Here is a 72,089-nt window from a genome sequence, read left to right as displayed (position 1 = left end):
TTCTTTAATCAGAAATCGCTGACTACCCATACAAGCTTAACCACTTCTGGACCGGGAGGATTTGCCCCCTTAATGACCAGGCCATATTTTATGATTCGGCACTGCGTCACTTTAACGGACAGTTGCACAGTCATGCAACGCTGTACCTAAATAAAATCAATGTCCTTTTTTTCCCACAAATAGAGCTTTCTTTTGGCGGTATTTGGTAGATTGTGCAATTTTTTTTTTTTTGCGCTATAAGCAAAAAAAGAGCGACAATTCTGTATAAAAAAACAAACAATATTTTTCACAATATTTTTCCCATTCTGCTATATAATGTTCCCCCAAAAAAAAAAAAAAGTAAAAATCAAAATGTTTTAACATTTTAGACCAATTTGTTTTCTGCTACATATTTTTATGTATATTAAAAAATTGTAATAAGCCTATTTTGATAGGTTTTCGCAAAAGTTACTGTGTCTACTAACTACGGGAAAGATTTATGACAGTTTTATAGTTTTTTCTTTTTTACTAGTAATGGCGGCGATCTGCGATTTTTCGCGGGACTGCAACATTTTTCCTACAAATAGAGCTTTCTTTTGGTTGTATTTGATCACCTCTGCAGTTTTAATTTTTGGGCTATAAACAAAAACAATTCTGAAAAAAAACATGTATTTTTTTTATTTTCTGCTATAAAACTTTCCCAATAAAAAAAGTTAAAAAATATTTTTTTTTATCAATTTAGTCCAATATGTATTCTGCAACATATTTTTGGTAAAAAAAATCCCAGTAAGTGTATATTGATTGGTTTTCGCAAAAGTTATCGCGTCTAAAAACTAGGGGATAGATTTATGTCATTTTTATTTATTTTTACTAGCAATGGCAGCGATCTGCGATTTTCTGCAGGACTGCGACATTGCGACGGACAGATCGGACCCCTGACTGACATTTTTGAAACTTTTGGGGGGACCAGTGACATTGCTACAGTAATCAGTGCTAAAAATATGCACTGTTACTGTACTAATGACACTGGCAGGGAAGGGGCTAACACCAGGGGTGATCAAAGGGTTAAGTGTGTCCCTAGGGAGTGCTTTCTAACTGTGTGGGGGATGGACTCCATAGATAAACACAGAAACCTGTGTTCCTAAATAGGAGGAACACAGAATCCTTGTGTTCATCTGTGATACAATGGCAGTCTGCCTTGTTTACATAGGCAGCCAACCGTTCTGTCTCCATGGCGAGCGATTGTGGGTGGCCGACTGACATCGTGTCTCCCCCTCTGGCCAATCGGTGCGTATGCGTGCCTTACGGCAAGTGGTTAAAGTGCCTTGTGCCCCCACTGATGAGGACCTTTTCCCCACATTCCTTGCCTGGTGTTTGTGAGGGTCTGATTGGCTCCCTCTCTGGCCAATCGGTGCGTGTGCGTGCCTTCCGGTGGTGCGCGCGTCAAGTACGTTGTTTCGCGTAATCGAGGCCGACCTGCCACAGTAAAACTACAGCGGCTGGTTGTCAAGTGGTTAAAGTGCCTTGTCCCCCTACTGATGAGGACCTTTTCCCCACATTCCTTGCCTGGTGTTTGTGAGGGTCTGCAGGCCGAAGGGTTATTGGAATCTGGAAGCATTTTTTAACAATGAAAGGGCACTCAGATACTGGTCCCACCAGGGGAATAACTATTACCCCTAATAGTAAGTTTTGTCTTATTGTTTGCATTGGTTTCCCCTCTAAATCCATACCAGACCTGAATGGTTTAAGGTTTAGGAGGACCACATGACGATTTTTTTGTGTATGTGTTTTTACTTTTTGCATGGGTCCCCCTTACAATTTGTATCAGACCTAAAGGGCCTAATATGCAATAGGGGGAACCCCATGCCATTGAATATTTGTGAGGGGTCCCCCATTAACATCTATATTATATGGAATCTATGGTCACTTTGTTTACAAACCAGCTGGGAGCTGTCATTTTTTCTGGCACATTTGTTTTTCCTTGTAAATGTCAGTTTTGCTGTTCTAGGTTGTATACATTGCACAGATGCACCACTTCACAGGCAGTGTCAGTGTATCCCCTATGTATATTATTTTAACAAAAATGAATTTTTAGATTTTTCACTTTAAGCACCACTAAAATTGCTGCTCCCCACCAAAAATATATACAAACCCGATTCCAAAAAAGTTGGGACACTGTACAAATTGTGAATTAAAACAGAATGCAATGATGTGGATGTTTCAAATTTCAATATTTTATTCAGAATACAACATAGATGACATATCAAATGTTTAAACTGAGAAAATGTATCATTTTAAGGGAAAAATAAGTTGATTTAAAATTTCATGGCATCATCACATCTCTAAAAAGTTGGGACAAGGCCATGTTTACCGCTATGTGGCACCGCCTCTTCTTTTTATAACAGTCTGCAAACTTCTAGGGACTGAGGAGACAAGTTGCCCAAGTTTAGGAATAGGAATGTTGTCCCATTCTTGTCTAATACAGGCTTCTAGTTGCTCAACTGTCTTAGGTCTTCTTTGTCCAATCTTCCTCTTTATGATGCGGCAAATGGTTTCTATGGGTGAAAGATCTGGACTGCAGGCTGGCCATTTCAGTAACCAGATCCTTCTTCTACGCAGCCATGATGTTGTAATTGATGCAATATGTGATCTGGCATTGTCATGTTGGAAAATGCAAAGTCTTCCCTGAAAGAGTTGACATCTGGATGGGAGAATATGTTGTTCTAGAACTTGGTTATACCTTTCAGCATTGATGGTGCCTTTCCAGATGTGTAAGCTGCCCATGCCACACGCACTCATGCAACCCCATACCATCAGAAATGCAGGCTTCTGAACGGAGCGCTGATAACAACTTGGGTTGTCCTTGTCCTCTTTTTTCCGGATGACATGGTGTCCCAGTTTTCCGAAAAGAACTTTAAATTTTGATTAGTCTGACCACAGAACAGTTTTCCACTTTGCCACAGTCCATTTTAAATGAGCCTTAGCCCAGAGAAAACGCCTGCGCTTCTGGATCATGTTTAGATATAGCTTCTTTTTTGGCCTATAGAGTTTTAGCCGGCAACGGCGAATGGCACTGTGGATTGTGTTCACCGAGAATGTTTTCTGGAAGTATTCCTGAGCCCATGTTGTGATTTCCATTACAGTAGCATTCCTGTATGTGATGCAGTGCCGTCCAAGGGCCAGAAGATCACGGGCATCCAGTATGGTTTTCCGGCCTTGACCCTTACGCACAGAGATTGTTCCATATTCCCTGAATCTTTGGATGATATTATGTACTGTAGATGATGATAACTTCAAACTCTTAACAATTTTTCTCTGGGAAACTCCTTTCTGATATTGCTCCACTATTTTTCACCACAGCATTGGGGGAATCGGTGATCCTCTGCCCATCTTGACTTCTGAGAGACACTGCCACTCTGGGAAGCTCTTTTTATACCCAATCATGTTGCCAGTTGACCTAATAAGTTGTAAATTGGTCCTCCAGCTGTTCCTTATATGTACATTTAACTTTTCTGGCCTCTTATTGCTACCTGTCCCAACTTTTTTGGAATGTGTAGCTCTCATGAAAACCAAAATGAGCCAATATTTGGCATGCCATTTCAAAATGTCTCACTTTCAACATTTGATATGTTATATATATACTAGACATTAAGCCCGTTAAATTAATGGGCGCTAGAACATATGGCTGACTGAGCGGCTCTCGCTTATCTCTTTTTTTTCTTAACAACGCGAGAGCCGCATGACATAGCCAGCTCTGCACATAGCGTCCCTGTTGCCCTAGCAACAGAGACACACGCAGAGCTGACCGAGCGGCTCTTGCGTGCGAGCGTGTACCCGCCGCGTGCCCGCGCATACCCGCCGCTTCAAGAGTTTTGGCCGGCCGCCCGACTGGGGTGTACGTAGGATATCTATTCTATATTAATAATATGCAAGTGTCTCTGCGTCCGTCCCTGTGTCTGTTGGATTGTGCTACTGCGCATGTTGACAGCCGTTGGGACTGGGGGCGGGCACCATGTTAGGGGCCCCAGAAGTAAGTCACACTGATCTGTGTAGGATGGGGAGCTCCTCGGTGTCGGAGGCGGGGCCCCGGGTGTTGGGGGTTACCCCGATAATGGTGCTCTTCAGGGAAGTTCCTCTAGCAGCTCTATCCAGATCCCCCCGCGCCTGCCTCTTCTCCTGACCCATGACGGAGTGCTCCTGCCCGGCTCCAGCATGCGGGTGAGTGTAGACTCTCTGGCAGGGCCGGAGTGCGACTCATTTAAGCCCTGGAGTTTCATGCCTTAGACCAGCCCACTTTAGTTCACGACTGACTATATTAAAATAATGTAATTAAAACCTCAGAATATAAGTTTGCAATGGCTGCGGGCATGGTACAGGAGAATGCGGCGCTGCGCGCATGGTGCAGAAGAATGCGGGGCTGCGCGCATGGTGCACAGGAATGCCGGGCTGCGCGCATGGCGCACGGGAATGCGGGGCTGCGCGCATGGCGCACGGGAATGCGGGGCTGCGCGCATGGTGCACGGAAATGTGGGGCTGCGGGCATGGTGCAGGGGAATGCGGGGCTGCAGGCATGGTGCACGGGAATGCGGGGCTGCGGGCATGGTGCAGGGGAATGCGGGGCTGCGGGCATGGTGCAGGGGAATGCGGGGTTGCGGGCATGGTGCAGGGGAATGCTGGGCTGCGGGCATGGTGCAGGGGAATGCAGAGCTGCGGGCATTGTGCAGGGTAATGCGGGGCTGCGGGCATACTGCAGGGGAATGCGGGGCTGCGGGCATGGTACAGGAGTACCATGCCTGCATCGCTGCATCTCTTGTAGTATGCCTGCAGCCCTGCATAATGGCAGGCAGTGCGGCAGTGGAGGAGTCTCACTTACCTGTTCCTGACATGTGTTGGGGAGGATGGGGCAGCTCCTCGGTGTCAGAGGCCGGGTGTTGGGGGTCACCCCCGATAATGGTGCGGTGTGAGGGCCGTTGTACTGCCGATAGTTTCAGTAGCCACCATGCGGAATTAGTATGTGCTGGGGAGGCGGAGTTCCGATCAGTGGCTTAGATTTTAAAAATGGCGCCACCCGGCGCCAACACGTCATTGCGTATGCGTCGCCGCTCGGGTAAGCTCGAAAACGTTCGGCTGTTCCCGGAAATGTGTACGGCTTTTACCGAGCAGCGGCACATGCGACAGTGACATGTTGGCGCCGGGTGGCGCCATTTTTAAAAATCTAAGGCCACTGATCGGAACTCCGCCTCCCGCCTCCCCAGCACATACTAATTCCGAACGGTGGCTACTGAAACTATCGGCAGTACAACGGCCCTTACACCGCACCATTATCGGGGGTAACCCCCAACACCCGGCCTCTGACACTGAGGAGCTCCCCCTAGCCTACACAGGTCGGTGCCCGCCCCCAGTCCCAACGGCTGTCCTGTGGCACATGCGCAGTAGCGCATTTCCACGGACACAGGGAATCTGGAATCTGTGGGCGCAGGGACACTTGCCTTTTATTAATATATATATATATATATATATATATATATATACATTGTGATATTTTGTTATATTATAGTATATTGTGAATAAATTATACGTTTATGAGATTTGTAAATTAGTCCATTCCTTTTTTACTCACAATTTGTACAGTGTCCAACTTTTTTGGAATTGGATTTGTATATATTTTTGGCATTGGTTCATGTTTCCCAGGGCAGTGCCAAACCCCTCATGTCATTTGGTTGATGATCCCCTGCCTAGTAGAGTAGAAAAGGGCCATTACTGTCTTTTAACATTCTGCTCCTATTGACATCCATGGGGGTGGGATTTGGCACCTGAACTCTAGTAATGTCTAAAGCCGCCTCAAGCTGTATCCAGGTACATTCATCTCAATGTTAATCAGGGATACATATCCTGATTCCTGATAGATAAGCCTAAATTTGGGTCCTCAGGATATTAATTGTGTATTAGGCCCCATGCACACAGGGCATTTTTGCAGCTGCTGATAGGAGTGTCAGACGTTTTTTTTGCAGCTTAAAAACGCCCCTCCATGTTATTCTATGGCCTCATGCACACACAGGCTGTTAGGAGCTCCAAGTGACATAGGCATTTTTAAACTGCAAAAAAAACCCAGGGCCAGTACGTTCTGGAGCAGCAGCTTCAAGCTGTAAAAACGTCTGATGCTGCTAAAGGCTGATTAACATTTCTTAACGTTGCTTATACAGCGTTAAGCCATGTTATACGTTTAATTTGAAAACCACTGGTTCCCTATGGGAGCCTATTGATTTGAATGGAAGTCGCATCACAAGTCGGATCAGGATGATCCAACTTGTGGTGCGACTTGCGCTCTGAGGATCTTGAGGGGGAACTCCATGCCAAAATGGGAAAAAAATGCCGTGGGGGTCCCCCCCCCCCCAGGTTCCAAACCGGGCCTTTTGGGTCTGGTATGGATTTTGAGGGGAGTCCCCCCAAAATCCATACCAGACCCTTATCTGAGCATGCAGCCTGGCAGGCCAGGAAAGGGGAGGGGACAAGTGAGCGGCCCCACCCCCCTGAACCATACCAGGCCACACGCCCTCAACACCACCCCAAAGCACCTTGCCCCCATGTTGATGAGGATAAGGGCCTCTTCCCAACAACCCTGGTCGGTGGTTGTGGGGGTTTGCGGGCAGGGGGCTTATCAGAATCTGGAAGCCCCCTTTAACAAGGGTGCCCCCCAGATCCTGGACCCCCTCCCTATGTGAATGGGTATGGGGTACATTGTAGTGATCGGCCAAAATTTTGGTTTTTCGGTATTGTTTTTTCGGTATCGGTATCGGCCGATATTGGCTGATATTTTCACACATGTAAAATTTTCCCAAAAAAACACAAATTTCGACACAAATCTCTTAACAAACATGTTAATCTTTATTTATTATGATTTTTAACATTAAGTGCTCGTTCTTCACACCTTAAAGCAGAGTTCCGGGCACAAAATCGGTATTTTTTTTTTGTGCCCCTCCGCTAGCTACACATAACCTGAAAAGGAATTGGATAGTTATTTTTTTTTTTTTTGTACACTCACCTTGTAATCGAAGATCGTAAATACTCACCTCAGGGTACTTCCTCCTCCAGCGCCGCGGCTCACCCCGTCACTTCCTGCCTCGCGATGATTCCTGGGAGCTGAACGTCATCGCTCCCAGGAATCAATGCGACGGCACCGGCCCCGCACGTCACTTCCGGGCGACGCCGCATTCCCCTGCTAAACAGCTTCTGGGCATGCCCAGAAGCTGTTTAGGAATGCGGCGCCGCACCGGAAGTGACGAGAGGGGCCGGTGCGGCGCATTCTGGGAGAAGAAGATGCGGAAGAAGACACCGAAGAGGACCGCGCGGGCTTCAGCTGCCCACAAGAGAGATGGAAACGCTGTGGAAGAAATTTTCAAAGTAAGTATTTCTTCTTGCAGGTAAGTGCGAACCGGGACAGATCAGAGGCTAGCCATTGTGGAATGTGCTAGCCCTGACTGTCCCGGGGGTATGTTCAGCAAAAAATTAGATCTGTGCCCGGAACTCCGCTTTAACTGCATAAAAACTGATAGGAAAAGTTCAATTGCAAGGAGTTGGACATTAGCATTTCACATCATCTGTGCATTAATGTATAATAAAGTGCTGCAGTAGTGGACTCACTCACTGCAATATAAAAATGTTAATTCACCACTGCAGTGCAGTCAGCGCAAAACTGCTAGCAAACAAACTAGGCAACAACAACAACAGCTACACAATAAAATACACATACAAACTGCACAGCTGCTATAAAACGAGCAAGGCAACAGCTACACATGTCACAGTGGATTGGACTGGATTGGACTCTGAGTCAGTGGAGGACTACCTCTGTGTGCAGTATGGCCCTCACTGCAACTACTGCAGTGCAGTCAGTGCAATACTGCTAGAAGAAACGTAAGGCAAGTAGGCAACAGCTACACATGTCACAGTGGATTGGACTGGAGTCAATGGAGGACTATCTGCATTGCAGTATGGCACTCACTGCAACTACTGAAGTCAGTGCAATACTGCTAGAAGAAAAGCAAGGCAACAGCTACACAGTGGATTGGACTGTGTACTACCACTGCAGTAGGGCACTCACTCACTCACTGGAATCATTTTAAATCACTACTGCACTACTGCAGTAGTGATTTAAAATTATTGCAGCAGTGAGTGGCGTTCTACTGCAGCACTAGTCCACTGGCACTGACTCCAATCCACTGTCTATGTCAGTGTTTCTAAACCTTTTTTCAGCCAGGGCACCCTTTAAAATTATGGACAATCGCAAGGCACCCTCTAAAATTATGGAAAGACTTGAGGCACCCCATTCTAAAATGTAAAAAAAAACTATTGTAATAGTTTTACATAATACATCAACATCCACAAAGATAGAGGTGATTAATTCTTCCAAATCCAATACACTTTTGCAGACTGGTACTAACTAGTATTCCAAAGTTTCTCTTCTCTGACAGTTTATCTCCATCACTCAGTGAATGAGATCCCAGCGCCGACAGAGAAGGGATGGGGAGGGTCATTGGATGTTAGGATGCCAGCAGCTAGAAGATCGTAATGGTGCATTATCAAAACCTGTGGCTTTGTGTAACTAAAATGTAGGCTTCATCCATCTTCTGGCTTGTATACAATTTTTGGGGCAATGTTTAGGCATTTTGTCAAGGCACCCCTGAAAAAACCACAAGGCACCACCAGGTGCCTGGGCGCCCTGGTTGAAAAAGGCTGATCTATGTCTATTTTTTTTTTTCTATCACTTTTGCACTGACTGCAGCACAGTCAATGCAAAACTGTTAGAAAAAAATAGATAGACACAAGCTAGACAGTGGATTGGACAGACTCGGTGGACTGGTGGACAGACACTACTATAGACTAGCTACACTTTCAAATCAATACTCCCATTTAAGTAGAACAATATTATAGTGCAGAAAGCATATCATTTCAGCATGTTCACCAGTTAAACGGCTTCTTTTCTTTTCATAAATTGCTGCCACTTCACAAAAAACACGCTCACTTGGTACTGAGGAAGGAGGAGCAGTTTTTCCACCACTGAAGAGGATCACTTCTTCTGTCAACTACTGGTTACTTCAAATAGAGATGAATTTCATCATCCAGGCTCATTATTGCAGATTCTGATGAATCCTCTGCATGAGGCCCCCTGAGCATTGCATCTCCCCCACACCTGGAGTCTCCCCCACACCTGTGTCCCCATTAGAGTCTCCCCCACATCTGTGTCCCCATCAGAGTCTCCCCCACATCTGTGTCCCCATCAGAGTCTCCCCCACATCTGTGTCCAAATTCGATTCCCCTGGATATCTGTGTCCTCAGTGTTATAAACATTCAAGTCCAGTACAATGCCATTTATATTTGCCTGCATCTTCCTCTTAGATTGCCATCACTGGCTCAATATAGCTCTCCTGCACCTTTTGGCCCCCGCCCATTGCTATAAATGAAGGCTGTGTGCAGAAGGATCACTAATTTAAACAGCGGACAGGAGCCGGAAGGTGCTACACTGATGATGTTACTGGTTGCTAGGATTCAGGTGTCATGGAGATATATGAAGAAATGGAATAGCACAAAAGGCAGTCTGCTTTGTGGAGAACCAAAAGCATGGTTCCTATCAAGGGGTGTGTCTTTATCAAGTCTAAGACTTTAAATATAGTGTGAAGAATGTTCCCCATCCTTTCAATCCCATTTAGTTAGCCCTACCTAGATTATAAATCCTTCAGCCCAATCACAGGCTTTTGGACACTATTCAATTGTCCAAATCACGCAGGTGGTCCCATAGAATCCAGTGCAAATATAAGACTTATTCTTGCTCCAGCTGAAACCAGTGATATGTTTGTTTAGCTTCCACTGGCACCAATAATAGGGGTGTTAATTTATCCCACTGATACTGATGCTATGTAGTTTATTTTATCTCACGAAAAACCAATCATATTTGGGTTCATATTATCCCAGTGCCACCAATGATAGGACTTGTCAGCCCACTGACAGCAATGATATAGGTTATGTTTATCCCATTGACACCCACGTTGGAACTTATTTTATCCCACCGACACCAATTATAAAACTTTTTCATTCCACTAATACCAACAATATGAGGTTTAATTTATGCTACTAATACCAGTAATGGGCATACTTTAAGTAAATGATCCCAACAATTAGGGTCATTTATACCACTGACACCACCAATGGGTTTTATATTTACTCCTTCTGACATCAATTAAGTGGTCTATTGTTACTTCCATTGACAAAACTAATGTGACTTATTTTAGCTTTCACTGGCAACACTGATGGGTTTTTTTTTACACCAATAATTGGTCTGAATTTACTCCTACTTTCTCTTAAGTGTACCCCCTGACCTTATTTTGTCTAAAACATAGCAAAGCATATGGGTAAAGGTCCAACACTACAAGCCATAAAGTTAAGAAAACACACCCATTTTATTGGCAAATACACTTTTTGTCCATGTCCCTTCTAATTATTTTCAAATGCTGGGAATTTTGCCTTTGGTCACACTAGAAAATGCAAGAGTTGTGCAAGCTTAATGAAATAAAACATATCTTCCCCTTTTTTCCTTCCTTCCTTCCTTCCTTCCTTCCTTCCTTCCTTCCTTCCTTCCTTCCTTCCTTCCTTCCTTCCTTCCTTCCTTCCTTCCTTCCTTCCTTCCTTCCTTCCTTCCTTCCTTCCTTCCTTCCTTCCTTCCTTCCTCTCTTTCTTTCTCTCTCTCACCCTTCTTCCCACTCTCTTTCAACTCCCTTCTCTCCCTTTCAATCTTCTTTGGTTCCTTTTATCTCCCCCTTCCTCTCTCTCTCTCTCTCTCTCTTTCCCTCTCTTTCGTCATTCCATTACTCATTTCCTCTCTGTCCTGTACTTTACATCACCTCTTACAGCCCTTATTTAAAAACATCTTATATCTCAAGTTTAATTATTGTATATCATGTAAACTTAACTACTATGTCTAACTAGCATATAATCAAAGCATGCATCAGCCAGTTTTACAGACAATAAACTATTTACCTTGCAAGGGTTTGATTTCACATTTTTTTCCAACAAGCAGAATTAGATGGAAAAATACCATAAACAATGGCATGTATTTGTCACCATAAAGAATGATATAGGAGTAAGCGAAAGGACAAAAGAATGCAGCGGCGCCCACCATATTCAATAGTTTTGCGAAGACAGTGGAGAGGGGAGAGGTAAGTATTAACATTTTCATAGAAGGGATTTCTTTGATTTAAAGAACCACGTTAGATGAAAGCCACATGATCACAATCACGTGGCTTTTGTTTGTCAAAATAAAATAGTCATAATCATCAGGTCAAAGGAGGTAAAAATGATCACACGGCTTATGCTAATATAAACCATTTGTTTGTCCCTTTACCATTTTAATTTAACTCCCCCATCTCTTCTCTCGAAACCCTAAACCTTCACCCCGTAAAATATATAATTATCTGACAAACATGCACAGGTCATCATGTAATGGCAGCCATGCACTGACTTAGGCTAAGTTTACACTTGCATTAACCACTTCTGGACCGGAAGATTTCCCCCCTTAATGACCAGGCCTTTTTTGTCATTCGGCACTGCATTAATTTAACGGACAATTGCGCGGTCTTGCGACGCTGTACCCAAATAAAATTGATGTCCTTTTTTCCCACATTTAGAGCTTTCTTTTTGGTGGTATGATCACTAGTGTTGAGCGAACACGGACTGTATTATTCGTGTTCGTACCGAATAATTGGATTTTTGTTACCTGAACACGGACCCGAAAACTTTACTGTATGTTTGGGTAAAAATCCGTGTTCGGTCATTTTATTTCCGGGTTTGTATGTATTGGCGCGCTTTTAATGGCGGGCTTTCAACAGCCAATCAACAAGCGTTTAACTGGTGTGCCTTAAGCCATCCCAGCCATGCCTACAAATGTATTAGTAGCTGTGATTGGCCATCTGAAGCATGTGACCAAGTCTTTATAAGTTCGAGACGGAGCACCACTGCGTCATTCTGCTGTAGATTAGGGAGAGAGCACACATCATACGTGCTGGCTGCTGATTAGGGACAGACAGGCAAAAATCATATTGTGTCCGAAAAGAATTGAGGGACAGGTCGGAGTGCTGCAGGCAGGGCGAGATATTAGGGCATTTTAGGGAGAGGCTGGAGATATTTAGGGTCAGTGTTCTACAATCGATTTTTCTGTGTGGGGGGGGGGGTTTGCAGTGCCGGCAGTGACCGATCTTATCGATCCTTTTAGGGAGAGGCTGGAGATAGGCAGGGTCAGTGTTCTACAATTGATTTTGCTGTGTGGGGGGGGTTTGCAGTGCCGGCAGTGACCGATCTTATCGATCCTTTTAGGGAGAGTCTGGAGATAGGCAGGTGTCAGTGGTCCACATCGATTTTGCTGTGTGTGGGGTGGTGTGAACACAATCTTTTTGCTCGCTGAGGAGGAGGGAGAAAAAAGTATTTTTTATCAGTCAGTTGTGTGCAGCGTTTTTCCTTCAGTGCTGCTGTGCTGACTGTGATAATACACTGCTGTGTTCACATGTGCTATTATTGAGTGATTTCAAAAGTTATACACTTTTTTCTATTCCACTATTCAATATACACCCTTGGGTTAAAAAAATTAAATTGTGGCATAGTCTGTACTAATCTAGTTAAAAATTACAAACTTAAAAGGGGAATTTTCTTTTTTTTTTCCCTCCATAGCCTGCAGCAGAGCTGACTGATATAAGACACTGCTGTTCACATGTGCTATTGATAAATCACCAATTTTATATCATATTTTCTATTCCGCTATTCAATCTACACCTTTGGGTAAAAACAATTAAATTGCGGGATAGTCTGTATCGGTACGTGTGAGATACACCTTTCCAATTTTTGGGGCACATCTCATACTGCCGAGGATTTGAGGGTGCTTCAGTGTGCCTCCTGCCTGTTCCGAACTCCTCCTACTCCTCATCCTGCCTTTGGGGGTACAAAAAATAGTAATGTGGGTCTAGTCTGAGTCTCTACGTGTGAGATACATACACCTTTTGATATCATATTTTCTATTTCGCTATTCAATCTACACCTTTGGGTAAAAACAATTAAATTGCGGGATAGTCTGTATCGGTACGTGTGAGATACATACACCTTTTGATATCATATTTTCTATTCCGCTATTCAATCTACACCTTTGGAGTAAAAACAATTAAATTGCGGGATAGTCTGTGTCGGTACGTGTGGGATACACCTTTCCAATTTTTGGGGCGCATCTCATACCGCCGAGGATTGCAGGATGCTTCAGTCTGCCTCCTGCCTGTTCCCAACTCCTCCTACTCCTCATCCTGCCTTTGGAGGTACAAAAAATAGTAATCGGGGCCTAGTCTGGTTCTGTACGTGTGAGATACATACACCTTTTGATATCATATTTTCTATTCCGTTATTTAATCTACACCTTTGGGGTAAAAACAATTAAATTGCGGGATAGTCTGTGTCGGTATGTGTGAGATACATACACCTTTTGATATCATATTTTCTATTCCGCTATTCAATCTACACCTTTGGAGTAAAAACAATTATTGCGGGATAGTCTGTGTCGGTACGTGTGAGATACATACACCTTTATATATCATATTTTCTATTCCGCTATTCAATCTATACCTTTGGAGTAAAAACAATTAATTTGCGGGATAGTCTGTGTCGGTACGTGTGAGATACACCTTTCCAATTTTTGGGGCGCATCTCATACCGCCGAGGATTGCAGGGTGCTTCAGTCTGCCTCCTGCCTGTTCCCAACTCCTCCTGCTCCTCATCCTGCCTTTGGGGGTACAAAAAATAGTAATCGGGGCCTAGTCTGGTTCTGTACGTGTGAGATACATACACCTTTTGATAATATTTTCTATTCCGCTATTTAACCTACACCTTAGGGGTAAAAACAATTAAATTGCTGGATAGTCTGTGTCGGTACGTGTGAGATACATACACCTTTTGATATCATTTTTTCTATTCCGCTATTCAATCTACACCTTTGGAGTAAAAACAATTAAATTGCGGGATAGTCTGTGTCGGTACGTGTGAGATACACCTTTCCAATTTTTGGGGCGCATCTCATACCGCCGAGGATTGCAGGGTGCTTCAGTCTGCCTCCTGCCTGTTCCGAACTCCTCCTACTCCTCATCCTGCCTTTGGGGCTACAAAAAATAGTAATCGGGGCCTAGTCTGGTTCTGTCCGTGTGAGATACATACACCTTTTGATATCATATTTTCTATTCCGCTATTCAATCTACACCTTTGGAGTAAAAACAATTAAATTGCGGGATAGTCTGTGTCGGTACGTGTGAGATACACCTTTCCAATTTTTGGGGCGCTTCTCATACCGCCGAGGATTGCAGGGTGCTTCAGTCTGCCTCCTGCCTGTTCCGAACTCCTCCTACTCCTCATCCTGCCTTTGGGGGTACAAAAAATAGTAATCGGGGCCTAGTCTGGTTCTGTACGTGTGAGATACCTACACCTTTTGATAATATTTTCTATTCCGCTATTTAATCTACACCTTTGGGGTAAAAACAATTAAATTGCGGGATAGTCTGTATCGGTACGTGTGAGATACATACACCTTTTGATATCATATTTTCTATTCCGCTATTCAATCTACACCTTTGGAGTAAAAACAATTAAATTGCGGGATAGTCTGTGTCGGTACGTGTGAGATACACCTTTCCAATTTTTGGGGCGCATCTCATACCGCCGAGGATTTCAGGGTGCTTCAGTCTGCCTCCTGCCTGTTCCGAACTCCTCCTACTCCTCCTCCACCGCCGCTTCCACCTACACCGCCCATAGGTGTGCGCAGCCTATTGCATTAGGGTGTGCACCCCAAAGTTTAAATACACATGCATGTGTTTGCCTACATGTATATGGCCCGGGTACATTACTCTCCCTGCTGGCAAAGTGAAATAGAAGTGTGTGGCACTTCTCTTATGGCAGAGCAGGTCCGAGGGAGATCTTTCCCATCTCCTCACTGGCAAACAGAGTGATAATGCTAATGTGCCCTAGGTGATTAGGGTGTGCCCAACCACACCCGGCACACCCTGTGCGCACGCCTATGACACCGCCACATCCACCATCACCTCAACCTCCCTCCTACTCCATATGGGCCTCGTCCTTCACAGATGAAGAACATTGTTTTATTTTTCTGTTTTTATTTTTGTTGTTTTAAGTTATTTCCCTATCCACATTTGTTTGCAGAGCACTCGCCATGCTCTTAACTACGTTTTGCTGCCATTTGCAGCACTCTAGCCCTCCATTAACTCCATTGGTGTTTTAGAGCCATTTTAGTGCCTGAAAGTTCGGGTCCCCATTGACTTCAATGGGGTTCGGTGTCCGGGTAAAGTTCTGAAAAAGTCCGGGACACGGACCCGGACTTTTTTTTCAAGTTCGGCCGAACCCGCCGAACACGGACATCCAGGTGTCCGCTCAACTCTAATGATCACCTGTACGATTTTTATTTTTTGTGCTATAACCAGAAAGTTGTGACAGAGTGACAATTCTGAAAAAAAACAATATTTTTCACTTTCTGCTATATATTTTAAATATCTAATTTTTTCATCATTTTAGGTCAATTTTTATTCTGCTACATATTTTTGGTTAAAAAAAATCCCAATAAGCGTATTTTGATTGGTTTGCGCAAATTGTTTTGCATCTACAAACTAGGGAACAGATTTATGTCATTTTTATTTTATTTTTTTTACTAGAAATGGCAGCATTCAGCGATTTTTAGTGGGACTGCGACATTGTGGCAGACAGATTGGACCCCTAACTGACATTTTTTACACTTTTGGGGGGACCAGTGACATTACTACAGTAATCAGTGCTAAAAATATGCACTGTTACTGTAATAATGACACTGGCAGGGAAGGGGATAACCCAGGGGCAATCAAAGGGTTAAATGTGAAAATAGTGGGTGTTTTCTAACTGTGTGGGGGATGGGCTTGTGAAATCAATACTGAGACCTGTGTTCCTAAATGGGAGGAACACAGGAGCTCTGTATTGATTCCTGAGAGAACAACGTTCTGCTGTGTTTACAACAGCAGGCCGCTGTTCTCTCTTCACAGGGAGCGATCGTGGGTGCCTGGCAGCAATCGATGCCGCCGGCCCCGTGGATTGGCTTCCCCACTGGTGAGTGGGCGCGCTTGCCCCCAGGATCGCTCCCGCTACCTGCTGTACAGGTACGGCGATTTGTGGGAACCTGCTGGCCTGCTGCCATATATAGGCGGTGGCTGGTCAGCAAGTGGTTAACTGCCCTAAAAACGCCCCTCAAATGCCTATGCACAAGATACAATAGACAGCACATAGTGCTGTTCACACTATCAAAACATGAAGCATTAGCATTGCTTCAAAACTGAAGCCTCTTGCCAAGTCAGGAGGCGTTTAAAGCATTTCAATGCTTCCATTCAAGTCTATGATAATGGCTCGCAAATGCTCTGGTAGGCAGTTGCCGAGCAAATCAGAGGTGTTAAGATTAGTTTATTTCTTGTAATGGAATAGGCATTTGTGGAGCACTTTTAACGCGCCATTAGTGCTCATCAAACACTTCAAAACTGCCCATAGGGCGCTTGAGGAGCATTTTTGACTCGTCATTAACACTTGCAAAATGCCAGTCTAATGCTCATACTAAAGCTCATTAATGCGAGTCTATAGCCTATACTAATGCTATAGGAGCGTTTGTTAAGTGGTAGAAATTTAGTCAAGTGTAAACAAGGCCTTACATTAACACAGAACAATGTCCAAACATACAATAACTGAAAGACAATACGCTAGTGAGATGCATACAGATGGACATTGAAATATGCAGAGTACAGAGATTAAAGAGGTTGTAAACTCACCTTAAAGTCTTTAACCTATAGGTAAGCCTATATTAGGGCTTACCTATAGGTGCTATAAATATCTCCTAAACGTGCACCGTTTAGGAGATATTTACATTGCATGCAGCCGATGACATCATCGGCGCATGCGCTCTGAAGGAACGGCCACCTGTGCCGTTCCTTCAGAGCCCTATGCCATGAACGGCGGCTCCCGCGTGCATGCGCGGAAGTGATATAATCGCGCCCCCGGCCAATCAGATGGCCTGGAGGACACGAACGAGAAGGCAGGACGGCCGGACATGTCGGCCGCCCTGTCGCTGAGTGGGTGGCACTACGGGGGCTTCGTTTTAAGGTAAGTATTTCATAATGAGCTAGTATGTGATGCATACTAGCTCATTATGCCTTTGTCTTTACAGGTTTTTTTTTCTCATTTTTTTTATGAGGGTTTACTTCCTCTTTAAGGTCTAACACAAACACACATCCAATACTAGAAATAGCGGCAAGCATTGAGTGCATTAGCTTAGTGTGGGTCCAGTCTTGCAGTGGAACTTTAGTCAAGAATCTAAGTCCTGCTAGATCACTTCCGGTCGGCCCCTTTTGCAGGTATAGCTATGTAAAACATTAAAAATAAGTGAATATATATATATATATATATATATATATATATATATATTCACAATGGGTAGACAAAGAAGGTTATTAAAAATCATGAAAATCATGAATTTATGAATGACCTAATGTATGGTGCCATAGGCAGAACATTATAACCAATTTAAATAATTGTATTCAAAAGGTATTAAATAAAATAAAGAGACAATGAAACCTGCATTGAATATAATTGGCAACGGCCATTTATTTTTAAAGTAATTAAAAACAACTTTACATTACACGTGGGATACAACCAAATTTATATATGGTTTAGCCCAAACCATCCCATTACCACAAACTTTTATGTAGTCCAGCCAAGAAGCTCAAATTACCCAACATACTTAAAAACACATCCCACACCGCCATGCACAGAACAGAGCATGGCACCATCCATTAGCCTAAGGCCAACTCAATGCAGGTTTGAATATGCAAGTTCAAAATATCATTAGCAATATCTGAAAGGTGTATGGAATCATTCCTATAAAAACTAGTGATGTCGCGAACATAAAATTTAATGTTCGCGAACGGCGAACGCGAACATCGGCAAATGTTCGCGAACCGGCGAACATTGCGAACCGCCATAGACTTCAATAGGCAGGCAAATTTTAAAACCCACAGGGACTCTTTCTGGCCACAATAGTGATGGAAAAGTTGTTTCAAGGGGACTAACACCTGGACTGTGGCATGCCGGAGGGGGATCCATGGCAAAACTCCCATGGAAAATTACGTAGTTGACGCAGAGTCGGGTTTTAATCCATAAAGGGCATAAATCACCTAACATAACTAAATTGTTTGGAATAACGTGCTTTAAAACATCCAGTGTGTGTATACTATCAGGTATGATGTTGTATCGATCAGGTAGTGTAAGGGTTACGCCCGCTTCACAGAGACAGACCAAACTCCCCGTTTAACGCACCGCAAACAACCGCAAACAGACCAGAACCGACCAAAATGGGACAGGAACTGGGCTTTAAGGGTTAGGGTTAGGTTTAGTTTTAGGGGCTAGGGTTAGGGTTACGGTGAGATACTTAGGGTTAGAGTTAGTAACCCTACCCCTACGCCTCTAACCCTAACCGTCTAACCCTAAGCACTAAAAATAACCCTAGCCCTAACCCTAACCCTAGCCCTAATTCTAATTTTTTTCTGGTTCTGGACATGCAACAGAGCTGAAACTTCACAGGTACACTTTTTAGACCCCCAGACACTGAATCACACAAAATAAAGTTCTTAAAAATTGTCCTTTTTGATAGAGAGCCAATGATTGGAAAAATTAAAACAAAAATAAAAATAAAAAAAATCTTTGGATTTAGTGTCTGGGGGAGTCTAAAAAGTGTACCTGTGAAGTTTCAGCTCTGTAGCATGTCCAGAACCAGAAAAAATTGCGAATTAGGGTTAGGGCTAGGGTTAGGCTTAGGGCTAGGGTTAGGCTTAGGGCTAGGGTTAGGGTTAGGGCTAGGGTTATTTTTATGGCTAGGCTTAGAGGGTTAGGGTTAAGGTTAGAGGGTTAGGGTTATGGTTAGAGGGTTAGGTTTAGTGTTAGGGGATAGGTTAGGGTTACGGTGAGATACTTAGGGTTAGAGTTAGTAGCCCTACCCCTACCCCTCTAACCCTAACCCTCTAACCCTAAGCACTAAAAATAACCCTAACCTTAGCCCTGACCCAAACCCTAGCCCTAACCCTAATTCTATTTTTTTCTGGTTCTGGACATGCTACAGAGCTGAAACTTCACATGTACACTTTTTAGACCCCCCCCCCCAAACAATAAATCCAAAGACATTTTTTTTTTTTTTTTTTTAAAGTTTTTTTTATTTTTTTTTTAATTTTCCAATAATTGGCTCTCTATCAAAAATGACATTTTTTAAGAACTTTTTTGTGTGATTTAGTGTCTAGGGGGTCTAAAAAGTGTACCTGTGAAGTTTCAGCTCTGTAGCATGTCCAGAACCAGAAAAAAAGATAATTTTTCAGTAGAGCAGGGATGGTGGGAACCCCTTTTACAACTATATGATCTTTCTTTTCTGGTTCTGGACATGCTACAGAGCTGAAACTTCACAGGTACACTTTTTAGACCCCCCAGACAATAAATCCAAAGAAATTTTTTTTTTACGTTTTTTTTTTTTTTAATTTTTCCAATAATTGTCTCTCTTTCAAAAGTGACAATTTTTAAGAACTTTTTTTGTGTGATTTGGTGTCTAGGGGGTCTAAAAAGTGTAACTGTGAAGTTTCAGCTCTGTAGCATGTCCAGAACCAGAAAAAAAGATAATTTTTCAGTAGAGCAAGGATGGTGGGAACCCCTTTTACACCTATATGATCTTTTTTTTCTGGTTCTGGACATTCTACAGAGCTGAAACTTCACATGTACACTTTTTAGACCCCCCAGACAATAAATCCAAAGAAATTTTTTTTTACGTTTTTTTTTTTTAATTTTTCCAATAATTGGCTCTCTATCAAAAATTACAATTTTTAAGAACTTTTTTTGTGTGATTTTGTGTCTAGGGGATCTAAAAAGTGTAATTGTGAAGTTTCAGCTCTGTAGCATGTCCAGAACCAGAAAAAAAGATAATTTTTCAGTAGAGCAGGGATGGTGGGAACCCCTTTTACACCTATATGATCTTTTTTTTCTGGTTCTGGACATGCTACAGAGCTGAAACTTCACAGGTACACCTTTTAGACCCCCCAGACACTAATCCAAAAAAAGTAATGCCTGCCACCGTATATATATCAGTGGTGGGTGGGCACGCAGTGGCACTGCAGTGGGCACAGTACACTCTGTGGACCTGACAGTCACTGGCACCCAGGCAAATGCAATTATAAAAAAAATATATATATTTTTAATTTGCAAGCTGCTGTGCCACCGTATATATCAGTGGTGGGTGGGCACGCAGTGGCACTGCAGTGGGCACAGTACACTCTGTGGACCTGACAGTCACTGGCAGCCCAGGCACAGAAGACTTAAAGGTGGGAAGACAATGTAATAGAGCAGCACGAAATGCCAGCAGAATGCTTGGATGTATAGGGAGAGGTATAAGCAGTAGAAAGAGAGAAGTGCTTATGCCGCTGTACAGAACACTGGTGAGACCTCACTTGGAGTATTGTGCGCAGTACTGGAGGCCATATCTCCAGAAGGATATAGATACTCTAGAGAGAGTTCAGAGAAGAGCTACTAAACTAGTACATGGATTGCAGGAAAAAACTTACCAGGAAAGGTTAAAGGACCTTAACATGTATAGCTTGGAAGAAAGAAGAGACAGAGGGGATATGATAGAAACTTTTAAATACATAAAGGGAATCAACTCGGTAAAGGAGGAGAGCATATTTAAAAGAAGAAAAACTACCACAAGAGGACACAGTTTTAAATTAGAGGGGCAAAGGTTTAAAAGTAATATGAGGAAGTATTACTTTACTCAGAGAGTAGTGGATGCATGGAATAACCTTCCTGCAGAAGTGGTAGCTGCAAATACAGTGAAGGAGTTTAAGCATGCATGGGATAGGCATAAGGCTATCCTTCATATAAGATAGGGCCAGGGATTATTCAGAGGATTCAGATATATTGGGCAGACTAGATGGGCCAAATGGTTCTTATCTGCCGACACATTCTATGTTTCTATGTTTCTATGTTTCTATAATAAAAAATATTTTTTTTTTCAATTTGCAACAAGATGCTGTGCCACCGTATATATATCAGTGGTGGGCAGTGCACTGCAGTGGGTACAGTACACTCTGTGGACCTGACACAGCACTCACTGCAATTATGACAGAGGAAAAGAAAAAATATTTTTTAAAATGCAAGGTACTGTGCCTGTGCCACCCGAAATGAGTGTGACAGTACAGTCTGTGGTGGGTCTGTGGCCTCTCACACACAGCGGGCAGGTAACTGCAGTGCACAATAGATATATATATATATATAAAATACTCAAATACCAGCCCTCAAAAGGGCTTTTGGGGACAATAGATATATATATATATATATATATATATATATATATATATATCACAGACCAAAAAAAATTACACAAATACCAGCCCTCAAAAGGGCTTTTGGGGACAATAGATATATATATATATATATATATCCAAAAAAAAAAAACTCAAATACCAGCCCTAGGAAGGGCTTTTTGGGGTGCTGTCATTACAGCAGGAGTGTACCAAGAACACTGGTTAACAAGACCGGGAACACTGACTAACTGTCCCTAGCTATAACAGCAGCAGCAGCAGCACTTTCCCTGCTCTCAGTAACACAGAAATGATCTAAGATGGATGCTGCCCTTGCTTATTTATAGGAGGTGGGAGGGCGTGGGAGGGAGGTATGCTGATTGGCCTGGAATGCCAACTGTGAGTTTCAGGGTCAAAGTTTGCCTCAATGATGATGTATAGGAGGCGGACCGAACATCGCATATGTTCGCCCGCAGCGGCGAACGCGAACATGCGAAGTTTGCCGGGAACTGTTCGCCGGCGAACCGTTCGGTACATCACTTATAAAAAACAGGAAGACCCCCCTCCAAGTCAGTGTGCCTAAAAGACAAACTATCAATAGACACCATGAACTTGGCAATAGATCTATTCACACATTTTCGATTTTTCTCAAAAACAAGTTCTGGACTAGAAAACCATTGCAAACGTGGAATAATTTCGGAATAAACAAACTTACAGTTCGGAAATATGGACTTAAAATAAACAAAATCATCCTTTATATTTAAAATGAGATCAATATTCTTTCTCACACCTACGTCGTTGCCACCTAGATGAATGACAACAACATCGGGTACAGGCCATTCAATACAAAGGGAACAAAAAAGGGGTTTAAGATCACTCCATAACATACCCCGATAACCCAACCAAAAAATAGTGACAAAAGAGCTGGAGAATCCTAAGTTCACTCCGTACGTCCGCCTTGAAGCCCTGACGTGTGCCCAATAAATATAGGAGTGTCCAAGTATCCAAATAATTTTCTTATGACCTGAAATTAAAGGAAACTATTAGGCCTGACATAACATTTAAAAGCAGCAGATTTCCATCTACCAATAGCCTTAATGGATTCTTCCGAAAAACCCATAGCAGCAGCCGAAGTAGCTGCCCCAATCCTAAAGGAGTGGGAAGTTATTGGTAAATGATCCAATTTTAAAAACTGCAAACCTTTTTTTAAAATTGCGCCAAACTGAAAACAAGTTAGTGGAGAACCTGATAAATGAACAAAAAACTGGTTATGCTGTATCACCCGAAGACTTAAATATCTCTCGGTAATGGAAACCACACACAGCTTACCCATTGGATCACGTTTTAGTGAAACCAAAGAACCACGACCTAACTGGTCAGTTTTGCTACGCCGTAAATAAATATGCAAAAATTCTGCAGTAACGGAAACGTAACATCAGAAAACTGCAAACCAGAAAAAGTGAAGGAATTTCTGGATAACAACTCAGATACGCGAAACGCGCCAAAATAACAAATCAAAAAAGCAGTTTGCAACAAAACAGATTCATAACTGGAATAACAAATAGATCCAGTGGCTTCACACAACCTATGTAAGAGAGAAATAGTGACAGCCAATCTCCTATCAGGACAAATGTAAGCCCTCCGGTACCCTTTCAATGCTGTTTTCACAGTGTAAAAACTCAAACAAGATGGATGGCCTTTCAGCTGAGCAAAAAATGTTACCCCAGCCAAGGTCAGAACAATATATGAATAGGACCTCTTTTGATCCATTAACATATTAAGGAACCGTAAAACAGTACACTCATTAAAAGAGGATTCAGATAATCCAATCTCAACCAAAAAGGATGACCAATGGGCCCAAGCCGAAATATAACATTTCCAAGTGGATGGAGCCAGAGAACGCCTAATAGCACTGTCAACTGAAGTTAAACCAAGTTCCAGAGATGTTATGCGCAGGCCAGGTCCAAAGGATCCGCCCAAGGAACCAAGGTTCTGAATTTGTCGATCTGCAGGCAAAATAATGAATCAGCTATTTCATTGTAAAAACCTGGAATGAATTTGGCTTTAAGCCATATATTCAAACGCAGACACTGAAAAACCAAATAACGCAGCAATGAAATGACAGGCATTGATTTAGCAGATAAACAGTTTACTACAAAGACTACACCCTTATTATCGGTGTGTAATAAAATCCTTTTATCCTTAAAGTGATCTCCCCATAATTCTAGGGCCACCACAACTGGAAATAACTCCAATAAAACAATGTTACCAGTGAGACCCCTGTCAGACCAAGAATCTGGCCAAGGAGAAGTAGACCAATGGCCTTCCCAGAATGCACCATAGCCATAAGCCCCTGATGCATCCGTAAATAGTTGCAAAGCTGTAGAGGAACAAAAACATTCCTGCCAGACTGATGAACCATTAAAAGAAAACAAAAAATGCAACCAAACAGATAAATCATCTTTAATAGCCGAAGAAACTCTGATGAAATGATAGGGTGAAGAAGCCCCAGAAATTGCTCTATAAAGACGTTTACAGAAGACCCTGCCCATGGGCATGACTCTTGATGCAAAATTTAAAAGGCCCAGTAATGATTGAATAGTCCTCAATTGGACCTTCTTTCTACTAAGAACAAATTGCAGCAAAAATTTCATTTTTGAAATTTTAGCAGGCGGCAACCTAAATTCAATTTTTTTAGTGTCAATCAAGATACCTAAAAACTCAAGAGAAGTAGTTGGCAACACTGTCTTCTCTTTGGCTAAGGGAACACCGAAATCCCTACAAACAATACGAAATTCAGTAAAAATCTTCAAACACTCAAGTGAGTCTGCCTTACCAACAAACAAAAAGTCGTCCAGATAATGGAGAACATTATCTGACTTAGCCTTAACACAAACAACCCATTCTAGAAAAGTAGAAAAAAGTTCAAAATAGCTACAGTAAAGAGTAGGGTTGAGCGGACACCTAGATGTCCGTGTTCGACGGGTTCGGCCGAACTTTAAAAAAAAGTCCGGGTCCGTGTCCCGGACTTTTACCGAACTTTTCCCGGACACCGAACCCCATTGAAGTCAATGGGGACCCGAACTTTAAGGCACTAAAATGGCTCTAAAACACCAAAGGAAAGGGCTAGAGTGCTGCAAATGGCAGCAAAACGTAATTAAGAGCATGGCAAGTGCTCTGCAAACAAATGTGGATAGGGAAATAACTTAAAACAACAAAAAAAAACAGAAAAATAAAACAATGTTCTTCTTCATCTCTGAAGGACGAGGCCCATATGGAGTAGGAGGGAGGTTGAGGTGGTGGTGGATGTGGCGGTGACATAGGCGTGCGCACAGGGTGTGCTGGGTGTGCCTGGGCACACCCTAATCACCTAGGGCACATAGCATTGCCAGTGAGGAGATGGGAAAGATCTCCCTGGGACCTGCTCTGCTCTATTTCTCCTTGCCTACAGGTACATGGCCCCGATACATTACTCTCCCTGCTGGCAAACACATGCATGTGTATTTCAACTTTGGGGTGCACACCTTAATGCAATAGGCTGCGCACACCTATGGGCGGTGTAGGTGGAAGCGGCGGTGGAGGAGGACCAGGGCCGGATTAACAGCATCATGGGCTTGGTGCTGAGGATTTTGAAGGGCCTTAAGGGCCGTGCCTTGCCATGCACCCAGAGGAGGAAGGGTGCAGCCATGCATGCCTAATTCAACATGGGATGCTGTCTCTGAAGCCCATAAACACATCCATGCATCGCCAACTGTCCCTCCTTGTCCGGCCTTCACGCTGTGTGGGGAGGTTCTGAGGGTGCTGCCTGGGGAAGCGAGCATAGAAGCCAGACTTCTGTGTTTACAAGTGACAGAAGAGCGGTAACAGTGAATATGGCCAACCCGGGGCCTATATAAAAGGTAGGGGCCTGGAGCTGCAGCTCCAATAGCCCCTACATTAATCTGGCCCTGAGGAGGAGGACGAGGTAGCCAACACTGCTTCTTTTCAAAAATTTTAAATGAGGGTACACCCCAAAAGAGTGAGAAAGAGCAAAAATGGAACAATGGGTGGGTAAGGTCGGTATCCATTGCTATTCTGCATAAGGTACGGAAAAGTCCCGTGGGATCCATGCCTGGTTCATTTTAATGAACGTGAGCTTGTCCACATTGTCTCTGGACAGGCGGCTGCGCTTGTCTGTTATAACGCCCCCAGCCGTGCTAAATACCCGTTCAGATAATACACTGGCTGCAGGGCACGCCAGCACCTCCAAGGCGTAAAGGGCAAGCTCAGGCCATGTGCCCAATTTGGAGACCCAGAAGTTGAAGGGGGCAGACCCGTCATTCACTACATGTAGGCGTGTGCACACATACTGCTCCACCATGTTGGTAAAATGCTGCCTCCTGCTAAGACGTTCCATCTGAGCTGCTGGTGCTGCTGTTTGTTGTGGCGTGCTGACAAAGCTTTTCCACATTTCGGCCATGCTAACCCTGCCTTCTGAGGTGCTGGCGGTGCCCTGGTTGCGTTGGCGACCTCCTCCTCCTCCTCCTCTGCCTTGTGCTTCCACTGTGGCCCCGCTGTCAGATGGGAATGCCAGCAGCATGGCGTCTACCAGCGTGCGCTTGTACTCGCGCATCTTGCGATCGCGCTCCAGTGAGTGAATTAAGGACGGTACGTTGTCCTTGTAACGGGGATCCAGCAGCGTGGCCACCCAGTAATCAGCACAAGTTAGAATGTGGGCAACTCGGCGGTCGTTGTGGAGACACTGCAGCATGTAATCGCTCATGTGTGCCAGGCTGCCCAGAGGCAACGAAAGGCTGTCCTCTGTGGGAGGTGTATCGTCCGTGTCCTCTGTATCCCCCCAGCCACGCACCAGTGATGGCCATGAGCTGGCCTGGGTGCCACCCTGCTGTGAACATGGTTCCATCTCCTCCTCCAGCTCCTCCTCCTCCTCATCCTCCAGAACTGTGCCCCTGCTGGACAATTGCGTCCCTGGCGTTTGCGTGTGCAGGAACCCACCCTCGGAGCCCCTTGCGAATGACTGCCCTGAAAGCCTTGGAAATGTTACCTCTTCATCCTCCTCCTCCTCCTCATCCTGTGCCACATCCTCTTCCATCATCGCCCGAATTGTTTTTTCAAGGAGGCATAGAAGTGGGATAGTTAAGCTGAGAACGGCGTCATTGCCACTGGCCATGTTGGTGGAGTACTCAAAACAGCGCAACAAGGCACACAGGTCTCGCATGGAGGCCCAGTTAAATTAAATAGCGGAATAGAAAATATGATCCAAAAAAAGTGTATGTATATCACACGTACACAACCACACTGGGCCCCAATTACTATTGTTTGTACCCCTAAAAGGCTAGATGAGGAGTAGGGGGAGTATGGAACAGGCAGCACCCTCAAACCTTCAGAAGTATGAGATGAACCCCAACAACTTGGAAAGGTGGATCTCTCTCACACGTACCAACACAGACTATCCCCCAATTTAACTGATCCCCAAAGGTTTTTGATTAAATAGCGGAATAGAAAATATGATCCAAAAAAAGTGTATGTATATCACACGTACACAACCACACTGGGCCCCAATTACTATTGTTTGTACCCCTAAAAGGCTAGATGAGGAGTAGGGGGAGTATGGAACAGGCAGCACCCTCAAACCTTCAGAAGTATGAGATGAACCCCAACAACTTGGAAAGGTGGATCTCTCTCACACGTACCAACACAGACTATCCCCCAATTTAACTGATCCCCAAAGGTTTTTGATTAAATAGCGGAATAGAAAATATGATCCAAAAAAAGTGTATGTATATCACACGTACACAACCACACTAGGCCCCAATTACTATTGTTTGTACCCCTAAAAGGCTAGATGAGGAGTAGGGGGAGTATGGAACAGGCAGCACCCTCAAACCTTCAGAAGTATGAGATGAACCCCAACAACTTGGAAAGGTGGATCTCTCTCACACGTACCAACACAGACTATCCCCCAATTTAACTGATCCCCAAAGGTTTTTGATTAAATAGCGGAATAGAAAATATGATCCAAAAAAAGTGTATGTATATCACACGTACACAACCACACTAGGCCCCAATTACTATTGTTTGTACCCCTAAAAGGCTAGATGAGGAGTAGGGGGGGTATGGAACAGGCAGCACCCTCAAACCTTCAGAAGTATGAGATGAACCCCAACAACTTGGAAAGGTGGATCTCTCTCACACGTACCAACACAGACTATCCCCCAATTTAACTGATCCCCAAAGGTTTTTGATTAAATAGCGGAATAGAAAATATGATCCAAAAAAAGTGTATGTATATCACACGTACACAACCACACTAGGCCCCAATTACTATTGTTTGTACCCCTAAAAGGCTAGATGAGGAGTAGGGGGGGTATGGAACAGGCAGCACCCTCAAATCTTCAGAAGTATGAGATGAACCCCAAAAACTTGGAAAGGTGGATCTCTCTCACACGTACCAACACAGACTATCCCCCAATTTAACTGATCCCCAAAGGTTTTTGATTAAATAGCGGAATAGAAAATATGATCCAAAAAAAGTGTATGTATATCACACGTACACAACCACACTAGGCCCCAATTACTATTGTTTGTACCCCTAAAAGGCTAGATGAGGAGTAGGGGGGGTATGGAACAGGCAGCACCCTCAAACCTTCAGAAGTATGAGATGAACCCCAACAACTTGGAAAGGTGGATCTCTCTCACACGTACCAACACAGACTATCCCCCAATTTAACTGATCCCCAAAGTTTTTTGATTAAATAGCGGAATAGAAAATATGATCCAAAAAAAGTGTATGTATATCACACGTACACAACCACACTAGGCCCCAATTACTATTGTTTGTACCCCTAAAAGGCTAGATGAGGAGTAGGGGGGGTATGGAACAGGCAGCACCCTCAAACCTTCAGAAGTATGAGATGAACCCCAACAACTTGGAAAGGTGGATCTCTCTCACACGTACCAACACAGACTATCCCCCAATTTAACTGATCCCCAAAGGTTTTTGATTAAATAGCGGAATAGAAAATATGATCCAAAAAAAGTGTATGTATATCACACGTACACAACCACACTGGGCCCCAATTACTATTGTTTGTACCCCTAAAAGGCTAGATGAGGAGTAGGGGGAGTATGGAACAGGCAGCACCCTCAAACCTTCAGAAGTATGAGATGAACCCCAACAACTTGGAAAGGTGGATCTCTCTCACACGTACCAACACAGACTATCCCCCAATTTAACTGATCCCCAAAGGTTTTTGATTAAATAGCGGAATAGAAAATATGATCCAAAAAAAGTGTATGTATATCACACGTACACAACCACACTGGGCCCCAATTACTATTGTTTGTACCCCTAAAAGGCTAGATGAGGAGTAGGGGGAGTATGGAACAGGCAGCACCCTCAAACCTTCAGAAGTATGAGATGAACCCCAACAACTTGGAAAGGTGGATCTCTCTCACACGTACCAACACAGACTATCCCCCAATTTAACTGATCCCCAAAGGTTTTTGATTAAATAGCGGAATAGAAAATATGATCCAAAAAAAGTGTATGTATATCACACGTACACAACCACACTAGGCCCCAATTACTATTGTTTGTACCCCTAAAAGGCTAGATGAGGAGTAGGGGGGGTATGGAACAGGCAGCACCCTCAAACCTTCAGAAGTATGAGATGAACCCCAACAACTTGGAAAGGTGGATCTCTCTCACACGTACCAACACAGACTATCCCCCAATTTAACTGATCCCCAAAGGTTTTTGATTAAATAGCGGAATAGAAAATATGATCCAAAAAAAGTGTATGTATATCACACGTACACAACCACACTAGGCCCCAATTACTATTGTTTGTACCCCTAAAAGGCTAGGAGTAGGGGGAGTATGGAACAGGCAGCACCCTCAAACCTTCAGAAGTATGAGATGAACCCCAACAACTTGGAAAGGTGGATCTCTCTCACACGTACCAACACAGACTATCCCCCAATTTAACTGATCCCCAAAGGTTTTTGATTAAATAGCGGAATAGAAAATATGATCCAAAAAAAGTGTATGTATATCACACGTACACAACCACACTAGGCCCCAATTACTATTGTTTGTACCCCTAAAAGGCTAGATGAGGAGTAGGGGGAGTATGGAACAGGCAGCACCCTCAAATCTTCAGAAGTATGAGATTGTGTTCACTGTACCCCACAAAGATTGAGTTCACTGCACCCCACAATGATTGTGTTCACTGCACCCCACAAAGATTGTGTTCACTGCACCTCACAAAGATTGTGTTCACTGTACCCCCCAAAGATTGTGTTCACTGCACCCCACAAAGATTCTGTTCACTGTACCCCACAAAGATTGTGTTCACTGCACCCTAAAAGGATGTTGTTCACTGCACCCCACAAAGATTGTGTTCACTGCACCCTAAAAGGATGTTGTTCACTGCACCCCAAAAAGATTGTGTTCACTGTACCCCCCCAAAGATTGTGTTCACTGCACCCCACAAAGATTGTGTTCACTGCACCCCAAAAAGATTGTGTTCACTGTACCCCCCAAAGATTGTGTTCACTGCACCCCAAAAAGATTGTGTTCACTGTACCCCCCAAAGATTGTGTTCACTGCACCCCACAAAGATTCTGTTCACTGTACCCCACAAAGATTGTGTTCACTGCACCCCAAAAAGATTGTGTTCACTGTACCCCCCCAAAGATTGTGTTCACTGCACCCCACAAAGATTCTGTTCACTGCACCCCACAAAGGATTTTGTTCACTGCACCCCAAAAAGATTGTGTTCACTGCACCCCAAAAAGGATTTTGATCACTGCACCCCAAAAAGGATGTTGTTCACTGCACCCCAAAAATGATTTTGTTCACTCCACCCCAAAAAGATTGTGTTCACTGCACCCCACAAAGATTGTGTTCACTGCACCCCAAAAAGATTGTGTTCACTGTACCCCCCAAAGATTGTGTTCACTGCACCCCACAAAGATTCTGTTCACTGTACCCCACAAAGATTGTGTTCACTGCACCCCAAAAAGATTGTGTTCACTGCACCCCAAAAAGGATGTTGTTCACTGCACCCCAAAAAGGATGTTGTTCACTCCACCCCAAAAAGATTGTGTTCACTGCACCCCACAAAGATTGTGTTCACTGCACCCCAAAAAGATTGTGTTCACTGCACCCCAAAAATGATTTTGTTCACTGCACCCCAAAAAGGATTTTGTTCACTGCACCCCAAAAAGGATGTTGTTCACTCCACCCCAAAAAGATTGTGTTCACTGCACCCCAAAAAGATTGTGTTCACTGCACCCCACAAAGATTCTGTTCAGTGTACCCCCCAAAGATTGTGTTCACTGCACCCCACAAAGATTCTGTTCACTGTACCCCACAAAGATTGTGTTCACTGCACCCCAAAAAGATTGTGTTCACTGCACCCCAAAAAGGATGTTGTTCACTGCACCCCAAAAAGGATGTTGTTCACTCCACCCCAAAAAGATTGTGTTCACTGCACCCCACAAAGATTGTGTTCACTGCACCCCAAAAAGATTGTGTTCACTGCACCCCAAAAATGATTTTGTTCACTGCACCCCAAAAAGGATTTTGTTCACTGCACCCCAAAAAGGATGTTGTTCACTCCACCCCAAAAATATTGTGTTCACTGCACCCCAAAAAGATTGTGTTCACTGCACCCCACAAAGGATTTTGTTCACTGCACCCCAAAAAGATTGTGTTCACTGCACCCCAAAAAGGATGTTGTTCACTGCACCCCAAAAAGGATTTTGTTCACTGCACCCCAAAAAGATTGTGTTCACTGCACCCCACAAAGGATTTTGTTCACTGCACCCCACAAAGATTGTGTTCACTGCACACCAAAAAGGATTGTGTTCACTGCACCCCAAAAAGATTTTGTTCACTGCACCCCAAAAAGATTGTGTTCACTGCAGCCCAAAAAGATTGTGTTCACTGCAGCCCAAAAAGATTGTGTTCACTGCAGCCCAAAAAGATTGTGTTCACTGCAGCCCAAAAAGATTGTGTTCACTGCAGCTCACACACAGAAAAATGGATGTGGATCACTGACACCTGCCTATCTCCAATCCCACACCACACAGCAATATCGATTGTAGTTTGTAGAACACAGTTTCCCTAAAATTCAGCAGACTCTGTCCCTAACAGGATTGAGAAGAGATCGTAGATCAGGATTGAGTGCAGATTCACCCCACCCCCCACACAGCAATATCGATTGTAGTTTGTAGAAGACACTGACCCTATAATTCAGCAGACTCTATCCCTAAAATGCCTACAACTCGCCCTGCCTAAACACTCCGACCTGTCCCTCAATTCTATCCGGACACAAATGGTTTTTTCCTGCCTATCTTTCCCTAATCAGCAGCCAGCACATTGATGTGTGCTCTGTCCCTTAGCTAAGCAGCAGAATGACGCTGCTGCGGCGGCTGCCTCGAACTTATAAAGACTTGGTCACATGCTTCAGACGGCCAATCACAGCTACTAAGACATTTGCAGGCATGGCTGGGATGGCTTAAGGCACACCAGTTAAACGATTGTTGATTGGCTGTTGAAAGCCCGCCATGAAAAGAGCGCCAAAGCATGCAAAACCCGGAAATAAAACGACCGAACACGGATTTTTACCCGAACATACAGTAAAGTGTCCGTGTCCGTGTTCGGGTAAAAAAAATCCAATTATTCGGTACGAACACGAATAATACAGTCCGTGTTCGCTCAACACTAGTAAAGAGAGCACCCCATAGGTAAACACATATCATAAAAATATTCCCGATTGAAGAAAAAACCCAACGAGTTAAAATCAGATGGATGGATTGGCAGCAGGCGAAAAGCGGATTTGACATCTGCTTTAGCAAGTAATGCTGCCCTGCCAACATTCCTAATTTTAGACAAGGCATGTTCGAATGTCGAATAAGACACAGAACAAGTAGCCGGATCTATCTCATCATTTAAGGACAACCCGTCCGGGAATGATAGATGATGAATAAGTCTAAATTGTCCCATCTCTTTTTTAGGAACAATACCCAGTGGGGAAATTAAAAAAATTTAAAACGGAGGAGATAAAAAGGGGCCAGCTACCCTACCATTAACCACTTCCTTAAAAATCTTCAAATGGACAATATGAGGGAGAGAACGAACAGAAGGTAGGTTGTCAACAAGATAACAACCAGGACCAGAATAAGAAAGCAAGATAAATCCATATTTAAAACCATTAAGCAGTATCTTAGCAGCATTAAGGTCTGGGTACTCCAGAAGCTAGGGGTACAGTCTTTCCCATTTCACTGGAGTTATCGCTCTTCCGAAAAAGCTGGTCTCTATGTTGGGGAGCATTAACAGGATTCAGTTTTTTAAAACATTTCGATATTGGGTGAGTGCCACCGCAATGTGAGCACTCATGCCTAAATCTACAATTAAGAGGTCTGATACATTGTCCTTTATTGAAGGAAAAACAAACCCCTTTCCTAAGTTGGCCAAAGGAACCAACTTTAGAAGAAGGTGCAGGTCTCTGTGGGATAAGAAGATTAAGCCAAAGCCCTACATCTTTTACACCCCATTTAAAATTCTTATGGACTGACAGCTTCTGACGAAATGCTTCGTTATACGCAAACCAACCTAAATTAGGGAAATTTTTATACGCCTCAAGAATAACATCAACATGTGGAAATAAACCAGAACACAACTGAGGCTGCTTTTCCCCCAAAACACTAGCAAAAATGCAAAAGCCTTGCAACCAATTATTAAAATTGCGTGGCAGAGGCTTAACCTTTTCTTTAGAAGCATCATCACTATCAGGACGAAATTGCCTACTGTTAGGTAACAAAGACAAAACGTTTATATATTCACCTTTCCAGATTTTAACCTTAATAGCATTACTCAGATGAAATCCTAGTGGGGAAAGTTCACAAGGCATCGATTCTTTTACATATGCCTCAGGAATTAAATTATTAGACAATAAAGTATGATCAGAAGTAGGGACAATAGGCATGGTAGGTAAGGAATCAGACCAGACAGTATGTAAATCACTACTGACATCAGGATTACTATTTACATCAGGAATAGACTGCCTAGCATTAGATGTACCAGGTACAGCAATAATAGCAGACTGCATAACATTAGATACATTAGGCACAGCAACAACAGTAGACTGCCCAACATTAGATGTGCTAGGTAAATTAGCAATAGGCCTATCGGTATCCATAGGCAACAACCTAGAACAAAAAACAGACAATACAGATAACATGTCACGAATGACAGTTGGAGACAGTTGCTCACCTCCAGAAACTGCGTCAGTACCGACCGCAGGAGCACTGTCACGAGCAGGTTGGACCGTAGAAACCGTTGAAGGCCGAACCTCTTCAGCGACCACCAGAGCCTGAGGGGAAGCCAACGATCGTTCACCCTGAAGGAAGGAAAAAGCGTTACCGGGAACAGCAACAGAAGATCGGGCACCTAAAGCACCTTTAATATGCTTTCCCTTCTTCGCTGCTTCACTTGATCCCGCCGTCTGTACCGGACCGAAACGACTGGGACGCTTCATCATCCTCCGCGGTCTTCCAACTTCTGCACCGGATACAGCCGTCGTCCGGAAATGACGAACACCGGCAACGTCACCGGGGTCAAGTGAAGCGGGCGATTCCATTCGTTGACCGCGGCGATCAGAAATAACGTCAGCGGAAGGTTCAACCGGAAGCGGAACAGGGTCATCAACAGCAGACGAAGATGGAGGTTGGGGACGATTCAGAAACGCAGGCAAAGACAAACATTGTAACATCCAGGCTTTGCCGCCGACACCACCGGCCCGCTCCATCAACTTCTGAAGAAGCGACTCCATAACAGGTACGATAGTGTAGCGATAATACAGCGACAGACGGCACAAGAAAGACCCAGACAGCTCCAAAACCAGACAGCTCTCAAAAGGGACAGCTCAACAGCTCTTCTTCCTCTGCTCCCGCTGACTGTTTTAATAACGGTTATTTACCTCCTTTTATAGGCAATGTCCATACTCCAAGGTTGATATTTTCTTTTTTTTGACCAATCATATGAAGTAACCAACTGACCAATAGCTATTAGCAGTTAAATGACCAATCGCATTAGATATCATATCTATAATGTCATGCCATGGCCCCATACATGTTAGACAGGTACATTCTGACCCGTCTCCCATTTTCAATAATTTACTGTTTTTAAAGCAATTGGCAATCTCCTAGTTTTTTTTTTTTATCCAGAAAAGCTGTAAATCCATAGTCTTACCCTAAAATGAATATCATCAAATAATCATGAAAGTGTGTGATGTCATGCTTACAAGTTCACACAAAGCTTCCCTGTATAAGAAGTAGAACAGTATCATCTAGTAAAGCAAGTATATTTCATGCAATGTCCATATCAACTTTATTCAAGAGGAATAAACATGTTAGATTCAGTCCACATTTCTTGTTCATACGAAATAGATATCATGGAATCTAAAAGAATAATTCTCCCCCTGCCCCATCCTCTAACAGGTTGTTTTTTTTTTTTTTTTTTGTGGATACAAAATGAATACCTTTTTTTGAGGATCCTTATTCCTTCTTTGTGGCCTAGGCCAAAAAATGCTTGCTGTGCCCACAGCTTCCTCAAATACCCATGTCACAGGGTCCCAGGAGGCCTCTGAGTATTCTATGATACATTCACCACCCCCCTGGTGACATCCTAAGATGATGGCAGTGTGGGACGGGTGTACTGCAATGAAGAAGCAGGTCCCTCAAGAACACAATTGGATCACCCAGCTTTTGGGGAACATCCACGCTATACTACAGGTAAGAGGGGAAGTGGAAAAAAAACGGAAAAGGGTTAAGCTCCTCTTTAAAATCTCAAGCAATAAAATCTCATAAAAGTTTAATTTGCTATTATAATCTCAGTTTTATTTTTTTGAAAACCCTTTTTTATCTGTAGCTTTAATGAATAGAATACTGCCATGAATATTCTTCTTTAGACTCTTCATGTTTTGCAATGACAACTTTCTCACAAGTGTGTCCCTGCCTTGTCTACCTGCCACATGCTTCCCTAATGGAAGCTACAAGTGACCATGGTCCTCTGTTGTCACCATCAGGAAGCCAATCCTTAAAAATGATGTACAGCCAACATTAATGGAGCGCATGTTCACAGAAATTGGAGGCGATCAAAATCACTACTATGCAAAGAAGGATGAAATGAGTGCAAATGAGTGCAAAACTACTATTGAAAAAAAAAAGATACTTGTGATCAAGCCATATGTTGGGGAAACATGTTAAGGAAGTGGTGGTTCTGCGATGGAGACATTATGGAGTTGATTAATTAAAGTCAAATAGACTGTGCACTTTGCAAAGTGCAGTTGCTCCAGAGTTTAGTAAATGAGCAGAAGCTCCGCTGACTTCCATCAACCAATCATATGCAAGCAAAAATGCTGTTTTTTTACATTTCCTGCACACGATTGGGTATTATTTGCAAAGTAAAGCTTTCCTTTCTTCAGTTATTAAGCTTTGGAGAAACTGCACTTTTCAAAGTGCACAGTCTATTTGCCTTCAGTAAATCAACCCCTATGTTTGCAGCTATACTGTGGTAGTTCAAATAAATTACTTGGAAGAATAGAGATCTGAGTGCGGTTCTTATTCATCCACTCTTTACAACGATGGACAAAGATGGGCTTCTTTGAGCGGGCACCTTCTTGGTCCATAGACAAGTGGGAAGAACAGGTTGGGAGCTGTGCTGTGGACCTAGGATGTCTTAAGACTAGAGGTATAACTACATATTACAGTGACTCCATAGCTAAATTGTGATAGGGCCCCTTTTTCCACAGTACTACAAACCCACCCTGAAATAAACCTAAAGTGGGGTACACACTAGTAGAAAATCTGCTTGAAAATTCCCGTCCGAGGTAAAATCGTATGATTTTTGGCTAGTGTGTACACAACTTTCAGCAGCCGATGCCGACATTTTCAAGGAAAAAAACCGGAGGGACAAACACCAAAATTTTTATCGTCTGTCCCCAGCACGGCCAATTTTCATTTAATGTGTATGCAGTACGTCTGCGAAAAATCGGATACGAAAGACCGCGCATGATCTGAAGTTGCTGACGACCCAGAAGTCTAGGTACAAACGTCCCCAAAAAAAAAAAAAATCGGACGACAAATTTCGTGAACATTATGCACTGTCAACTAAAAACGGTTATGACCGCTGAGCATGAGAGAGAAAAATCGGAGGATATTTCGCCTGATTTTCGTCAAGTGTGTACGAGCCTTAACACTCACCAATGCACCAGTAACACAAAAGGGTTTTATTAGGGTCAGGACAAGCCCTGCAAAAAGAACAATGATAACATAGATCTTATCACAGTATTAACTACACCTTTTAAAGTACCAAGGTAAAAACAGCATAGCAACACAAAAAAAACTTCCTTCCATCAAATAGCCTGTTCAGGTTCCGGTCAGAACAGACTAGTTTAATAAAAGTTTAATAGCAGTAATGAAAATCCCCTCATTAAATAAAGAACACCAAATGCAAAGTGACTTATCCTATAATGCTTAGTCCCCCTTTATCTATACTAATGGCCAGTAAGAGAACAGATATAAAGTCTGCCGGTGGTGCGCATTTAAACTCTTGTCAGGGCCCTCACTCTGAAAGTGAGAGTATTTGTAATCCACAAATCACCAAATTTAGCCAATCAATGTCCACCTCACCTCTTGCTCTCTCCCACAGGCCTGTTAACCACGTGTGGGATGAGAATGACCTCTGGACATGCTACTGTAATGCCTGGGCTGTGTGGCTCTGTACACCCATATGAGCCTGTTCCCGCAGCCAAAATCACCCATACAGAAAAATGTGCTGCCACTCAGGAGATGTGTGAGGGTACCATTAATCCAAATGGCATCCCCAAGCACCAGAAATGCAGCACGGTTTCCCAGCACTGGGAACCGCACTGCACTTGCAGTTTCCATGTGGGACGAGTTTTAAGAAAAAGTGCAGGGACCTTTTCTGCATTTCCTGAGGGCGCAGCGGCCCATTAAAATAAACTCACAGAGCCACACAAGTGAGAACCTAGCCTTAGATAAAAAATACAATCTTAACTGCCTAGATAAGCAAAGAGGATGTGTGACTAGCAATTATTCTTAAGGGCCTATTCACACAAATATATGCATTAACTACTTTCCGCCCACGCTATAGCTGAAAGACAGCTACAGCGCAAGCTTACTTTGCTGGGAGGCCATACATGGACGCCCTCCCATGATCACGCTGCCTGTGTGCCTCCTGCAGTGTGCGGGCGGCGCACTCTGTAAAAGTTGATCACAGATCGGGGTAAAGGGCCAAGCACAGAGGCCCTTTACCACGTAATCAGCTGTATCTAATGACAGCTAAAGAGGATGTTCTACACTGACAATCAGGGCACTGATTATCAGTGTCCTCAATACCAGTGCAGTCCCAACAGTTCCCACCAATGCTGCCTATCAATGCCGACCAGTGCTGCCAATCAGTGCCCACCAGTGCTGCCAATCAGTGCCTCTTCATCAGTGTCACCTATTAGTGCTGCCTATCATTGCTCATCAGTGACCCATATCAGTGCCTATCTGTGTCACCTATCAGTGCTCATCAGTGCCACTAATCAGTGCCACCTATTAGTGCCCTTCAGTGTCACCTAGCAGAGCCCATCAGTACCACCTATCAGTGCCCATCTGTGCCCCTATCATTGCCCATCTGTGCCACCTACCAGTGCCCATCTGTGATGCCTATCAGTGCAGCCTTATCAGTGCCTCCTCATCAGTGCCCACCAGTGCCGCCTCATCAGTGCCACCTATCAGTGCCCAGCAGTGGCACCTATCAGTTCCGCCTCATCAGTGCCACCTCATCAGTACCCATCAGTGCAGCCTATCAGTGCAGCCTCATCAGTGCCTGTTAGAGAAGGAGAAAAATGAGCTGTTTGCAAAATTTTATAACAAACTATAAAAAATGTTTGTTTTTTCAAAATGTTCGGTATTTTATCGCTAGTTTAGAAAAAATAAATAAAAAAACCCAGTGGTGATTAAATATCACCATAAGAAAGCAGCTCTATTTGTGTTAAAAAAAAATGATGAAAATTTTGTATGGGTAACATGCCCACGCAATTGTCATTCAAAGTGCGACAGTACTGAAGGCTTGAAAACCTCTAAAGAAGAAAACCTGGTGCTGCTGTCTTGGCTGGAGGACTATGAAAATCAAGCGAGACGCTCTAATTGACGTATAAGAGGCACCCCCTAATCTGTGATTGACTTACAAGTTACAATGATGGCCCTGTTCCATGAACTAAGACCGGCTGTCCCAGTGGAACGCCTGGAAATGGACAGAGTCTATAGAGCCTTGGCACCTAAAAAGGGGCCCACCCTATGATGTCAAATTTCATTACTACCAGGCGAAGGAGCAGCTTCTGGCCGCTGCTATAGGGAAAGAATTTCTGACCTTCCAAAGTCACAACTATCAAATCTTTGCTGATCTGTTTCAACTAACAATCACCAAACGATGGGCATTGAAGCCCCTGCTTCAAATACTGCAGCGTCATCAAATCTCCTACCAGCAAGGCTTCCCCTTTTCAGTGTGTTTCACCTATTAAGGGTCCAAACATGTCTGTGGCCCTGCTAAAGACCTTCAGAACACCCCTCAAGACCTACACTTGGCAGAACCCCCTCATGGAATAATGGTCACTGAAGCTCATACTAGCAAGGACGCTTCATCTTTCCAGCTCCAGAACCTGAAGACTCAATGGACTGGCAGTTTTGGTAACACATGGTTCACACCTTAAGAACCTGGTAATTGCCACCAACCCTTACCAGTCGCTCATCCCTTATCTTGGGTCGCCCTATGGATTCCACCCTACCAGCAAGTATTATACTCCTTTTATGTTTGCGGGTTCTATGTCCTGTCCCAAGGTAATGTGAAACTCTGAACAGTGCCCTTCTTCCAGTTTCGACTGCACATCAACGTGGTGAGCCCTTATCCCTGCACCAAGTTTGGAGTAGGCAGGCATCTGGACCCACAGATCTTTCCTGCCTTACTTTCTCTCCTGGTAAGACTCAGGTTTTCTTTCACATCTTTGCAAATGTTATTGCGTCACATACACTAATGCATGCTCTCTATTGGTGTCAGTTAGTTATTTACACTTACCCTACCACTTTCATACACTCTAGTTCATATGACTCCAATTGGGTTCCTTTGCGAGGTCCCCCCTCAGAGTATTCGGAACCAAGGGTCTCACTCGAGCAATAATGCTTATTAACATGTGGTTTTCTGGACCCTCCAGGAATGTTCCCTGCGCTCCCAACTCGCTACCCTGTACATGTCTTACATCTCTTGATTGCTTTCATGATGTCCTCCCTGATCTTTCCCCTTCTTTTTCTCCTCCCTTTCGGTCATCTTTCCTTAAAATCCCCCCCCCCCCGAAAGTAGGTGCCCCCAGTACCACTGTAGGCGGTCAGAGGCCCTATTTTGCAAACCAACAGTGCCATGGCCCCCTTAAATATACTATCCCTAAATGTTCAGGGATTCAATATACCACACAAGCGCACCATGGCCTTCCATTTCTTCGCCTCTATGAAAGCACACATATTGTGCTTTCAAGAGACCCACTTCACGACGCAATCCACTCCCAACTTCTTCAGCTCACTGTACCCCCAAGTATACACAGTCTCTGCCTCAACTAAGCAACACCGTATCCTTATAGCCTTTCCTCGCACATCCCCATTTATACTCTCAAACCAGATCAAGGACCCAGAGGGTCGATACTTGATACTAGATACTGTACTAGATTCTGCTGCTACAATAGTGTCATATTAGGCCCTGAACAAATGACCTACACCCTTTCTTTCACATCTTCTACAGTCAAATTATGTAGAGATTCATTCCACGTCCTTTTTCCCTTTCTTGAAAAATCCCCAGTTTCCCATTCTGTCAGCCCCACTAAACTGTCTTTCTCACAACTCCTCGCAAAACATAACCTTGTAGACTCATAGCGGGAGATAACCCCAAACAAACAATGTTACACATACTACTCGCACCCCCACAAGTCGTTCTCATGTATTGACAACGTGTTTTTAACTATTAGTATGGTGACTGAAATGTTGGCATTTACAATCACACCCATCACCTGGTCTCACCATAATGCAGTATGCACTGTCATAGCATCCCCTATCCCTAAAGCCGTGACCCTTCCTGGTGTCTTAAAGGAGTAGTAAAGTCAGAAAATGTTTTATCGTAATGCATTCTTTGCAATAAGATAAAAAACCTTCTGGGTGTAGCAGCCTCCCCAGAACCCCTTAATACTTACCTGAGGTCCATCTCTGTCCAGCGATGTCCACAAGTGCCTCAGCCGTCTGGGACTCTCCCTCCAAATTGGCTGGGACCATTGGCTCCCATGGCTGTCAATTAAAGTCCGTTAGCCAATCAGGAGAGAGAGGGGCCAAACATCAGCTCTGTGTCTGAGTGGACACATGAAGCTGCAGCTTGGCTTGGGTGCCCCCATAGCAAGCTGCTTGCTGTGGGGGCATTCAACAAGAGGGAGGGGCCTGGTTCAGCAACGAGGCACCCGAGAAGAGGAGGATCCGAGCTGCTCTGTGTAAAACCAACTGCACAGAGTAGGTAAGTATACCATGTTTGTTATTAAAAAAAACAAGACTTTACATCACTTTAACGACTCTTTATTAAAGAATCTATCCCATTGGCTAGATATCGAACTTGCCCTTAAAAAGTACCTAACACATAATACCACCCCAGATGTGTCTCCGCTTACTCTGTGGGAAGCACACAAACTAGTACTCCGTGGTGCTTGCTTATGACAAGTAGCACTCTTTAATCGTGAAAGCAAAGCCCTTTGCCACAAGCTAGAGTTGGACTTTAACGCCTGCTATGCGGCGTTTCAAAATAATCCTACCCCGACATCAAAACTCAAACTAGACAAAGCTAGGCTGAATTTGACCTGTTCCTCACAGAATCAGACGACAAAACCCTGAGGCGATCTCGTTACAATGACTATATTAAATTTAACAAACCAGACACTCTACTGGAACGTACACTTAAGTCACTTCACAAACCCTCTAAACCCATTCGCCTCAAGGTGTCCAGAGACACCTATTCCAGCAACCCAGTTAAAAAATTTTGTGAGTTTAGGTCACATCTTGCTACCTTATACTCACTGGGGAGCAAATTAAATCTCTCTATGGCCAAAGACTTCTCTCGCATATCTCTCCCGATGCTATCTCAATCACAGCAAGAAAAGCAAGAGGGTCTTATCTCAGCCAACAAAGTGTCCAGCGCCATTAAAGAGTTGAAATTGAATAATATATCAGGACCTCACAGTAGGGTTGGCCTTTGGGATGTGCAAGCTGTGCGACCGCACAGGGCGCCATGGGCAACAGGGGCGCCGTGCAGCCATCACAGCTCGCAGCAGTCAGTTACTCACAGCCAGGATGAGTCACAGCAGGACTGTCTGAAGATGGGGCTGGCTGAAGACAACGCACCGGGAAAAAAATGGCCATGGCTGGCCCGAAAGGTACACTGAGCATGCGCTGCCACCGCTCAGGGAAGCCCGTACATGCTTGGCTTTTCTCAGGCAGACGCGGCTTGCACGGTGACGTGTTGGCACCGGGCGGCGCCATTTTTAAATGTAAGGCATCTCCTACACCATGCCTGCAGTCCTTGCATCAACTACACATTCCCGTGGCCCCTACATCTCCTGCACCATGCCCGCAGCCCCTGCATCTCCTGCACCATGCCCACAGCCCCTGCATCATGCCCACAGCCCCTGCATCTCCTGCACCATGCCTGCAGCCCCTGCATCATGCCCACAGCCTCTGCATCTCCTGCACCATGCCTGCAGCCCCTGCATCTCCTGTACCATGCCCCCAGCCCCTGCATCTCCTGCACCATGCCCGCAGCCTCTGAATCTTCTATACTATGCCTGCAGCACTGCCTCTCCTGTACCATGCCCACAGCCCTGCATGTACCATGCCCACAGCCCTGCATCATGCCCACAGCCCTGCATCTCCTACTCCATGTCTGCAGCCCCTGCATTTTCTGCACCCTGCCCGTGGCCCCTGCATCTCCTGTACCATGCCTGCAGCCCTTAAATCTTCTACATTATGCCCGCAGCCTCTGCATCTCCTGCACCATGCCCGCAGCCCCTGCATCTCCTGTACCATGTCCGCAGCCCCTGCATCTCCTGCACCATGCCCACAGCCCCTGAAACCCTTCACCATGCCCGCAGCTCCTGCATCATGACCACAGCCTCTGCATCTCCTGCACCATGCCCGCAGCCCCTGCATCTCCTGTACCATGCCTGCAGCCCCTGCATCTCTCTCTTATTTGTTACAAATATTATTTTCCTCTTTGTGTATGTTTAGGTTACCAGGGGGCGAGGGGTGAGGATGGGGGGGGGGCACCACAAGATTAGCTCGCACAGGGCACCTGAACACCTAAGGCCGGCCCTGCCTGACAGGTTCTCTACCCTATACTTTTTTAACATTCTCTGAGCCCCTGTCCCCTGTTTTGGCCAATGCCTTTCACTCTCTTTTTAAAGGAAAATACTGTATGCAGGAAACCCTGACCGCGATCATTTTCATGCTCCCCAAACCCCATGCCGATGACACTACTTGGACGAACTATCACCCTATCTCACTCTTGAACTTAGACATTAGGCTTCTGGCTAAGTTTCTTGTTTCCCGGTTAAACAAATTTAATGGAAACCTTATCCACCACGTGCAAGTAGGGTTTATCCCTGTCCATCAACCTGACAACATTCACCGAAGAGTTCCTCTAGCATCCCCTCCCGCTTTCTTTTATTGGACATTAAAAAAGCATTTGACACTGTGTCATGGTCCTATTTGCACTTTATCCCTCCCCCCCCTCCCCATCACAGGGGTCTTCCTTTGTACAATGTCTGTTAGGCTATTTGTTGATTTTGATTTTGAAGAATGGATGCCCATTGCCTTCCATTTAAATATGCATTTTAATATGCATTGCCGCATATTGTAATGTATGTTAACATGCATTTTTATGCATGGTAATTTGCTGTTGGTCCTTGTAGAAGTCAAAATAATAAAAAGTTTTTTTTTTCTCAATAGATTTGCAGTGCGTTGATGTGCATTTACATGTATTTATGTGCATTGAATTGGATTAAAATGCATACATGTAGCATTTTAACACAACGCAACGCACTGCACATGACACCAGTGTTGTGGTGTGAACAAGACACATAGAAACACATTGCGGTGACCAGCGTTCTTCTAGTGCAGTAAAAGGCAGGTCACTGCAGTGTGAACAGGCCTTAAAGTGTTACTAAATCCAGAACAGTAAAATCAGTCTGTATATGCAGTAAAGCATGCCTGTTATACTCATTGTGGAACCTAAGGGGTTAATCCTGCATATTGAGTAAGAAAGTTGTTGGATCCTGTCTTTTCTGATTCCCTCCCTTCCACAGCCCCCAGTCCATCTCCTGATAGCACAGATCCCTAGTAGGCACTCTGCACATGCTCACTTTGGTGTGTATTGCTAGAGAGTTTTTTGTTTTTCTTGGAAGGGTGCATGTGATCAGCACAGGGCCAATCAGCACTGTACAGATAGAGGGTCATGGGTCATGCAGCCTCATAGGACCATCAGAGGAGAATGAAAACTCCTCCTACAAGTTTTAACCAGACACTGATAGAAGTCACAAGACTGCTATATAATGCTGATGAGAAAAGGTATTTAGCAATTCCTATTTACTAACATAATTGCATTTCCATGTTCTGTGTCCTGTGGGAGACCAGATATAGTGAATGCAGGATCCTGGTTTTAGTAACACTTTAAGACTTCTGTACTTTCGGCATCTGCTCCTCTAGATTAGAGACTTCACAGTTTATTTTGCCTCAATAGCCTTTTTAGCCAGCCACCCCCAGGCCCAATTGTAGGCACAGGGGCTGCTATGGCTATTGTTACACTCCTGGTTTTGACTCTTCTTTGAAGTGGCTGAGTTTGCCCACCACCTCCCAAATCCAATGTAAATTGTTCATTGACTCATGAAATACAGTCATAATTAGGGTTGAGCGGACACCTAGATGTCCGTGTTCGACGGGTTCGGCCGAACTTTAAAAAAAAGTCCGGGTCTGTGTCCCGGACTTTTACCGAACTTTTCCCGGACACCGAACCCCATTGAAGTCAATGGGGACCCGAACTTTAAGGCACTAAAATGGCTCTAAAACACCAAAGGAAAGGGCTAGAGTGCTGCAAATGGCAGCAAAACGTAATTAAGAGCAAGGCAAGTGCTCTGCAAACAAATGTGGATAGGGAAATAACTTAAAACAACAAAAGAAAACAGAAAAATAAAACAATGTTCTTCTTCATCTCTGAAGGACGAGGCCCATATGGAGTAGGAGGGAGGTTGAGGTGGTGGTGGATGTGGCGGTGACATAGGCATGCGCACAGGGTGTGCCGGGTGTGCCTGGGCACACCCTAATCACCTAGGGCACATAGCATTGCCAGTGAGGAGATGGGAAAGATCTCCCTCGGACCTGCTCTGCTCTATTTCTCTTTGCCTACAGGTACATGGCCCCGATGCATTACTCTCCCTGCTGGCAAACACATGCATGTGTATTTCAACTTTGGGGTGCACACCTTAATGCAATAGGCTGCGCACACCTATGGGCGGTGTAGGTGGAAGCGGCGGTGGAGGAGGACCAGGGCCGGATTAAGAGCATCATGGGCTTGGTGCTGAGGATTTTGAAGGGCCTTAAGGGCCGTGCCTTGCCATGCACCCAGAGGAGGAAGGGTGCAGCCATGCATGCCTAATTCAACATGGGATGCTGTCTCTGAAGCCCATAAACACATCCATGCATCGGCAACTGTCCCTCCTTGTCCGGCCTTCGCGCTGTGTGGGGAGGTTCTGAGGGTGCTGCCTGGGGAAGCGAGCATAGAAGCCAGACTTCTGTGTTTACAAGTGACAGAAGAGCGGTAACAGTGAATATGGCCAACCCGGGGCCTATATAAAAGGTAGGGGCCTGGAGCTGCAGCTCCAATAGCCCCTACGTTAATCTGGCCCTGAGGAGGAGGACGAGGTAGCCAACACTGCTTCTTTTCACAAATTTTAAATGAGGGTACACCCCAAAAGAGTGAGAAAGAGCAAAAATGGAACAATGGGTGGGTAAGGTCGGTATCCATTGCTATTCTGCATAAGGTACGGAAAAGTCCCGTGGGATCCATGCCTGGTTCATTTTAATGAACGTGAGCTTGTCCACATTGTCTCTGGACAGGCGGCTGCGCTTGTCTGTTATAACGCCCCCAGCCGTGCTAAATACCCGTTCAGATAATACACTGGCTGCAGGGCACGCCAGCACCTCCAAGGCGTAAAGGGAAAGCTCAGGCCATGTGCCCAATTTGGAGACCCAGAAGTTGAAGGGGGCAGACCCCTCATTCACTACATGTAGGCGTGTGCACACATACTGCTCCACCATGTTGGTAAAATGCTGCCTCCTGCTAAGACGTTCCATCTGAGCTGCTGGTGCTGCTGTTTGTTGTGGCGTGCTGACAAAGCTTTTCCACATTTCGGCCATGCTAACCCTGCCTTCTGAGGTGCTGGCGGTGCCCTGGTTGCGTTGGCGACCTCCTCCTCCTCCTCCTCCTCTGCCTTGTGCTTCCACTGCGGCCCCGCTGTCAGATGGGAATGCCAGCAGCATGGCGTCTACCAGCGTGCGCTTGTACTCGCGCATCTTGCGATCGCGCTCCAGTGAGTGAATTAAGGACGGTACGTTGTCCTTGTAACGGGGATCCAGCAGCGTGGCCACCCAGTAATCAGCACAAGTTAGAATGTGGGCAACTCGGCGGTCGTTGTGGAGACACTGCAGCATGTAATCGCTCATGTGTGCCAGGCTGCCCAGAGGCAACGAAAGGCTGTCCTCTGTGGGAGGTGTATCGTCCGTGTCCTCTGTATCCCCCCAGCCACGCACCAGTGATGGCCATGAGCTGGCCTGGGTGCCACCCTGCTGTGAACATGGTTCCATCTCCTCCTCCAGCTCCTCCTCCTCCTCATCCTCCTCATCCTCCAGAACTGTGCCCCTGCTGGACAATTGTGTCCCTGGCGTTTGTGTGTGCAGGAACCCACCCTCAGAGCCCCTTGCGAATGACTGCCCTGAAAGCCTTGGAAATGTTACCTCTTCATCCTCCTCCTCCTCCTCATCCTGTGCCACATCCTCTTCCATCATCGCCCGAATTGTTTTTTCAAGGAGGCATAGAAGTGGGATAGTTAAGCTGAGAACGGCGTCATTGCCACTGGCCATGTTGGTGGAGTACTCAAAACAGCGCAACAAGGCACACAGGTCTCGCATGGAGGCCCAGTTATTGGTGGTGAAGTGGTGCTGTTCCGCAGAGCGACTCACGCGTGCGTGCTGCAGCTGAAACTCCACTATGGCCTGCTGCTGCTTGCACAGTCTTTCCAGCATGTGCAAGGTGGAGTTCCACCTTGTGGGCACGTCACATATGAGGCGGTGAGCGGGAAGGCCGAAGTTACGCTGCAGCGCTGCCAGGCGAGCAGCAGCAGGGTGAGAACGCCGAAAGTGCGCACAAACGGCCCGCACTTTCTGCAGCAGCTCTGACATATCGGGGTAGTTTTTAAGGAACCTCTGCACCACCAAATTCAGCACATGCGCCAGGCAAGGGATGTGCGTCAAACCGGCTAGGCCCAGAGCTGCTATGAGATTTCGCCCGTTATCGCACACCACCAGGCCGGGCTTGAGGCTCGCTGGCAGCAACCACTCATTTTTCTGCTGTTCCATGCTCCTCCACAACTCCTGCGCGGTGTGTGGTTTGTCCCCCAAACAGGCAAGTTGTAAAACTGCCTGCTGTCGTTTACCCCTGGCCGTGCTGAAGTTGGTGGTGAAGGTGTTACGCTGTCCGGATGAGGAGGCGGTAGAGGATGAGGAAGCGGAGTAGGAGGAGTTAGGAACAGGAGGCAAACTGAAGCGCCCTGCAATCCTCGGTGGTGGAAGGACATGCGCCAAATTGCTATCCGCCTCAGGCCCATCCGCCACTGAATTTACCCAGTGTGCCGTTAGGGAGATATAACGCCCCTGACCGTGCTTACTGGTCCACGTATCGGTAGTTAGGTGGACCTTGGCACAGATGGCGTTGCGCAGTGCACACCTGATTTTTTCCCCCACTTGGTTGTGCAGGGAAGGGATGGCTTGCCTGGAAAAGTAGTGGCGGCTGGGCACGACGTACTGTGGGACAGCCACCGACATAAGGTTTTTAAAACTGTGCGTCTCCACCAGACGGAATGACAGCATTTCAAAGGCCAATAATTTTGAAATGCTGGCATTCAGGGCCAGGGATCGCGGGTGGGTAGGGGGGTACTTCCTCTTCCTCTCAAGTGTTTGGGAGATGGAAAGCTGAACGCTTCCACGGGACATTGTGGAGATGGTTGTTGGTGACCCAGGTGGTGGTGTTGCTGACAGATCGTCTGTTTGCGGGGTGACAGGTGCCGGTATCACTACAGATGTGGCTGGAGCGGCCGAGACTGCAGCAGAAGAGGAAGCAGGATGAGCCAGAGACGTTTCTTGGTTTTGAAGGTGTGTACTCCACTGCAGCTCGTGCTTTGCACTTAGATGCCTGATCATGCAGGTTGTGCTCAGGTTGAGAAGGTTTATGCCTCCCTTAAAGCTCTGATTGCACAGGGTGCAAACCACTCGTGTCCTGTCATCAGCACATTTTCTAAAGAACTTCCACGCTAGAGAACTCCTTTGAGCTGACTTTGGTGCGCTCGTTCCCTTGCTGCGTTGGGCAGTAGCGGGCGTAGTGTCTAGGGCACGGCCGCTCCGCTTCTGCACCCTGCTCCCTCTTCTGCTGTGCTGGTGGCTCTGTGCGACCACCGCCTCTTCCTCCAAACTATCAGGTCACCTGCATGACGTTCATTCCATGTGGGGTCGAGGACCTCATCGTCCTCCACATCATCTTCCACCCAGTCTTCACCCCTGCCCTCCTTGTCGGTCTCCACAATGCTGAACGCCGCAGCAGTTGGCACCTGCGTTTCGTCATCTTCGGAGACGTGCTGCGATGATCCTTGCATGTACTCATCTTGAGAAATAAGTGGTTGGGCATCGCTGCACTCAATCTCTTCCACTTCTGGGGCAGGGCTAGGTGGATGGCCCTGGGAAACCCTGCTGACAGAGTCATCAAAAAGAAGAAGAGACTGCTGTATGGCTTGGGGCTCAGACTGCTTGCCTGATTTGCAAGGGGGTGAGGTGAAAGACGGTTGGACATCGGCTGCAGGTGCCAACTGTGACCTTTCTGCAGTAGACTGGGTGGGAGACAATGTGAAGGAACTGGAGGCACTGTCAGCAGCAAACCAATCTACTATCGCCTCCACTTGTTCTGGCCTCATCACTTCTAGGGGCGTATGATGCCCTACCAAATACTGATGCAGGTTCTGTCGCCTACTCACACTTGAGGAAGGTGTTTCACTTGTGCGTGTAGCTGGCACAGATCGACCACGTCCTCTCCTTGCAACAGGAGCTCTACCAGCAGCACCATGACCCAGGCCACGGCCCTTATTTGACGGTCTCCTCATATTTCTGTAATTTAAGATCTTGCCCTAGAAAGGTTTTTATTGAATAGCGGAATAGGAAATATGATCCAAAAAAGTGTATGTATCTCGCACGTACAAAACCACACTAGGCCCCAATTACTATTGTTTCTACCCCTAAAAGGATGGATGAGGAGTAGGAGGAGTATGGAACAGACAGCACCCTCAAATCTTCAGAAGTATGAGATGAACCTCAAAAACTTGGAAAGGTGGATCTCACACGTACCGACACAGACTATCCCGCAATTCAATTGATCCTCAAAGGTTTTTATTGAATAGCGGAATAGGAAATATGATCAAAAAAAGTGTATGTATCTCGCACGTACACCACCACACTAGGCCCCAATTACTATTGTTTGTACCCCTAAAAGGATGGTTGAGCAGTAGGAGGAGGAGTATGGAACAGGCAGCACCCTCAAATCTTCAGAAGTATGAGATGAACCCCAAAAACTTGGAAAGGTGGATCTCACACGTACCGACACAGACTATCACGCAATTTAATTGATCCCCAAAGGTTTTAATTGAATAGCGGAATAGAAAATATGATCAAAAAGAAAGTGTATGTATCTCACACGTACACCACCACACTAGGCCCCAAATTACTATTGTTTGTACCCCTAAAAGGATGGTTGAGCAGTAGGAGGAGGAGTATGGAACAGGCAGCACCCTCAAATCTTCAGAAGTATGAGATGAACCCCAAAAACTTGGAAAGGTGGATCTCACACGTACCGACACAGACTATCACGCAATTTAATTGATCCCCAAAGGTTTTAATTGAATAGCGGAATAGAAAATATGATCAAAAAGAAAGTGTATGTATCTCACACGTACACCACCACACTAGGCCCCAATTACTATTGTTTGTACCCCTAAAAGGATGGTTGAGGAGTAGGAGGAGGAGTATGGAACAGGCAGCACCCTCAAATCTTCAGAAGTATGAGATGAACCCCAAAAACTTGGAAAGGTGGATCTCACACGTACCGACACAGACTATCACGCAATTTAATTGATCCCCAAAGGTTTTAATTGAATAGCGGAATAGAAAATATGATCAAAAAGAAAGTGTATGTATCTCACACGTACACCACCACACTAGGCCCCAATTACTATTGTTTGTACCCCTAAAAGGATGGTTGAGCAGTAGGAGGAGGAGTATGGAACAGGCAGCACCCTCAAATCTTCAGAAGTATGAGATGAACCCCAAAAACTTGGAAAGGTGGATCTCACACGTACCGACACAGACTATCACGCAATTTAATTGATCCCCAAAGGATTTAATTGAATAGCGGAATAGAAAATATGATCAAAAAGAAAGTGTATGTATCTCACACGTACACCACCACATTAGGCCCCAATTACTATTGTTTGTACCCCTAAAAGGATGGTTGAGCAGTAGGAGGAGGAGTATGGAACAGGCAGCACCCTCAAATCTTCAGAAGTATGAGATGAACCCCAAAAACTTGGAAAGGTGGATCTCACACGTACCGACACAGACTATCACGCAATTTAATTGATCCCCAAAGGATTTAATTGAATAGCGGAATAGAAAATATGATCAAAAAGAAAGTGTATGTATCTCACACGTACACCACCACACTAGGCCCCAATTACTATTGTTTGTACCCCTAAAAGGATGGTTGAGCAGTAGGAGGAGGAGTATGGAACAGGCAGCACCCTCAAATGTTCAGAAGTATGAGATTGTGTTCACTGTACCCCACAAAGGATTTTGTTCACTGCACCCCAAAAAGATTGTGTTCACTGCACCCCAAAAAGGATGTTGTTCACTGCACCCCAAAAAGGATTTTGTTCACTGCACCCCAAAAAGATTGTGTTCACTGCACCCCACAAAGATTGTGTTCACTGCACCCCACAAAGGTTTTTGTTCACTGCACCCCAAAAAGATTGTGGTCACTGTACCCCCCAAAGATTGTGTTTACTGCACCCCACAAAGGATTTTGTTCACTGCACCCCAAAAAGATTGTGTTCACTGTACCCCCCAAAGATTGTGTTCACTGCACCCCACAAAGATTCTGTTCACTGTACCCCACAAAGATTGTGTTCACTGCACCCCACAAAGGATTTTGTTCACTGCACCCCAAAAAGGATTTTTTCACTGCACCCCAAAAAGGATGTTGTTCACTGCACCCCAAAAAGGATTTTGTTCACTGCACCCCAAAAAGATTGTGTTCACTGCACCCCACAAAGATTGTGTTCACTGCACCCCACAAAGGATTTTGTTCACTGCACCCCAAAAAGATTGTGTTCACTGCACCCCAAAAAGGATTTTGTTCACTGCACCCCAAAAAGGATGTTGTTCACTGCACCCCAAAAAGGATTTTGTTCACTCCACCCCAAAAAGATTGTGTTCACTGCACCCCACAAAGATTGTGTTCACTGCACCCCAAAAAGGATTTTGTTCACTGCACCCCACAAAGATTGTGTTCACTGCACCCCACAAAGGATTTTGTTCACTGCACCCCAAAAAGATTGTGTTCACTGTACCCCCCAAAGATTGTGTTCACTGCACCCCACAAAGATTCTGTTCACTGTACCCCACAAAGATTGTGTTCACTGCACCCTAAAAGGATTTTGTTCACTGCACCCCAAAAAGGATGTTGTTCACTGCACCCCAAAAAGGATTTTGTTCACTGCACCCCAAAAAGGATGTTGTTCACTGCACCCCAAAAAGGATTTTGTTCACTGCACCCCAAAAAGATTGTGTTCACTGCACCCCACAAAGATTGTGTTCACTGCACCCCACAAAGGATTTTGTTCACTGCACCCCAAAAAGATTGTGTTCACTGCACCCCAAAAAGGATTTTGTTCACTGCACCCCAAAAAGGATGTTGTTCACTGCACCCCAAAAAGATTGTGTTCACTGCACCCCACAAAGGATGTTGTTCACTGCACCCCAAAAAGGATTTTGTTCACTGCACCCCAAAAATATTTTGTTCACTGCACCCCAAAAAGGACGTTGTTCACTGCACCCCAAAAAGATTGTGTTCACTGCAGCTCACACACAGAAAAATGGATGTGGATCACTGACACCTGCCTATCTCCTATCCCACACCACACAGCAATATCGATTGTAGTTTGTAGAACACAGTTTCCCTAAAATTCAGCAGCAGCAGCCTCTCCCTAACAGGATTGAGAAGAGATCGTAGATCAGGATTGAGTGCAGAGTCACCCCACCCCCCACACAGCAATATCGATTGTACTTTGTAGAAGACACTGACCCTATAATTCAGCAGACTCTATCCCTAAAATGCCTACAACTCGCCCTGCCTAAACACTCCGACCTGTCACTCAATTCTATCCGGACACAAATGGTTTTTTCCTGCCTGTCTTTCCCTAATCAGCAGCCAGTACGTTGATGTGTGCTCTGTCCCTGATCTAAGCAGCAGAATGAAGACGCTGCGGCTGCCTGGAACTTATAAAGACTTGGTCACATGCTTCAGACGGCCAATCACAGCTACTGAGACATTTGCAGGCATGGCTGGGATGGCTTAAGGCACACCAGTTAAACGATTGTTGATTGGCTGTTGAAAGCCCGACATGAAAAGAGCGCCAAAGCATGCAAAACCCGGAAATAAAACGACCGAACACGGATTTTTACCCGAACATACAGTAAAGTGTCCGTGTCCGTGTTCGGGTACAAAAAATCCAATTATTCGGTACGAACACGAATAATACAGTCCGTGTTCGCTCAACACTAGTCATAATAATGTCACACAAGTAGGACATGAAAGTCACGCCAAAAATTACTTTAAGGTGAACTTTGCAATAATATAACAAACGTGCACACTGGACATTCATTAGAGTTTCTTTTTAAACTGTGGCTGTACACATTGCACATTTTTCCATAATAAATAAACATTAATTCTCAGGATTTCATCAGATATCTAAAGTTGAATTCAAAACACCATTTAATGCATCAATGTATTCACTAAAAAGCATAATTTATTATTTTTATTTTAATGCAGTGAATGTTAATACCTGAATTTGTCTTCATATCTGCTTTCTGTAATCTCCTGAGTTATAGGTCTTAGATTGAAAGATTGAGGGCCAACAAAATGAGCTAGTCAGGGTTCCGGTGGAGCACACAGTGTTGGAAGTTTAACATTGACTGATTACTAATAGGGGAATGAATTAGAGTGAGAAGAGTTCATCATTTTTGTGTTTATGTTCTTTCATTGTCTAATAAGCAGGCTGTGCACAGTGGAAGCCCAGGATCTGTCTTTAATGTCTGGCAGGACAGCCTGAATCACAATGCTGGATGAACAGAATAAAAAACCTTTTAGTAGATCAATTGGTTCCTCTATCTTAATATCAGCTATATTTTTGCAATTTATCATTTCTGTTTGTCTTATGTTCAACTTTATTTTTTCACTGATGAACCGCAGTAATCTCAAAATAATAATTGTCTTGTGTTTTGAGACTCTAGAAACAATAAATTAGATTTATAATAATAAGTTGAGCATGCTGTCCTAGTTCTTGAAAAATGTATTCATTTGTATATAATTAGGATGTATGTTTTACTGTACACTTGGGTATTTATATCAGTAAACCAAGATTCAAAACACATAAATGCTTCATGAATGTGCCATATGGAATGTCAGATACTCCTCTCATTCACAAATGTATATGCCTGTGTAAGCCAAATTGGAAATATGAAATCACATGTCACTCCAAGAGGGATTCCATGTTAAATCCCCATTAACCTTAAATACGGATCCTCCCAGCCCTAAACTTGTCACTGTGGCGCCTTTTATACAGCAGGTATAAAATAAGTTTATGGGGTTGGTGAAATACAAGTCTGATTCTTCTCTCCGGATTTGGAAGCAACATGGACTCTGGATCTATACTTTACAAAGTAGCAATGCTTCTTGGTGCCCTCTGTTTGCTGCTAAGCGTCCAGGGTGTAGGTAAATATCCGCACAATATCGTCTGAATGATACAATCTATTTCTGTTTTTTAATACCTTTAAACGTTAATTATTTAAACTTTAAACACTGTTAAAAACAAAACAACAATTAACATAAAAAAGTTTCACTTTATTATTATTATATTTATTAGTATTATTATTATTAGTAGTAGTATTTATGTTACTATTGTAATGATCAATAATAGTATTAAACATTCTATAAATATATTGTTGTTGTTTGTATTATTTAAGTATATCTAAAGCTTTTCTAAGAGGATAGAGTAGGAACGGCTTAATAACTCAATTTATTATTTGCCATCCCCACATTGGGGAGATTTCTCTTCATTCCCTGTTTTGGAGACTAAACAGAAAGCAAGAAGAGATTTCTCCACAGGGATATCCCCTTTTAACTTGACCATACGCTACACAGTCTGATTGTACAATGTTCTTTAGGGCTACCAACTACTATGTAATGTAAGGGTCTGCATGGTGCAAATTGGATGAAATGTATAGGTTTGTCCTCTTATTACATACAGAAGTTTTGGTAAATTTAAAGAAGATTTTACAATCTGATTGTAGTGTGGATACCTCCTTAGACAGCTGACACAAGAATAGGTATCCCTGTTAAATTATTTCCCTTCCCCTATTGGTCTGGTGACAGCTGTAACATTTTGATTTTCCATAATTCTTGGTGATAATAGAGAGGATAATTCTACCCAATTGGAGCACACCCTTCCCCACTCCATACAGAAAAAAATGCATTTTGACTAAACATACATAAATATAAAAGCATTTTTGCATTATTACTATTAGTAGTAGTATTATTGTTGTTATAATCATCATAAATTCTAGTATTAAGAGCCGGTTCGCACTAGCGCGACTTGTCAGGCGACTTGTCAGCATGTCAAGTCGCGCTCCCTCGCGGTCCATTGACCGCTACAGGACCCGTTCTAATAGGAGCGACACAAGTCGCTCCGACTTAGAAAAAGGGTCCTGCACTACTTCGGGGCGACCTTGGAGCGACTTGCATAGACTTCCATTATCTGAAGTCCCTGCAAGTCGCTCCGAAGTCGTGGTGCATGGTAATGCACAAGTCGCCCCCGAAGTAGTAAGGAGTCGTGTCGCCTCAGTGTGAACCGACTCTTACCGTTGCTATAATTTGTTGTTTTTGTTTCCTTTGTTGATGTTTAAAAACACATTTATTTAAATGTTTTTTTTAAATGGGTACTATTAATTCAGTTTATATTACTAAGAATTTGTGGAACAGCAGATACAGTATCTCACAAAAGTGAGTACACCTCTCACATTTTTGTAAATATTTTATGATATCTTTTCATGTGACAACACTGAAGAAATGACACTTTGCTACAATGTAAAGTAGTGAGTGTACAGCTTGTATAACAGTGTAAATTTGCTGTCCCCTTAAAATAACTCAACACACAGCTATTGATGTCTAAACCACTGGCAACAAAAGTAAGTACACCCCTAAGTGAATACGTCCAAATTGGGCCCAATTAGCTATTTTCCCTCCCCGGTGTCATGGGACCTGTTAGTGTTACAAGGTCTCAGGTGTGAATGGGGAGTAGGTGTGTTAAATTTGGTGTTATCGGGGGGGCGTGGCCTGAAGCTCAATGTAAGCGGACGTGTGCGATAGGAGCTCTCCCGGCCGAAATCCGTCTCTATCATCCTGCCATTGCGATATCGAGCTTTTACCTCGCCCATCACCCGCAGACACCCTCCCGATACCTACCGGACGTGTCTCCCCCAAAGAGACTGTCCGAGGTGGTGGCGAAATTAGTCAAATTCCGGCGCCTGGAAGGAGGCACACAGGCCCAAGATGGCGGACCGCCGTCTGCTGCTCCTCCCGCGGCCGCATCAGGGATAGATCAGGCTACCATCCTGGCTGCAATAACAGACTGCAAGGCGTCCCTGACTACGAAGATCGAGGAGAGAAAGATCGATATTTCCATCCTGCTCCAGGACTTCCAGAAACTTCGGGGGAGGGTGAGTGAGGCGGAGAACCGTGTCTCCAGGGTGGAGGATGTTTTACCCCTGGTTCAGAATGCAGTGGAGCAGGCATCCCGAGACATCACCTATTTGCTGCACAAGCAAGATGATCTCGAGAATAGGACTAGGCGCAATAACATCTGCTTTATTGGGCTACCAGAGGACACGAAGGGGGTCTCCCCCGCAACCTTTTTGGAAGATCTCCTGGTGAAGTCCTATGGCAGAGAGGCCTTTTCCCAGGCCTTTGTGGTGGAAAGGGCCCATCGTATGCCAGTCAAGAAACCCCCTTCGGGCACCCCCCCCTCGTGTCTTTATTGCACACTTTCTGAACTTTAGAGACCAAGATGCCATTCTCCACCTGTCCAGAGAACGTGGCAACATCCCCCTGGACAACCACCACATCCGTGCCTTCCCGGATTTCTCCGCTGAAGTCCAGAAGCAATGCAGTAGTTTTGGAGATGTCAAGAGGCGCCTCAGGACTCGCAACATCAAGTATTCCATGCTTTACCCTGCCAGGCTGCGCGTGATTGGAGAGGACAGGGTCCACTTTTTTGAGGACCCAGATGTGGCCGCGGCGTGACTGGACCGCTTACCGTGAGTACTGTCTGTGTCTCTTGCTCTCCTCCCTGCCCCCGGATTTCAAACCCTTACCTGCTCCGGACATGTATGTCATCTTAGTGCCTGTCTGAGCCCCCCCCCCATTTCACGGACCCCACTTCGTGCCTTTATTGGGATATCCAGCTTCCTGCGCTTGGTCCTTGCCCTGGGGGTTGATGCGCCTTGGAATGCGCAGCCCCCTGGCCCTTGGATAGTTGTCAGTCACTTGCATTTCGCTGGTTGCTTTCCCTGAGGGGCTCGGGGCCTTCCTCGACCCCCTTCCAGATGTTCCCCCTTCCCCTGTCACTGTGCACTCTCATGTTCCACCTGGTTTCTTCCTCGGAGGATGTCTATCTCATCGTGATGGACCGTTCCCCTGTTCCATGACCGGAGGGCCCCCTGCTCACGTACAGAACTGAGTTGTGTCCCACAGAAGTTTGCTCATCACTATGTCCCAATACTGGGACGACCCTTTGGAGATAGTTCACCCCCGTATCACACTAAATATATGTTCGCCCTGGGGGGACCCTGCTGTTTTGCAGGCCTACCCCTAGGTGCAAGCTTTTGCTGTTTTACAGTTTCCATTTTCCATTTGTACCTGGTTTTGGGATGTATGCCCACACGAGTTGGTGTGTGTGTTGGGCAGGGTGGGGGGATGGGTTTTATGTTTTTGAGTTTTGTACTGTGCATATTCTAACTGTGTATTACCATTGTCATGCCTTATATTGTTATTTTGCCATGGGGCTGTGTCTTGGAGTTCACGCTGTGGGTGTGGAGTGTGCCTGTCCTGGGGTTCCATGCTCATCCTATGCCATCAGATATGTTTGTTTTGACACTATGGCGGGGTTGACTATACTCACCTGGAATGTCCGAGGCCTTCGAGATAAAGTCAAGCGCACGGTTGTTTTATTTTATCTAAAAGAGCAGAGGGCGGACATTATTGCCCTGGTGGAGACTCATGCTGAGGGCAACCTGTTGGGTGCTCTTCGGCGTCCATGGGTTTGCTGGTCTTTCCACGCGTCTCACTCCTCATATTCCAGAGGTGTCTCGCTGCTCATATCTCGTTCGTTGGCCTTTGACGTTCAGGAGGTGGTGACGGACTCCCAGGGCAGGTATATCTTTGTGTCCGATAGGATTAGTGGACATGCTATCCTGTTGCTGGCCTGGTATGTACCACCACCCTTTAACGCTTCCCTTTTGATGGAGGGTCTGGCCTTTATGTCTAGATTCCCGTCAGTCCCTACTGTATGGCTGGGGGATTTTAGCATGGTCTCCAACCCCCACCTTGACAGAACGGGCCCACCTGACTCCCCGGCCTACCCCGACAGGGCCACCAGGTTTCACAGGCTGCTCAGCAGCTTTAATCTGCTGGATACCTGGAGGTGCCTGTATCCTCTCACCAGGGCACACTCATGTTTTTCAGCCACCCACTCTACCATGTCCGGGATAGACTCCATCTGGATCTCCCAGGCCCTCTTGCCCAGACTCTGCAATGCTCGCTTTGGCCCCTGGCTGCTGTCGGATCATGCCCCATATATAGTGACGAGGTCCCCGTTCACCGACCCCCCACAGCATCATTGGCGCCTGAACCCTTTCTGGCTTAAGACTGTTCCTGACGTTGACTCTTTGCCTGCTGAGTGGGATTTCTTTTTTGTGGTTAACACTGATACGGCATCCCCCTCGGCGGTGTGGGAAACCTTCAAGGGACACGCCCGGCTGCTCCTGTCGTCACGTATAGCTAGATACAAACGGGCGCTGCGAACTGATGTACGGCTTGCTGAACAACAGCTGGCTGACTTAGAGGCCGGTTATGCCCAGTCTCCCTCCTCTGACCTGCTGGCCCTACTTCGTATCCAGACCAGGGCCCTGGATAATCGATGCCAGGAGCAGGCGAATCGGAAGTTGTTTTTTGGCAGACAGTGGGTCTATGAACACGGGAAGAGGGCGGGTAAGTTGTTAGCATACCTGGCTCACATGGACACTAGACCACCCGTAGTGATAACGCTCAACCCCTCGATACTGGCAGATTCCATGAACCCCTCGGCCATGGCGAAAGTGTTTGCCTCCTATTTTAGTGAGGTATATTCCTCCAAAGTTGACTATGACCCGTCGGAGCTGTCCAGCTTGTTAGACGCCCTTGACTTTCCCACACTGACCCCTGCACAGATCGCGACACTCGAAGCCCCCATTACAGCAGATGAGATCACGACTGCTATCTCTCGGTTTGTGAGGGCCAAGGCCCCTGGCTCCGATGGCCTACCAATAGAGTTCTATTTCCAGTTCTCTGAGAACATAGTACCCCGTTTTCTCGCGGTGTATGAGGCAGTATTTGAAGAGGGTTCTTTGCCTGACTCGATGCGAGAGGCACTGATCATTCTAATTCCCTAACCCAGCAAGGATCCAGGATACCCGGAATCCTATAGGCCTTTCTCTTTGCTTCAAAGTGATATAAAAATCTTGGCCAAGATCCTGGCTATACGACTCAATTCGGTGATACTATCCCTCGTACACCCCGATCAGACGGGTTTCATGCCGGCGAAAAACACAGCCTTTAATACCAGACACTTATTCATGAACCTCCAAGCTGCGCACGATCATGTAGGTACAAGGGTGGTGGTTACATTAGACGCTGCGAAGGCTTTCGACTCGGTCGAATGGCTATACCTTTGGCAGTGCCTTTGTAGATTTGGCTTTGGCCCGAACTTTATTAAATGGCTCACTATTTTGTACACCCAACCCAGGGCCAGGGTGGTGGCTAATGGGTGGACATCCCGGCCATTCCCCCTGTCCCGTGGCATAAGCCAGGGCTGCCCTATCTCCCTGTTGTTGTACGCACTTGCGGTTGAACCCCTTGCGTTGGCCATACGTGCAGACCCGGGGATACGGGGTTTCCGTCGGGAGGATCTCGAGGAACGCATCGGTTTATATGCAGACGATATGTTACTATACCTGGTGGATTCCGGGCCTTCATTACAGCGAACCCTACACGTGATACAACATTTTGGTAGCTTCACGGGTCTCTCGGTTAACTGGGACATGTCCCTCATTCTTCCCCTTGACAGCTTCCCTCCGATGGCGGACCAAGCGGCTCTCCCTCTCTCCCGGGTGGTATCTTTCAAAAACTTGGGAGTGATAGTGACCAGATCCCTCCTTGACTATATCCCTTTGAATATTGAAACTCTTTTTGCCCTGGTTAAAGCCAAGACGCAGGTTTGGGCACGATTGCCATTGGGTGTCATGGGTAGAGTGGGCCTCGTCAAAATGATCCTTCTCCCAAAGATTCTGTATATGTTGTGACACTCCCCAACCTACATTCCTATATAGATACTTTATGACTCTAGATAGAGTTTTAAAGACGTTTATATGGGGTTCCTCTAGACCAAATTGGGAGGCATGGCCGTCCCGGATTTTGTGAGGTATTATCTCGCAGTCCAGTTATCCCACTTTTTTCATTTAGACAAGCAAGACTCGGGCACATACATGGCCTTGGTTTGTCACGGGGAGGAGTCGCGGCTCCCACACCCGTTTCTAGACATGCTCTGGGGGGTCAGCAGCTCAGTGTCGACAGCCCCCAAGGGTAGTCTTCTGTTTTAGTACAGATGGGTCTGGGACCTGGCGATCTCCAAAACCGAGGACGCCGCCCTCCATTCCATGACCCCCCTATGGTTTAATTGCCTCCTGCCAGAACTTCTCAGCATCCCTGACCCGGGTGCCTGGTTCAACAGAGGTATATACCTATTGTCACACATTATATCAAGTGGAGCCATCAAGCCCTTCCCCACACTCTAGGTGGAGTTTCAGCTCCCGGCCTCCATGCGCTTTTATTATCTGCAGCTTACTCACGCCTTGTGGGCGCAATTTCATGGTAACATCCCCGCTCTCCCTTCCGTTGATTTACTGGAGGTGCTCCGAGGTCCCGATCACCTCAAACTGATCTCTCAATTGTATGACATGCTGGGGTTTAAACAGGTGACTGATTTGGCGTTTGGTGTTCGGGCATCCTGGTTGGGGGATGTGGGGGAGCTGGAGGAAGAGGACTGGAGTAATGCCTTGGAGGCCTGTGTGCTTGTTTCCCCAAAGCTGTCGAACTGGCTCACGCAAATTTATATTACCCACAGAGCATATCTCACTCCGGTGAGGATGGCCAGGTTTGATCCCTCTCACTTCTCTGCATGCCCCAAATGCCTGCGTTCCCCAGGAGCGTTTGGCCACATGATCTGGCACTGCCCGGACGTGCAGGGATTCTGGACCCAGGTGGTCCGGTTCCTCCACGACTGCATGGGCTGCACCAGTCTCCTTGGACCCCAAGTTGTGCATTCTTGGGATTTTCCCGGATGAGGATATGGACAAATACATGTTGCACTTTCTCTGGGAAACCCTGTTCGTTGCCAGGAGGTTGATAGCTCAAAAATGGATGCAGGCGGCTGTACCTACTCTGTCCTCTTGGTTGGCAGCCATCAATGCCACTCTCCCGTACAAAAAAGTCCTCTATGCTAACAGGGGGTGTCCAAAAAGGTATCATAAGATCTGGGACCATTGGCTCGAGGCCCCCTCCACATGCACACCCTAACTATGTTGTTTGGTCTAGGATGGGACCCCACCATCCGATGCCTTTCAGCTCTCACCCACGCCCGCAGCGCTTGCCCAGCCTTAAAGTTCGTACGGATGTTGCCCTGTTTTGGTGGATTTTTGTGATGTACTCTTAACACTGATGTAATTTATTCTTGCTACTCATATTTCCTCCTTTGGTTCCGTGATATTCTCCCTGTTAAGGGAAATGGTTAAATATTGTCTATTTACATGACCTCACCTTGTGTACCATATGCCTAAGTGACGATATCCATGACAATGCCTACACCTGTTTGTATTTTTCTTTTTATATGTGATGTACTTAATTCAATAAACGTTTGTTTGTTTTAAAAAAAAAAAAAAAATTGGTGTTATCGCTCTCACTGTCTCATACTGGTCACTGGAAGTTCAACATGACACCTCATGGCAAAGAACTCCCTGATGATCTGAAAAAAAGAAATGTTGCTCTACTTAAAGATGGCCTAGGCTATAAGAAGATTGCCAAGACCCTGAAACTTAAACCATACATAACCATACAGCGGTTTAACAGGACAGGTTCTACTCAGAACTGGTCTCACCATGGTGGACCAAAGCAGTTGAGTGCACATGTTCAGCGTCATATAGGTTGTCTTTGGGAAATAGACATATGAGTGCGGCCAGAATTGCTGCAGAGGTTGAAGGGGTGGGGGGTCAGCCTGTCAGTGCTCACATTATAAGTCGCACACTGCATCAAATTGGTCTTTATGGCTATCGTCCCAGAAGCCTCTTCTAAAGATGATGCACAAGAAAGCCTGCAAACAGTTTGCTGAAGACAAGCAGACTAAGGAAATGGATTACTGGATCCATGTCCTGTGGTCTGATGAGACCAAGATAAACTTACTTGGTTCAGATGGTGTCAAGTGTGTGGTGGCAACCAGGTGAGGAGTACAAAGACAAGTGTGTCCTGCCTACAGTTAGCATGGTGGTGGGAGTGTCATGGTCTGGGCTGCATGAGTGCAGGAGCTACAGGTCATTGAAGGAACCATTAATGCCAACATATACTGAAGCATAGCATGATCCCCTCTCTTCTGAGACTGGGCCGCAGGGCAGTATTCCAACATGATAACAACTACAAACACACCTCCAAGATGACCACTGCCTTGCTAAAGAAGCTGAGGGTAAAGGTGATGGACTAGCCAAGCATGTCTCCAGACCTAAACCCTATTGAGCATCTGTGGAGCATCCTCAAACAGAATGTGGAGGAGCGCAAGGTCTCTAACATCCACCAGCTCCATGATGTCATCATGGAGGAGGGGAAGAGGATTCCAGTGGCAACCTGTGAAGTTCTGGTGAACTCCATGCCCAAGAGGGTTAAGGCAGTGCTGGAAAATAGTGGTGGCCACACAAAATATTGACACTTTGCGCCCAGTTTAGACATTTTTACTTAATGGTGTACTCACTTTTGTTGCCAGCGGTTTAGACATTAATGACTGTGTGTGTTGAGTTATTTTGAAGGGACAGCAAATTTACACTGTTATACAAGCTGTACACTCACTACTTTACATTGTAGCAAAGTGTCATTTCTTCAGTGTTGTCACATGAAAAGATATCATAAAAAATTTACAAAAATGTGAGAGGTGCACTCACTTTTGTGAGATACTGTATGTTGAAAATGTGTAGAGTTAGTAGTATTTTTTATGCAGTTAATAATTGCAGTATTAAAATCTAAACAAAGCCAGTTTATTTTATGTATTCATTTCTTTTTTTATTATTATTTTTTATTTTTTTTTTAGTTAGTGCTTAATTCTCTCATTACCTTCAGTTTTGTCTCATTTCCTGCACTGTGAATGCTTACTCTGGTCTGCACATTGTTAGCTTCTCAAATTGCAGATAGCAAAAAAAAACAATGATGAGAGTTTTTCCCACTCTACTTAGGCTCAGTTCATGTACATGTGAATTGGATGTGTTTTAACAGCATCTAATTTGCATAACATGTGAATCAGACCCGTTTTCAATGGAGCCGGTTCACACATGTGCGGGGCGGCCCACGGTGCGGTTTTAAAAAGGGTCCTTTGTGATTTTGGATCCGGTTCAGGTCCGATAAAAATTTGCACCTGAATCGGAGAACAGAACCGCACCGGGCTACCGCACTTAAACTATGGCTGCATATGTGTGAACCAAGCCTAAGGGGTTCATGTATACGAACATTTGCAGATGCAAGGGAGCTCTGGTGTAAGACTCCCAGTGCATTTAACTATGCATGCACCTATGATTTTTTTCCAGATCACTTTTCAAACGAATCTCAAATTTGAGAAAATACATCATTGCACGCGTGCAGGTAAACACCAAAACACCAAGAACAACTGTGTTTTTATGAGTACAAGTGTGTTCAGCCAGGCACTAAATGGGCAGTTATATGTCCCACCTACAGCTCCTACAGCTATATCATTAAAGTGTTTTTTAATGTGTCTCTCTGTTGGTAGGATCTCCCAGCACTCTCTATCCTAATCTCCTGGTGTTTTTTTTTTTATATTATCAAAGGAAAACTGGCCCAAAATAGTTAAAAAAAAAAAAATTTTTTTGAAATGTAGCTATACATTTCTTGCCATTCAAAGACCATTACAAAACAATTTTTTCTACTTCTGGCAATCACAGAAATACCACATAGGTGCTTGCTATGTTTTGCTTGTACCTGTAGTAAGGCCTAGAAACAGTAGTGCACAGTTTGCTTTTTTGTATTCTACCTAAGACACTGATATAAAAAAAAAAAAATTTACTCTGATCTTTGGCCCTAACCTTGACCCTAAGCCTAACCATGACCCTGACCTAGATCAAGCCCTTATCTTTTTTTTTTTTTTTACACAACTTGAGAGTGCAAAATCAGGTCACTTCTGCAGTGAAACCCATTTAGCCTCTAACCTTAGCTTGTTCAATTAAGTTGCAGCAATGCAACCTTGAAGCTGATTGTTTTCTATGCGAACATAAGCCTGAATTTGTACTCTCCAGCTTTAGTAGATAAACCCCATTTTATCTTTTTCTCTATTCAAGGGGGGGGAAAAAAAACAGGCTGTACAGTGACTGATTGATGGGAGAGCCAAACACGGGCAATCCCAGCGATCACGTGATTTTTTTTTTTTTTCAATTATTTTTATTGAGTTTGCAATAACAAGACAAGACAATAACAAGTAAATACAGTGTCAAAAGTCATAGCATAGTAATGAGAGTACTTGACTTAACAAGGGAAAGAAAATAAATCAAGGAGGGGGAACAAGGGGAAGGATACAGATATCCGTCAAAGACGCATAACAACTAGATGTACAATAAGATAGCTTAGATGAGCCATATGAACCATATAAGATCCTATAATGTTACTGTGTAAGGACAGAGTGGTCAATTTAGTGATCATCCGATACTGTCCAGGTTATAGGGAGGCCCATCTCGTGGGTTGCCCTATTGGGTCTCCAACCCCCGACAGATACGATAAAGAAGCAATTATTCATTATTTCTTATTCATTAGCCCAGAAGTTCCAATGATTATGGAATTTTTTCAAAGAGAGAGAGTTAATGGCCAGTGATTTTTCGAATTGGTAGTTCACTTTCAACAGTGCAATAACTTCCGACAGGGACGGGGGTGTAGTAGTTTTCCATTTCCTTAGTAGTAGCAGGGGTGTTGCCAGGAGAACATGGGTGATCCATGGGCGAAACTGATGTGGATAGTTGTCAATACCCAAATGCAATATGGCCAGTTCCAGGGAAGGGGTGTTAAGACACCCAGTGTGCAAGGCTATGAATCGGAATATGTTGTGCCATAAACTGATGATTGCTGGACATCCCCAGAGGATATGCAGTAAGGTCCTCGTGTGTCCACAATCATGCCAGCATAGAGGGGAATATTTTGTGGAGAAACCCGCCAGTCTATGAGGGGTGTAATACCACCTGTTAGTGAGTTTCATTGCCATTTCCCAGTGTGTAGCGCAGTGTGAATGTTTGTGTATGGTGCGAAGAGCTGTTTGCCACTGTTTGATGATGTAAGTGGTTCCCAAGTCCGCTTCCCACCTGAACATTGGAGTTGTTTTGAGAAAGGTATTATTATCCAGCAGAATGTCATAGTAAAATGAGACCCCGCTGGGCTTGGGAGGGGGGTCTGTGTATTGTGCCCAGATCTTCCTATCCACAAGCAATTCTTTAAGGGGATGGGCAGACAAGAAGTGTAATATGCGGGTAATAGTGTAGCACGTAGACACCGGGAGACTATAGGTTTGCATTAGGTAGGGCCTGGAAGTAAGGATCCTTTTTGGAAAAATTGGGAGATATCATGTAAGACTCTGATAGATAGGGACCCTATGGGGAGATCGGGAATGAGTTTAGTGAGTAAGGATAGTGGAAGTGGGGGGGTTGGGAGGATGTTTACTTGGTTTTGGAGTGGGACAATCACGTGATCTTAAACCGCGATTACCAGCTCCCAGTCATTATTACAAGACCCAAAGTTGTCAGTAATAATTGGTCTCTGTGCTAAGAGCTTGTTGTGCAGGGCACATCAAGCACAAACACACGTATGCATATATGCCACCCCTATGGCTGAAGAAACACTTCTGTAGGGCCGCAAATATCCGTGCCCTTGGCAGAAAGGGGTTAAACAGTCACATAGTTCACTGGCACATAAGAGAAAATAATATAACTTATTTTGGAGAGGGTAGGATTAGAACTCCAGTCAAACCTTTTAAAATTTAAAAAGAGCACCACACAAATCATCACAGAGTGCAGTGGTGTTTAATTAATACATATAAGGCAGAAGACAGCAAATGTGTTTGATGAGACTCTGACAGTTTCCCTTCTTCAGGGACTTTGGAGGACTGGACTCTAGAAGATAATGGTAAAAGATTTGTTGCAACTGGTTTTTGTCATATGCAGTAGCTTTGTAGCTGGTGATATAGAATACTCATACTATGCCACCACAGCTACACTGCCACTGCATCTTACAGGTTTGACCAGAACAATATTCTTTTGACAACTTCAAATTTTTAAATGACCCCTCACAAACAATCCAGTGTCCACCACTTCTCTTTGTCAATCCCTTAATTGACTTCCACTCAACCAAAAACTTAAACTCCAAATAGTGACAACAGCCTACAAACCCATCTACAACTCCACCCCCCCCCACTGCTCTCTTCCCTCCTTCTAAGACTTCCTGCTCTCTAGCTCACTTGAAACCTCCTCCTATGCACATCTACAAGACTTCTCAAGAGTCTCTCCCTTCCTCTGGAACACCTTACTCCAAACTGTCTTTCTCCTACTCTGTCTGTCTTTAGGTGATTCCTGAAAACGCATCTCTTCTGAGAGACCTATTCTGCCTTTAACTAATAAACCAAAACTTTTACATTCTCCATCAGCTCATGCATGGCAGTTTTTACCTATTGTATTAATTGGCCCTCCCTTTTTGATTCTAAGTTCTAATAAGGTTCTAATAAGCAGGGTCCTCCTTTTGTACTAAATTGTATTGTAACTGTACCGTCTGCCTCCATTTTGGCAGAAGAGGAACCAGGAAAGGAATTTAGAGTCAGTCTTTGGAAAAAAGACACAGAAAAAAATAAAAACCTTAAAGCTGAACTTTGGGTAAGGGTAAAATTTACCCTTGTGATGCCCCTTCCCTCAGTGCCAGGGTTAAATGCTTATACTGTCCAGGGGGTCATTTTTCTGCTGCCCAAGTTGTGTTTTAACCAAGTTCCCTTTCCCCAAGCCCAAAAGAAAAAAAATGGCTTTAGTTCTGCTTTAAAAGTCATGATGCGGCTGAGCATTGGGAGGTACAAAAGAATAAAAGACACATAAATAGTAATCTGTTATTAAAAGTTCTGCCTCACCTTTTTGTATTTCTATTCTATTTTTAATATGTATCTTTTCATTGCCCACCAGGTGCACAAGCTACAAATTCCACAGGTATGTACAATGTACAATAAAAGATGGCGCTATCACAAGATCCATGTGTGAGGGCTTAGTAATATAAAAGCTAAGAAACGAGAAAGCTTTACAGACCTAACATATGTGTTTTTCATGCCCTTTGAAATATAATGACTTCTGTCTTCCTGTCACAGGGGTACCCGGGTGGGGAATAGCTCTTCTCACCATGATGAGCATAATGACTGCACTTGCGTTATGTTTCATGATGATCATAGTAAGTTATTTTTATCATAAAAGTACACAAATGCATGTTGAGCTTGGTAATTTTATTTTCTTCCTAAGAATACTAGTAAAACACAGAGGTAGGGTCACTATATAGGTAGTGTTCATAGAAATATTTACCTAACATAATAAACTGCATTTCCATTAGATACATAAGAAAACCAATTGAGGATTCCAACCAACTATCATTGGACAGGGCATATCCCATCCTAAATATATTGTAAACCAAAAAACGAATAAACCCAGTGGGGCTTTTAAGTTACAACAACAGTACAAATCTTTGATAGATTGTTTTAGGAATAACTGATTTTTATTTAATACAAAAGGTAAAAAAGAAGCACCTACATCGGCTTCCCTGACATATTTAAGTATTATCGGGCAGTGCATCTCTCAAGGGTTGTGGATTGGCATTGCAATAGAAGCTCTTAGCAATGGGTGACTATGAAGATAGAAGATGCCTCCATCCCCCTTCCGTCAGCTCCATGGCTCACCTGCTCCCCCCCTGAGGACATGCAGAAACACCCCCTGATTGGCGTGACTTTGATAGAAACCAGGGCCATCTTTCGCACCACAAATATAGCAATATTACCTTCCCCTATAAAGCCCATGATTGGCAACCTGGATTTCACCCCTGGATTTACTAGTAGCAGGATTAGGGAACAAGTTAAGTTCCGCTTAACGGCCGTGTGGCCACAGGGGGGATTCCCCTCCCTCGCAGACGTATCCAAGCTCTCAGAACCTTCCCTTGACACCGTAAGCACTAACCAACTTAGACACTTCCTACAGACTTTTCAGAAGGTGAACTACGTTCCCCGGTCGCCGACTCCATTTGAAGCACTATGTAGGAATGGTGAACCGGTCAGACACACTTTGTCCTTAATATACAGTTATTTAACTGCCTCAGTAGATGAGGGATACCTGACATTTATCCGCCATTTAAACCGACTTAAACCTTCAATTTACACCCAAACAATTGGAGAAAATTCTCATACTGGCTCACAAATCTTCCATCATGAACCAATATCAGGAAGTTGGGTACAAAATTCTCTCTAGATGGTAAAGAGTACCTTTCCTACTCCATAAGATGGACAGCACCATCCCTGATACGTGCTGGCGTTGTAACTTGGAGGTGGGTATAATGTTCCATACCTTCTGGTCATGCCCTGCTTTGGGACCTTTCTGGGGGGAGGGGGCAGCCACTATAAAATAACTGACATCTGTCAAAGTAAATGGTAATCCTGCGGCATGCTTGCTCCATCTGACAGAAAGACCCCTCCGGAAATATAAAAAATCTCTTACAATGCAGTTACTTGTGCTAAGGCATGCATCCCTGCTTTATGGAGACAGACCCAACCACCAACCAGAGTGCTGTGGTATTACAAATTTAATGACATACATCTCATGGAGGAGCTGACTGCTACCCTCCACAACTCTGAGGAACAACTTAGAGACAAGTGAAGGCCATGGAGACACTTTACGGGTACTGAAGCATGCCTATAGGATGTAGTGAGATCTGAAGCAGCACGGACTTGAACGAGGTGGCTGCCTCGAATAACAGGTTAGGCTTTTCGTCTCTCCCCTTTATAGGGGAAGCTTTATCTGCCTGCAACCTCCTTCTACCCTCCTTCTTTTTTTTTTTTCCTTTTTTTTTTTCTCCCTCTCTCTACCCTCCCTTTGCACGGTATAGTTGATCCTATGCTAAATTAAATGCGAGACTTTCGGTCTGACAACTCCTTGGGCCCCGTGCCCCCTAGAAGTCATTATCACATGCTCTGTAAATCCAAGCAAAGTTGTATTCAGATGATATGGATGTTTTGTAATACTTTGTTTTACTGTTTCTAAAGTGGTTTTATTTTGACAAGACCATGTATGATACCAATTTAATATGTTATATATGAGAAACTTTGCTACAATAAAGAAATTGGAAAAAAAGAAGCACCTAAAAGATGCATGCTATAGATACAGAGCATAATAAACAGCTCAGAAACTCCATGTGGGGGAATTTGAAAAAAAAAAAATCATAAAATAGCAAACATGTTATTACATCTATATAACTGTACAATGACAGATATACATATACTGTATATATATCAGAGTGTATTAGGCCCAGAGCACCTTCATGCAATTAATAGACTAATGAGCCTAATGTGGTGCTGCCAGATCATTCTGTACAGTAGAGAAGGTGTAACAGAGAGCAGAGACTCTTCTACACAAGTTATTTTTCTTGGCCATGTAACTGCACAATACATATAAGACCGTATGCAGAAGATGGAAAGAAAAAATGGTAATGGGTTCTGTGCTATCCATTCTATGAAGGCCCACTGTTCATAGAGATTTTTTTTTGGGGGGGGGGCGGGGCAGGCATTAAAAGGAGCGGAAAGTAGCCCAGAACTTTATCCAAGTGTTGTCCAGACCTGAATTAAAATGCCTTAGCTACACCACTCAAATGATCCATGTTAATGCACAGCTTCATAGACAAGTGCAAGGATTAAAAAATTCCACCCATCTTTGAAATCTGTTCCGCAGCCACAGAAAAGTGAACAGTAGCGTCACTGTTTGTTACAGAAATAGATTCTCATCATTCAAGTGTGCATTGACACTTCAAATCTGAGTAAGACAGAACAGTAACAGTTAGAAACTCTAAAATATGCGCAACAAATACTTTTTTCATAAACACATCAATTTTGACAACAAATCTAAAAACTCAAATTACAGAATTTATTGTTCCTTTTATGTGTCTTCATCCAAGCTGGGAAATATAAATAAATGTCTATATATATTTATTTCTTTCAGCCATGTTGGTGTCGCAATACAAAATATGACTGCCAAGATGGAATTTCATTTTACTCCCCCCATACCATGTTCAGTCCTGCAAACGCCTGCCAGCCAGCCTGCCAGCCAGCCTGCCAACCAGTCAACCAGCCAGCCTGCCAACCTGACTGCCAGCCAACATGCCAACCAGTCTGCCAGCCATCTAGCCAACCTGAGCTAATCTGTCAACCTGACTGCACACCAATCTGCCAACCCGACTGCCAGCCAACCTGCCAATCTGAATGCCAGTCAGTCAGCCAGTCTGACTGTCAATCAATCTGTGAATCAGTCTCCCAACCAGCTTGTCAACCAGAATGTTGAGAGATACGAGAGACATTGATCGATAATTTGAAAGAGGAATATATATCAATAGTGTAGTAATCAATATTAACCAACCAGATTTCAGTTCACTGTAGTCAGATCAGAGAAAGAGTCATTTGTACTGTACAATTTTGTACTGTTTTTTAACTGGAAACTCCACTCAATAGCATTTATGTAGGCTGTTAGATGGGGCAAAGTTAGATCTTTTGCATCTTCACTGCTGTTTAGGACCCTAGCAAATAGGTTTTTCCTTTGTTCATGGCACTAAAGTGATGAACTTAGGGCTTGCCTAAATGGTAAAGAACCATGTCATGAGAGAAACGTAGAGACTACCATTGCTGACTTTACCTACTTAAAATGTTAGTTGTCTGGCTGTCATGCTGATATACTCACTTTAATACCACTGACTCATATCAAGTATTTTAATAAGGATTTCTGACTTTATTTAAAGAAAAAAGGCTATCTCAGAAGGGTATCTGACCCATTAAAGGAGGGGCACCAACATCCCTAACAAAATAAGAGTACCAATACAACAACATGGGACTTTAAAGGTAGTAATACACAATACTTATTTACAAAATTCATATTTTTTTTTTTTACCCTCCATAAAATATTTTTCTTTAATAAACAAAGATGTCTACAAGATCTTTTATATATTGAGTGGGGAGTATTACAACTACTTCTTCAAGCCACTCTGTTAAACTCCCTAGGAAGTAGCCAATAGAGTCCACGAAATGCATTCAGAATTATCCTTTGAGCATCCTTGTAGACAAATAAAGTATATGATACTATGTAAGAGGGATAAAAGATACAGGGGATGACATAATGTCTTTTGGTTATGTATCTAACATTGTTGTGCCAGATTTATTCATTTTAGCATTTTAGGGTAATTAAAATTATGAATTTTAGAAATTAGTATTGCGTATTGGTACTGAAAAATTCCCATGTTGTATTGGTGCTGGGATTTGTCTTTATTTAGATGTTTCTAATCTGCGTACCTTTTATTAGCCCTGGTTTAGAAGGTAGTAAAGTGAGTTGATCAGCATAATAGTCAATTAACTTGCAATTGTAGACGGTAATCAGTGATGGCAATCCCATATTTTTGTCATAAATATTTTACTTTACTTTGTACTTTACATTGTACTTTTAGTCCCAGAAATAGTGGAGCTGCTATTGGTGTCGTGTTATTAAAGGTACAGGCTCCAGGGCTGTTATCTGCATCCTGGTTTTACTACCTAGTGCCACTGACCTGGAACAAGCATGCATCCAGTGAAGACTAAACTTTGAACCTTTTGCATATTTAACTGCCTTATTTCTATTCTTCAGTTATCAAACCTGTCATTCAGCTAAAAACCCTTTTGATGCATAAAGTCATTGTCTGACTCGCAGGATGTGTGCTAATTTCTAGGCAGGGAGATATACCATCCCAGGTACATTTGGGATTTTTAGCTGAGCCATCACCCTTGTCAACCTTGTAATCCTAGATACTGTATTTACTAAAACTCATTACTCATAGGAACATGTAAAGAACCTAAAGCATATGTCGACAAAAATGTTGTTGTTTTTTTTGTTTGTTTTAGGTAGGTTGGGAGAGGATTAGAACCCCAGCCTGCTTTTTAATTCCATTACAGAGATTTTCCAGGAGGTAAGAGAAAATCTGCAACAAAGACACAGACATGGGCTCTAATTTTCCCTTTTCTACTAAAGAAA

General features: G+C 44.5%; 1 protein-coding gene across 1 annotated transcript; it reads left to right on the top strand.

Annotated features, from left to right (window-relative positions):
* Nucleotides 1-53,840: 53,840 nt before the first annotated feature.
* Nucleotides 53,841-70,379, top strand: LOC309559314 (uncharacterized protein; the record flags this gene model as incomplete). Its single annotated transcript, XM_082262540.1, has 4 exons — nucleotides 53,841-53,919; nucleotides 66,981-67,004; nucleotides 67,160-67,239; nucleotides 70,041-70,379. 4 exons carry the CDS (start codon nucleotides 53,841-53,843, stop codon nucleotides 70,377-70,379), a joined length of 522 nt encoding a protein of 173 aa, XP_082118666.1.
* Between the last annotated feature and the right edge of the window lie 1,710 nt (nucleotides 70,380-72,089).

The sequence above is a fragment of the Pelophylax lessonae genome (genome assembly GCF_965119305.1).
Source record: "Pelophylax lessonae genome assembly, chromosome: 7".
In the NCBI taxonomy this organism is placed as follows: domain Eukaryota; kingdom Metazoa; phylum Chordata; class Amphibia; order Anura; family Ranidae; genus Pelophylax; species Pelophylax lessonae.
This window is presented reverse-complemented; position numbering and strand designations above follow the sequence as displayed.